This window comes from Canis lupus, chromosome 22, assembly GCF_003254725.2.
Source record: "Canis lupus dingo isolate Sandy chromosome 22, ASM325472v2, whole genome shotgun sequence".
In the NCBI taxonomy this organism is placed as follows: Eukaryota; Metazoa; Chordata; class Mammalia; order Carnivora; family Canidae; genus Canis; species Canis lupus.
In genome coordinates this window covers 3,557,306-3,629,394 of record NC_064264.1, presented here as the reverse complement: position 1 = coordinate 3,629,394, position 72,089 = coordinate 3,557,306, and the positions used below count along the sequence as shown (strand labels likewise).

Here is a 72,089-nt window from a genome sequence, read left to right as displayed (position 1 = left end):
AGTGTATCCCTGGGTTGGAGGGGTCAGAAAATCATTAAGTCATGACAGGGCATGGATCATAGAGAGAACATCAGGGTCACAGACAATGACCAGCTTGGCAGCTACAAGCCCTTCTGCTTCTGAGAAGTTTGGCTTTCCCACAGAATCAATGACTTGGGACACTGGCCTCACCAGAATAGAGAATATAGACTGGAGAGGAATGGGTGGTATCATGTCAGGTGGAGATCAGTAGAATCCCAAAGGCAACCTACAAAACACAAAGGTCTAAAACTTCCTCAGGACACAGATGCAGGGGATAATTCATCTCTAATGTGACTCGTTAGAAACAGGAGGGGGGAGCTGTTGTCACTTTTCCATAAGTTAGGAAGGTTGTGGGACATGTTCTCACTCACTTCATTGCCAAAAAGACTTCCAACTAAGCTACCATGGAAACAACCTAGAAATCAAAAACATGACTTAAATTATTAAAACCTACTAATCCAAGAAGGAGAAACTCTGATAGTTTGAATAGGTTTCCACTGAGACAAGCAATTCTTATCTCAAGGTAAATGAAGAACTAAAATCTTTTCCTATGTTGTTTATAAGCTGTGACACCAGGTTCATGTCACTGTATTCACTGATAATTTAGACCCAGAACTTTTTATTGCACAGTAAATTCTGTAGCTTCATGCTTTCAGTTTATCATGTATATGTGCATGATTTATAATGTGCATTAGACTCACACAAAACAAATGTGTTAACCATCCCTCCTGCAAATAATCTATGTTCTATTCCAGTGCACTGTCAGAGATGCCAGGAGAATAATTCATTGGTAGGAAAATCTGCCATTTGACTAGTATTCAGTGCTACTGGTGGCTCGTTAATTAAATTTATTTGGGAAGCTTTTGCACAGAAGGCTACCCTGCTCAAAGGCTATTCCCCAGGAATCTAGAGAGCATTCACATGGGGACTGGGTAGTCAGTGTCACCACAATGAGTTAAAGGACAATGTCTACAGCCAAACACCCCTCGCTTAGGCCAAGTAGAAAACTTGGTGTATTCGATAGATGGGGTGATCTCATACCTTCTCAAGTCCCACCTACTTAAAATTATCTGCCTCACCAGTCTAACAATCTCTGTCCTTCCTAACTCTTCAGCCAAAACCATCACCTTAGAGTCATTAGTTATTCTTTTGCTTTAGACAGCAAATATACTGCCAATGTCTCCAGAAGAAGAAGGAAATGGAAGTCCAGACCCAAAGAAGTCACTTTGGTTATTGACAGAGAAGATGCAGAACCACCAAACAGGTATCGTGGTCCAAACCAAATCCTCATAAGACTCATGAAGGACATGAGTGGATGGACAAGAGGTTCTCCTTTCAGGCAGGAAAGGAATGCAGGAGAAGTGGCATGAAATTTAAGGCATCCTTCCCTCCTAGGTCTCCTCTCTTCAAAACACAATAGGACTTATGGGAAGTGGAAATTAACTACATTTACCAAAAATGAAGGGAACCCATTCCTGTAGCATCCAATTCCTCCTCCTGACAGTCCCCTCCTCCTTTCCTCCTATCCTTTCTCCTCAATCCTCAACCTACTCTCATTTCTATCCACCAACTTCAACATACACTAACTATAGAAAAGAAAAAGATCATAAGTAATAGAAACTGCCAATATCCATTCATCCATTTCTTTTTTTAAAAGATTTTTACCTTATTTATTCATGAGAGACCCAAAGAGGGGCAGAGACACAGGCAGAGGGATAAGCAGGCTCTGGGGAGCCTGATACAGGACTCAATCCTGGGACTCCAGGATCACACCCTAGCCAAAGGCAGATGCTAAACCACTGAACCACCTAGGCAGCCCCTTCATCCTTTTCTCCTCACATAGAGGATCCCAATTTTGTTTTGGAAGGCAATATGACCATCAAGAAATATTCACCTCCCCAGACTATCACATGGCAGAACATAGTGGAACTTAGTTCTGGTCAATGAGTTAAGAGCAGAGTAGAGAAGCTCTTGTTTTCCTGGTAAAAAGGATTTGTTGGCATAACCCTTCTACTCCTCTCTTTCCTACTTTCTACTAGAATGGAGGCACAAAGCTGTATTTGGGCAAAAGGTCAATAGAACTTTGCTATTGTCTTATTATCAGGAGTAGGAAGACCATGGCCTAGGGATGGTAGCGGCAGGGTAGAGGACACCACTGAGGGGGGCACTTGACAGGATGAGCACTGGGTGTTATTCTGTATGTTGGCAAATTGAATACCAATAAAAAATAAATTTATTATTAAAAAAATAAAATAAAGTGTCCCTGGAGGACTCAGCTTAAACAACAAACTAATTGTTCTAATCTTCAGACTAAATGTTATACAAAAACAATAAAGCCCTTTTAAGACATTATTTTATGCCACTAAAAAGTAACTCTTGTGCAATACGCCATGACTGTTACTTGACAGTGTAAAAATTTCCATGAGAGGAGACACATAATTAAATATCTAGGAAAGATGGGACAGATGCCCAAAAGTACATGTTTATACCAATTTGTGAGCTGTGGCCAATGATTTGGTGAGATGGTCAGGGATTTGTAAGGACAAGATTAGAAAATTGGTGGTTAGGAGGTCTAGGAAAGAGGTATGTAGACAGACATTTTTGAATGGGCACGGAGTGCAAAAATACTTGTATCCCATGTGAATCATCTCAGAGGAAGACTTGAACATTCAGGCAGTGTGGATGGCCAATCCATAGAGAGTAGTCAGCCTCTTTCCTCAGCTACCCCTGCCATTGTCCAACAGGCTCATGAACATAATGGCCATGGTGGCAGGGATGGAGGTCATGCATGGGTTCAAAATCACAGACTTCCACTCTCCAAGGCCAACCTAGCTACAGCTACTGCTGGATGGCAAATCTGCCAAGAGCCAGCTACTAGGTGACTGAACTTGGAAGCAGATCTTCCACAGTCAAGCCTTGAGATGATTAGCCCCAGCCAACAACTTCCCTGTAACCTTGTAATAAACCCCAAGCTAGAACCATCCTGCTACGCTGTTTTCTAGTTTCTAACTCACAGAAACTCTGATATAACAGATGTTTATTATTTTAAGCTGCTAGTCTTGTAGTTTGTTATACAATAGTAGGTAATACACACCTAGTGTGAAAAACATTGTGACCAGGGAGTCAGATAACCTAGATGAGACAGTGGTAAGGAACTCTAAAAGATGCACTCACTGCTTTTTTTTAATTTTAGTTTTCTACGTTGGTACTTTTTTAAAATTCTTATATTATGTGACAAATAGAAGCATGCTTTATGATTATAGCTAAGTAAATAGCTGATTTCCAAAAATTGCACCTCTTTATTATTTCCCCATAAGATTATATCTGGATATTGACAGTTTGGAGAAAGTTCCCCTCTAAGTGCCATCCTTTTACCTGTCACCTATCACCCAAAGCACCATAATGATGATGGGAATGTACATAAGTAAAAGAGAGATCCTCCTAAGAATCAGAGACATAGGAACAAGCTATAGGACACCTCTGCCCAAGTAACAGCCATGAAAAATGAAAATTTATGATGGCTATTCCAGTTAAAATTGAGAATACATAAAATTGTGACAAAATCAGGATGAACAAGAACATTTTGGCTTCTAATTCTTCCTCACCCTGATTGATTTACCCTTCCTGTGGAACAGAGTGCAGCCACCTCTAAATGACCAATGGACTGTGACTTGAAACCAAACCCAATTCCACAGTTCTTTTAATTGGGAATCATTTTTATTCATGTATCAGTCCCCAGTTAGCTAACACTCAAATAGGAACCACAATCACATTCAACAGATTTATTTCCAGGTATAAATCTATGTCTTTTTAATTGCATTTTTTGTTGTTGTTCAGAGAAAGATTAATTCTGTGACCTTGCAATATAATTTTTCCTCTTTGATTTTCTTTTTTTTTTTTTTGTCTTTTAAGAGCAATTGCAGTGTTTTTCTTTTTTTTTTAATTTTTTATTGGTGTTCAATTTACTAACATACAGAATAACCCCCAGTGCCGTCACCCATTCACTCCCACCCCCCGCCCTCCTCCCCTTCAACCACCCCTAGTTCGTTTCCCAGAGTTAGCAGTCTTTACGTTCTGTCTCCCTTTCTGATATTTCCCACACATTTCTTCTCCCTTCCCTTATATTCCCTTTCACTATTATTTATATTCCCCAAATGAATGAGAACATATAATGTTTGTCCTTCACCGACTGACTTACTTCACTCAGCATAATACCCTCCAGTTCCATCCACATTGAAGCAAATGGTGGGTATTTGTCATTTCTAATAGCTGAGTAATATTCCATTGTATACACCTCTTTGATTTTCTAACAAATAAAATAGATCCTTGGAGAAATCATCAGTATGGACAAGTTTCTTTTATCAGAAGGCTATTTATTCTCCTTTCTCTACTATCTAGTAAGATACAGATCTTGTACCACATTAGCTCCAGAACTGGAGTTTTTATCTAAAGTCTTTAAGATTTAATCTATTTCATTTTCCATTTTAGGTCTGCTATTATTCACTACAAAACACTTGCAAATAACCTTTGGTCACTTTATTCACTTCTAGATGTCAAGAGATCACTCTAATTTTTACCTCAATATTATCCTACAGGAATTTACTTTAATTTTAAAATGATTTACATTCTTCACTGTGGCAATTGTCACAACTCTTCAAAGAATGTGTTAAACTACCCATTGGCATGATTTTCAGATCTAGGGGCACCAGTTGCTGGTGAGCTAAAATCAATTTGCCAAGTAATGAGACAATCATCTTTGCCCATTTTCCTAATTAGTATTTTCCATATTTAATGGAAATTTTGACCTCACCTTTCTGTGTTCCTCTAAGCAAATAATTGAAGACAAAACATTGACCTTGGGTCTCCAAGACCAAATTTCACTCTATGCCATCTGACCTTGGTCTATTCAAGATTGTGTGGTAGAGGCCCTACAGCTACACAACCAGCTGAGGCAGCCACAGCATTAATCACTAAGATAGGAAACCAAGCTAACAACATTGCTTCAAAGTTTGCAACAACGTCTGAGATAGGAATTAAAGAAGAGGGAAAACACTCAAGAAATGTGATTTCTTATCACTTAGCTTATTCGTGTAAATGCATGGGGTATTCGTCTCCTGAGGTTGTAGTAACAATTCACCCCAAACTTGGTGGCTTCAAACAACAGAAATTTATTCTTTCATGGTTATGGAAGCCAGAGGTCTGGCATCAAGGTGGAAGTTTGTGCAAGAGCATCCTTCCCTACCTCTTCCCACTCTTGATGGCTCCAGGCATTCCTTGGCTTGTGGCCATATCACTCCAATACCTGTCTCTGTGGTCCCATCACTACTTTTCTCTGTGTCTTCTCCTCTTCTCTCAAATATCCCTCTTTCTCTTGCCATTAGGTTTAGTGTCCATCTGAGTAATCCAGGATAATCTCCTAATCTAGATCCTTACCTTAAATATATCTGTAAAGGCCAGTTAAGGTAACATTCACAGGTTAAGGTAACATTCGCAGGTTCTAGGAATTTGTCATGGATATAATTTTTCAGCTGTCCATGCGTGAATATATGGATAAAGGTGGGGACATACACTCAGGGGAACCTATTTCTGGTCCTGGTTAAAGAATGGGAAATTGGACCAGTAAAGTACAACTACAGCAGAAGAGCATCTGTTGATGTCTGCTTTGTGCTTATAGTGCGTGATTCTGTAAAAATGCAGAACTTTAAAAACCTGGTTCAGGAGCACCTGGGTTGGTTCAGTTGGTTAAGCGTCCAACTCTTGATTTTGGCTAAGGTCATGATCTCAAGGTCATGAGTTCAAGCCCTGCATTGGACTCCATGCTCAGTGGAGAGCCTGCCTGAGATTCACTCTCCCTCTCCCTTTGCCCCACCCCATGTTCTCTCTCCCTTTCTCTCTCTCTCCAAAATAAATAAACACATCTTTAAAAAAATAAAAATAAGACCTTAGTTCAGTTTCAAAATGTTACAATAGAATAAAATACACTTGATGCTAGCACCCTGATAACATACAGAGTAAAAAACAGCATGTGGACATATGAGTCAAAAAGAACCAAGTTTAGGAGTAGCCCAGGTGGCTCAGTGGTTTAGCGCCGCCTTCATCCTGGGATTGAGTCCCACATGGGGCTCCACGCATGGAGCCTACTTCTCCCTCTGCCTGTGTCTCTGCACCGCCCCCCCGTCTGTCTCTCATGAATAAATAAATTATATCTTAAAAAAAGAACTGATTTTAAATCCTGGCTATATTGAACACCAGTCATATGACCATGGGCAAGTTGATTTCTTTATTTTTTAAATAGCAAATAAAAAAATAAACCTTGTGGCTATAACAATAGTTTGGAGAGATGCATGGAGAAGTAAACTAACCACTGAAGTAAAGGCTAGCCATGGTCCATGGGAGAAGGGAGATTTAACACCTATTCATTAGCACTCTTAGGTATGCTATACTTTTGACTTTATTAGGTCTTCACAATAATTCTAGGACATAGCTGTGTTATCCACAACATACAGGTGAGCAGAAGAGGCTCAGAGAAGTAAATAACATGCCCAAAGTCTCACAGCTATTGACTAATACAGCTGGAGTCCAAATAGAGACTTTTCTGACCACAGAGCCCATTGAAATGAGAAAAACAAACAATTAGGATGTCTTGACTAACCTTATCATGGTAATCATTTTTGCAATATCTAATTGTCAGACTATATACCTTAAACTTACACAATACTTACTGTCAATTATATCTCAACAAAACTGAAGAGGGGGAGAGATTATAAAGCTCCCATTCTGTGCAATCAATGGGAGTTGCATGCCCAGGTTATAGGTGTAACATAATTCTCATCTGGGTCAGGGAAGAGAGCAAGGAGGGCACGAGGGCATTTATAGCAGTACAAATACTTGAAAACCTAAATCAGTATCTAAAACTGATTGGTATCTAAAATAAAGAATTAAATGTGAGAGCTTGGGGGTAAAAAGGAAAAATAAATGATAAGGCCTATAGATTAAAGTTCACCATCTAAAATATTCATTCCAGTATTTATTCAGATTTCACCTGTGACATGTTGACCATGATCAATGTATAGTGAGAGGTCCTGAGACATGTAACAGAACTGGTAAGGCACAGATCTTTCCCTTAAGAAGCAACTATAAATATACTAAGTCAATCATCTGGAGGCTTGGCCATGGGGCAAGAGGAGTCCAGCTAGAATCAAATTAGGAACCTCCTAGTTATCTCCTATCTCAAATCTGAATATCCAGTAGTAGGGGGGGGTCCTAAATATAGCCACAGATTTTATATTTTGTTCCCATTCCATAGAATCAACCAGATCCTATTGCTCAGTCTTTCCACTAACTCTACCTTCCCCTCAATCACCCCTCTACCACTCTTCTAGAGAAAGGAACTAGAACGGTGGTCCTGAATTCTAAAAGCTAGGCAATTTCACATACCTGCCTATCTCTTGCAAATTCCCTTGGGAATTATAGCCAACTGCTGGTTTTTCTTACACGGAGACCAGATCCATAGGTCAGTCAAGATGAGGGTGTCTTTGCCCTTTTGTGATCCAAGCCAATTATTTAGGTAGTGACACCAGCCTGGATTTGATTGAAGTTTTTTCGTATTTGTTCAGGCTTGGTTGTAAAGGATAGGGTACATGCCATTTCTGTCCTGATGCTTTTTCTATTCTCATCCATCTGGCCACCTCGCAGCATGCTGCCTGGTGGCACTGAGTGGAAATGTGTATCAAGTGACTGAGATACATGGGGAGCTATATAGCAAATTAAATGTATGAACAAGGAGCTACCTAATGAATGGATAAATGAGCAGGGTAGTGTATGATGAACAAGTGAAAAGAATAGGAAGGGGAAAGTGTGGAAGTCTCAGTGAGGGTAGAGAGCTAACACAGGTGGAGGCAGGTACATGGGTTGTGGTGGAATAACAGAATCACTGAATTTAGAGAGTTCTATTTCCTAACATGTCTGTCTTCACATTAGTGAGTCAATTTCCATCATGTATTTGAAGAAATTTTTTTTGTCAAATTATTGTCTCAGGTCATCTAAAATAAAGGTGGGGTCAGCACTCAAAAGAGCAAAGTATTCCTGTGATTTAAAAATAAGCTATTTCGGGATCCCTGGGTGGCGCAGCGGTTTGGCGCCTGCCTTTGGCCCAGGGCGTGATCCCGGAGACCCGGGATCAAATCCCACATCGGGCTCCCGGTGCATGGAGCCTGCTTCTCCCTCTGCCTGTGTCTCTGCCTCCCTCTCTCTCTCTCTGTAACTATCATAAATAAATAAAAATTTAAAAAAATTAAAAAAAAATAAGCTATTTCAAAAATAAAAATAAAAAATAAGCTCTTTCCCAAGGAGGATATGTTAAACTGTTCTGTACAGGTTCTGCTTGACCATATTGATTTCTTGGATGGGTTTTTTTCCCCTAATAATAGTAGAAAAAAGTGGCCCCAAGATTCTCAGAATCAATCATGGCAAATCTCAATAGTGTGTTATTCCAAGAAATGCTCTGATCTAACAAAGGATTCTTTCAAATGTGGTCTTGATTGCCTAAAATTTATACCTACCCAATACCCTTGTACCTTCTATAATTCTGTGTCAGTGGTAATTTTCTTGAGTTTTACAAGCTTTATTATTAACAGAGCTAAATCCAAAGAGGAAGCGAAACAGGTACAAGGTACATCTCTCCTCTCATACTTCACAGAGTGTCCATATAAATCACCCAGACAATGAGACATAATTACAAAACAGTATTTATAGCTAATGCCAAAGCATTCAATCCAGTTTATGGATTAGACTCTCCTGCCCCATTACTTTACCTATTTTCTTTCCATTTCAGTGCTTCTCATCATCCCCAAATATTAGGTTAGCAAGAAACAAAAATAGAACTCAAACTAGTCTGTGAAGCATTTAGGGTCTCAAAGAAGATGGTTGGTAAGGATTGAAGCAATTGACATTTTGGGATTAGCATAAATTTCTACCACCGATGCTTTCCCTATGTTCATCTATGTTTACGAGTTTTGATGTGCCTTCCAGATTCTCCGCAAAGTGAGTGCTTATATTTAAGGCTTTTCTCCACTTCTAGGGTTAGGCCATGGCAAAATGACATGATTGGATATCAAAACACAGTTGGACTAGTTCCACATGAAAGTCAGAGGAACAGGAATGGACCCATGCCGTGCAATCCCAAGGCCCACAGATTGTCTGAAAACCAGACCCAAAACGTACTCCAATCCCAACCTGCTGAAATGCCCTGAAGGCTTCCATCAAGAGACCTTTCTAGAGATACCATCTAGAATATGTCACTCAAGGTTGGGCGACAGCCTTCTTCTCCCTTGGGAAGGACAGCACATTTATTCAACACAAATGTAAAAGATTTCATCTTTCCTCTTTCTTTCTTTGGCATTTTCCAGCAAGTAGATCTGAGGGCGAACTTTAAAGTGTGATTCGATTACTGATACTTTCTTGGATTTTTACACTGGCTGTCAGATACTGCTTTGCTCTGTTACCCCATGTCCTCTGAGTCTGCAGAGTGGTTATTTGGACCTGACTCATTTGCAATGCAAGGGAGGATAAAAATGATGGTCGTAACTGCCTTTTGGCATTTACCAAGAACTTGCCATCTACCAGACCCTGTGCCAAGTTCTTTGTGGTTTATTATATGATTACAATAAGACACGATCAGGAAACAGCTCTATTTTTCTCCTGTTACTGGCATGCTACATCAAAGCTTCCCGTCCCCCTTCACCACCCCCCTTGCCCCACGATATCTCAGACAGGTGTCATCACTTTAATTCGCTTTAAGACTCACTCTCAGTTACCAAAAAATGCAGTAGAATCATATCAAAACAGCAATATCATATCTTATTTATAATTTCTTCCTTCTCCCTAATCCAGTTCTGGCCCATGGGTCAAACACCTGGCATAGGTACCAGGGTACGTGATCTGGTCACTCATACTTTTTCCACCTTTCATTTCCCATCTTTGTCTACTTAGAGACTCAGGGAGATGGGGGTAAGGGGAGGAAACTACAGAAGTTTCCCTCTCTGAGATCACCATAGCCAGAAATCAAGCCCTCAAGTATATAGGTGCCAATCCTGCAGAGCCTCCCCACCAGCTGTGTTGAACTCAGCACTGCCCAGTTCTCTGACTTCAGCCCTGGGCTCTCTGGACAGCCTCTTTTAATCTCATCTCCTGTCCTCCTCAGTCCAACCTCAGCCTCTAGCTGTTGCTGTCTCTCTCTCATTGCAGGTGGCCTTTGGAGGAGGATCCCTCCAAGATGGCTGGTGCCCTGTTAACTTCTACTGGTGATGGCCATGGGAACTCAAACATCATTATAGATTGGCCAGATGCAGTGCTCTCCTTCTCCACCCCCATCCTCTGCCTCTGAGGGCTGTTCCAGACAACCTTGCTGCTTCAGAACTCTCTAGGCAGGAGGCAAGCATCAGTCTCACTCTTGATTCACAGGGACACATGAAGTTGCCCAGCCCTCTTTCTCCATGCCCCATCCCAATCATTAACACTAACTACCAGGCCTCTGCCAGGACTAAGAGACCAGCACCCTCTTCTATAGGCATTGCCAGTCCCTATAGCAGTCCACTTAGGAAGTGGAGAGGTGTTGGGAATACCCTGGGAGCGGGGGAGCCAAAGAGTTCTCCATTTGTATGGATTTCTTTTAATAAAATCCTTTCAAATGTCTTTTCTTTTTTGATGAGCAAAAACAGGTGAAGTGGGATGTTACTTGTTGGCTCATATTTATCATCTTTAATAAGACTAGTTTAGATATGTCTTTCACTTGTCTTTAGAATGTAAGGGTACTTGCATTCTATTCTAGATTTGGGCTTCATCCAAATTGCAAGAATTTCACATTCCATTTGACATCCTATTATTCATATACAACTCAGGTGTCTACTTGCATTTTTTGGTTGCATTCCAGGTCTTATTAATATATGGGGACAAGCACACAGCTTGACACACCTCTAAGTGGCCACTCAGGAGCAATCTTCAGTGTCAAGGATTCATACCCCATCTCTCCCAGCTCCAATTGCTCACAGTCCCAATGGCCACACATGGAAATTCCAACTGCATCTACTCAGTTAGAATGAAGCTTCCTCTTCAAGATGCAAGGGAAAAGGAGAACAAGAGTCCGTTTTCTTTTTACTACTCTCGTTCATCTCCCAGAATGCCATAACAGGCTGTACATACATGAATTTCTTCATTAGAGGGTTAGGACAAATTTTTAAAGGGAATTACAACGTGAGAGAAGAAGAGGTTAATTCTCACTAACTATACCCAGAGTCTAGAGTCCTCAAGGAAATCAGACCTTCACAAGAGGATCCTAACCTGGTTGCCCTACCCTGGCGGTCCTGCTTCCCTCTCTCCCAATCACTTCTTTTTTGTAAGTTTCCATCATAAATTCCACTCACCTCTCAGTAAAACTACCCCTATCGACAGAGAGGAATCTAACTTCCTAGATCTAATAAAAATAGATCTTCCTGGAGGGTATTATGCTGAGTGAAGTAAGTCAATCAGAGAAAGACAAACATTATATGGTCTCATTCATTTGAGGAATATAAAAAATAGTGAAAGGGAATAAAGAGGAAAGGTGAAAAAATGAGTGGGATATATCAGAAAAGGAGACAGAACATGAGAGACTCCTAACTCTGGGAAACGAACTAGGGGTGGTGGAAGGGGAGGTGGGTGGGGGGTGGGGGTGACTGGGTAACAGGCACTGATCTTCCTCTTCCTAATAAAAATACCTATTTCATAAGGTTTGTTATATTTCAAACAATGATAAAACTATAAAGAACCTTATACCAAATATCCATGCATCTTCTACCCAGCTTTATCAAATCTTAACACTTTGCTCTATTTGCTTGAGATTCTTCTTCTTAAAAGGGAACAATATTTTACTAGTACACTTGAATCCCCACAAACCCACCACCCCAAATCCTGGGTCTATTCCATACTCCATCTGCAACCCCCACTATGAGAAACTGCTCTACAACATATGACTTTTTCCTTGAGCCTCAATTATTCAGGTTGGAGTTGCCTAAGGTTTGCTTTCCGTGACACTAGCAGGATTTTCATGCTCATCAGAACAGTCAGGGTTGGGGGGTGGGCGGGAATAGAATCTGGCTCTCCAGATGCCATTGTATAAAGTAGACACAGAGTCTTCCAGGATGGGTTTCCCATTCATCAATTCATTTATTTATCAACAACTGTATGTGTCAGACACTGTTCCAGAGTCTGGAAATACAATAACGAATAAGACTGGCAAAGCCCCCACACTTAAGGAACTTGCATCCTATGCAGGAAGAGAGACAATGAAAAGATAGACCAACAGATCCGACAATACTAGATAATGAGTAAGTGCTCAGTAGAAAGGGGGGAGAGGGCAGCCCCAGTGGCTCAGTGGTTTAGCACCTCCTTCAGCCCAAGGCATGGTCCTGGAGACCCAGGATCGAGTCCCACATCAGGCTCCCTGCATGGAGCCTGCTTCTCCCTCTGCCTGTATCTCTCTCTCTCTCTCTCTCATAAATAAATAAATAAATAAATAAATAAATAAATAAATAAATAAAATCTTTAAAAGAAAAAGGGGAGAAAACCAGGATTGTAGAATAGGGAATGATAAGAAGCAAGCAGTCATTTAGCTAGTGGGCTGGTCAGGTCCTCTCTCTGAGCTGACAATAGACCTGACTTAGATGATAAGCTAGTTGAGAGTGGGATCTGGAAGAGGTAGGGGGGACCACAAATAGCAAGTCACAGAGCCAGGACTGAACTCAGAGTTCATGAACTAGAAGGACAACCTATGTGCCCAGTGCCTGGAGGGAGAAGACAATAGGAGGCAGAGGCAGCATCAGAGCTTCAGCAGTTTGTGAGAAGATGCACATGCAGTCAGCACATGTGCGGTCAGGGCTGGGGTGATGGGCAGTCACATCTAAACCTGGCTCAGACACTCTGGAAAACTGTGTGGAGGTTCCTCAAAGAGTTAAAAATAGACCTGCCCTACGATCCCAGCAATTGCACTGCTGGGGATTTACCCCAAAGATGCAGATGCAGTGAAACACCGGGACACCTGCACCCCGATGTTCATAGCAGCAATGTCCACAATAGCCAAACTGTGGAAGGAGCCTCAGTGTCCATCGAAAGATGAATGGATAAAGAAGATGTGGTTTATGTATACAATGGAATATTCCTCAGCCATTAGAAATGACAAATACCCACCATTTGCTTCGACATGGATGGAACTGGAGGGTATTATGCTGAGCGAAGTAAGTCAATCAGAGAAGGACAAGCATTATATGGTCTCATTCATTTGGGGAATATAAAAATTAGTGAAAGGGAATAAAAGGGAAAGGAGAAAAAAATGAGTGGGAAATATCAGAAAGGGAGACAGAACATGAGAGACGCCTAACTCTGGGAAACTAACTAGGGGTGGTGGAAGGGGAGGTGGGCGGGGGTGGGGGTGACTGGGTGACAGGCACTGAGGTGGGCACTTGATGGGTTGAGCACTGGGTGTTATTCTATATGTTGGCAAATTGAACACCAATAAAAAATTTAAAAATTAAAAATAAACAAAAACAAAAAAAATACATTGAAAAAAATAAAAAATAAAAAAAATAAACCTGGCTCAGAGTGGACATCTGCCCTTGCTGCCTCATAATTGGCAATATAGCATCTCAGGCCCCATTGGGCCCAGTGAGGCACTGGTGGAGAGGATAGAGTTTGGCTCTTTTCCTCCTCACCCCAGAGCCTACACCATCAAGAACTGAACCTACACTTCAATCATTTTCTCAAGAGACTCACTAAATGGCTCATTCTGGAGGCCCTATTACATTCTCCCAGAAATCTTGGCTCTAGTTAGTCTTCACCTGAGAGAAGAGCAGGATGGCCAGATAAATAAAGATCATAGGTACCATCATGTCAGTCCTGGTCAAGTTTTACTACCAAATGAATTACTCAAAAAAAAAAAAAAAAAGTCTCTTTTGTTTCAATGCATTTTGATGCAAAGGATTATGAATCTGTAATTGGGGGACCCCCCATGTGTTCATAGGTTAAGTGGGAAACAAAAAAGGTCCTGACTGGGTCACAGGTTTCCTGGGAAAGACGAAAAAATAACCAGAGCCATTACTGAATACTTACTATATATTAAGCATTGTTCTAAATTCATCGGAATTCCCACAGCCTTAGGAAGCAGGTAGGTACTTTTACTACCCCTGTTGGCAAAGGAAATAAGGCACAAAAAGGTGAAGTAACTCGCAGAGCCAGGATCTGAATGTGGGCAGTCTGTCACCAGAGACTAGGGTGCATTAGCCACCACCCTGCACCTCCTCATGGAAATGGGAACTATGACCCAAACCAGGGCAGCCCAGGTGGCTCAGTGGCTTAGCACCTCCTTCAGCCCAGGGTGTGGTCCTAGAGACCCTGGATCGAGTCCCACGTCAGGCTCCCTGCATGGAGCCTGCTTCTCCCTATGCCTGTGTCTCTGCCTCTCTCTCTCTCTCTCTCTCTCTCTCTCCTCTCTGGGTATTCTCATGAATAAATAAATAAAATCTTAAAAAAAAAAAAAAAAAGGAAATGGGAACTATGGAAACAGAAGCCTAGACTTACAAGCAACACAACACAAGGTGGTCAGTGAAAAGAATGCCACTGGCCACTCCCCAAAAGAGATGCTCCAGCTGCAACCCAAAAGCAGGGGGTGGGGGGTGGGGGTGGGAGGAGCATGCAGTGGGATGACAGACCGGCTGTCATCAGCCTGAGGTCAAACCACATCTGTGACACTAGCAAAGTTCCAAATGGCCAGATCCCTGGATGCCAAGCCCACGTGTGACCTCCCGGCCGGAAGCTACTTCGGAAAGACCTACGGATGTATCCTCTGGTGAGAAAGGAAAAGTGCCATGTGATGCAGGAAGACCCCCCCCCCCCCCAAAAAAAAGTGGCATTCATTCATAGGCTGAAATACTTTTAGAATCACATCCATAGCAGGGAGATACTGCTAGAAAACACAGAAATCAACATTTGCTCATGGCCCAGGTTTCTTCCTATTAAGCAAATAAGTTTAGGAAAAGCCCGAGGTCTCTGGGTAGATAAGATGTTTCTGTTCCTGCTTATCTCACTTTTAGGTTTCTTGCTATAGGAATGGGGTGGGGTGGGGGTTGCCACAGAGGGAGTCCTTGTCCTTTGAAACAAGCAGAAATCATGCTTTGGAAATTTGTGGGGGAAAAAAAAAAAACTTGTTAGCCCTCAACCATGAGTTTTCACAACATTATACACATAAAATATAATCACCATTTGTTGAACCCTGGCTGAGCTCCTTGCAGGTATTACAGTGGAGAGTCTCAGAACGCTGCCAGGTGGGCATTATGACCATTTTACGGAATATAAACCGAGCTGTCTTCTAGCTGTGGCAAGATGCTTCGCGTGCTCTGCTTCGCATGATTCTCTCTCATTCCATGCAGTGACACCAAAACCCTTACGCACCTTTATCCCCCTATAATAGGGGTGCAGGCTGAGGCTCAAATATGGTGAGGAGTCACTTGTAATGTGCAAGACTTTGGAGGCAGGCAGCCTGGTTTGGATGCTAAACAGACATCTAAGTTTCTAAAATCTCTCCAAGCCTTATTTTTCTCCCCCATAAAATGGGCGAGGCAATTCCTCAGAGCAGAACATGTCAGACATCCGCGATCACACAAATTGCCTAAGATCTCAGTAAAATGCAGGCTTTGATTCAGGAGATCTGGAGTAGTGCCTGAAGGCTGTATTTCTCACAAGTTCCTAGAAATGCCGATGCTTCTGGTCTGCAGACCAGATTTTGAGGAGCAAAGCTTTAGAGGGTTTTGTGTTAAGTCTTAAATGAGATTTAATGCACATAAAGTGCTCAGCACAGTGCCTGGCACATAGTAAGCATTCAGTAATTATTATCTGATATTATTATCAGTTAGCTCTAAATTATTGGGTGACCCAAAGTTAGTAGCTGGATATTCCATAAGATCTTCTTTACAATGTCCTAAAAAGTTCTTGAAAGAGCATGGTAATGAGCAGAGCAGTGTGGCACCATGAAAAGAGCATTGGAGTTAAAACAAGAAGATCTACATTTGAATCCTGTTGTTATCCCTTGGGCAAGTCCTGAAACCTCATAAGATCTTATAGGATAATAATGGAACTAGTTGACAGAACTGTTGTGAGAATCCCATGTAACAATATATGAGAAAGTCCTCAAAAGTAAGCCCTCAGGTACTATGTGTACAAGGTAGGAGGTAGTCTGACTCTTTCTGTATAAGTGTAAACATTTTCCAGCCACTGGCCCTAGGGAGGCCTCTAAGATGTCAAAACTGCTGGTGTCTTTGATGTCAGGAGGCACGAAGAGTAACACAGCCCAACCTTTGACATCTGGTAGGAGAAATGGGTACAAGCCATTTTAGATGCCGTCCCTACTGCATATGCATAAGGTCAAGGAAGAGGAGAAGGAGGGAGGGAGCCTTTAGGATAAAACCTCTGGCCAACTGACCTGGCCTTCAGCCCACACTGTATCCCCAGCACCATGCTGCCTCTTGTAGGTCACGATGAAATAGTTGGCTGGTGCACAACAGTAAGAAATACTGATGGCAGTAAGAGGCTGGCCCCTCTTATAGAATGAGATATCAGCTCTCATTCTAGAGGAATAGGATCTTGAGACCTAAATTCAGGTTGGGGGCCTGGGGAAAGAAACCCCAGAAGACATCTGCCTGATTTCCATTTAGGTCTAAGGTAGAGGGAAGAACGACAGGTACCCATGCAGATGTGACTTGGCACCTTCAGAGCAGTCCTGTGGTCCATGTGGGACACTCGGGAGTGAGAAGTTACAGTGAGACCAACAGATTTCTCAAGGTTTATGGGATGGTTCCCAATGCTATCATTTGAATGAAGGCCTTTCCACCCAATGTGTCAGGCAACTTAGCAGAAAAGATAGGCCACGTTTACAAGCAGAAAAGATAGGCCATATTTACCAGCTAACAGTTTTCTAGAGCAAAGGATGGGCATCTAGCATGAAATTATGTTTCTGGGACTATAACAAGATGGCTACCATCTTGAACAAAGCAATCAATGTTAGAGTTGTGAATGTGAAGTTGGGTTCAGATTCTGGCCTATACCCCTAGTTGATGCAGAAGCCCAGTGATTAGCATCGTGGCATGGTGGCAAGCAGAGGTTTGGAGGTAGGGAGCCCTCATGGGTCAGACAACAGGAGTCCAAATCCTGACTCAGTTTCTTTCTAGCCATATGATCTTAGGCAAGTTAATGAACCTTTCTGGGCCTTACGTCCTTACTCAAAAAAATGAGGCTAACTACAGAATCTACCTCAAGTGTTGTTAGGATTACATGAGTTAATATCTGCAGAGTGCTTAGAATAGAAAATAGACACAGTAAGCACCAAATAAACAAGCTATTACTACTGTATGACCTCAACAAATCAATTCACCTCTCTGAGTCACTTTTCCTCAGCTGTAACAGAGTAAGTACTTTCTAAAAGTGGAAGGAAACAACATATGCGGAGATATTCTGAAAAATTAAAGAGCTAGCTGGACTGTAAGATGATACCATTTTTATTATTACAAAGGGGGTTTTTAATTTTGCGCCACACTTCTGTTCAGTAAATGGGAGCCTCCATGTGCATTGTCTCTGGGATGAATATTCTATGATTTCTCTAAATGTCTGACATCTCCTCCAGGACCTCGACCTGCCAAGAGCTTTCGTTCTAACACATCCAGAGGTTATTGGGAGGGGGAATTAATTAATACAAATTTGAAAAGAATATGAACTCCAAGCTAACCCACCTCTTGGAGCAGGAACAAATCTGTGACAAAACAAATCCCTCCCAAAGGTGTAACCCCTATTTTTAACACATTTTCTTTGTCCTCTATACAAATCCAAATCCTTTACAGGCACCAAATATCAGAGAGGGAGAGCTACCGAGCTCAGGCTTTGGATCTGCACTAGATTTTGAAGTCACCGATTTAATAAGAGAGTGACTCTAAGTGGGCCGAGTCCTGGGGACATAGTGTCCTTGATGTGGAAAGGTGATTCTGCTAACCCATCATGGGCAGGCGAGCTTATTCTTCTCATGGAGATGATGATGGATTTGTACCACTTCCTCCACACTTGGGACCACCCCACCCAAGTGATCAAATAGTACACGCCTACAGAAACACCAAGAAACAGTCTGGGTGGAGTCCTCAGTTCTTCCCCAAGAGGGAAGCTGTCTTTTATCCTCTAATGTCGGGGAATGACACACCAGCCCTTCTGCCCTATGCTATTGGGTCACACAAACCAACCCTGGTACAGCGTGAGGAGTGAGGACGCGAGGGTGTAAACACCAGAAGGTGGGGACCACTGGGGGCCGCCTTGGAGACCTGATAGGGTTCCTGGCAGCATTAGTAAGTTCTTAAGTACAAAGGTTCTAGAACAGTATCAGTATTCACTGTAAGCCCTCAGTAGAGTGCTATCACCACGGTGGTGGTGGTGCTATTGCTGTTATTGTTGAGAGCATTGAGGGTTCAGCTGGTGGCCATGAAATGGAAGCACCAGCCAAACTGCCCAAAAAATAATCAGCCCCAGCCCTGACCTCATCAACAACTTGCTCTAACCAGACTACATACATGTTTTTCTCTGCAACTTTATCCCTCAGTTTCGTTACTTTTCAAATGTGGTCCGTGGATCAGTTGGGAAGTGTAAAGATGTACCTATCAGAACATCCAGAATAACTCTTTAGGAGTTTTACTTCTTTCGCATAACAAGAAATCTGAATAAGTGTGGTGTCAAGGGGATGCCTGGGTGGCTCAGTGGTTGAGCATCTGCCTTCAGCTCAGAGGGTGATCCTGGGGTCCTGATTGAGTCACCATCAGGCTCCCTGCAGAGAGCCTGCTTCTCCCTCTGCCTGTATCTCTGCCTCTCTCTGTGTCTCTCATGAATAAATAAATAAAATCTTTAAAAAAAAAAAAAAAGGTGATGCCAAGGTTGGCTCCAGGTCTCAATGTGCCATCAAGGATCAAGACTTCTCATCTCTCCCACCTGCCATTTTTGGTGCAAGAGGGCTAGAGCGGACTTAACCACAACCCAGTGCAAAGGGAGGGGAATGGGGCTGGAGGCACATGGGCTGTCAGAGAACTTTCCTGATATGTCTCTGTAATGTTCCATCTTTTTTCAAAAAAAAAAAATGTTTTAATCCAGGAGGAAAGCTTTTTCCAGAAGCTTCCTAGCTGACTTTCCCTTGCATCTCATTAGCCATATGTCAGTCACATGCCCAGCCCTAGCTGCAAGGGAGACCAGAAAATCATCTGACATATTCTGAGATAGTGGCCTCAGCAGATCCATCCTGGAAGAACAGGGTGAGCCCTGGCTGTTGGGGGACTGACCAAGAGCCTCGGCCGTGCTCCTTCATTCGGGTTCTCTCATTTGAGAAACTTTGCCGTCACTCTTTCTCCCTAGAGCACAAATATGCACGAACCCGGAAAGCTGTGAGCCAAGCAAATCATCTGAAATTGATTAAGTCTTGTTGACCTTAGCATCATCCCGAAATAAAGTGTTGCATAGAACTGAATTCTGCAGATAAGCTTTTTCCAAAAGTGCTGAAGCTTACTGTATTTTCACCATTCTTATGACAATCGCTACTGAAATCCTTTACTTCCATGTCCTATCTGGTAGTGTGTCTGAACATAATTTGACGTGTCCTGAATGGCAGAAAGGCCATTATGGGTACCAATTACCACACTGGGCATAAATCCTCTAATACCCAGAGAGGATCTGTTTGCTCCAATGTCAATGCCGCTATCTCACTCAACCCATTCTAGGAAACATACACTAAACCTCAAAATACCTGCAGCTTCTGTGAAAGTGCCTCTTGCTTTGCTTTTTGCTGTCACTTCTAATTCCCCAGAACTTCTAAGGATAGAACCCACTGCTGCACTGTAATCAAGATTTAGGGCAGCAGGGAAGAGGACCAGGATAAAGCCAAAGGAGTCTGGGCCTTTCCTGCAGGGAGGTAGCAGTAAGGACAGGGCCTCACAGATGGTTTGGAAGCATGGGGCCTGCAACAGAGGACAGGTCTGAGGTGGGAAGGGTTGGGGGGCGGGGGTCGTCACCACTGCTATAAGGGCCCTGGGTACCAGAGGAGTGCAGGTCTAAGGTGAGACCTTGAATTCTGTCCATAGTCCTGGACAGGATGATGACTTAGCACCAGGACATCCTGGATATAGGGGCTTTGGGAACTCGGTTCCTTGTTCGGCAATTGCTTCCAAAGTTTGAAATGACCCCAATACTCTCACTATTCAAGTGGGGGCAGCTTGGAAAGCTTTCAAAGTTGAATCAAACTTTACAATCAACCAGCTGAATCATTCTTTCTAGCTCTCTGGCTTTCGCCTATGAATTTAATTCACCAAGGTTTATAAGCAGGACCCAGATTAGACTTTCTGGCCTTTCTGTGCCTGAGTTTCGTTTCCCAGCTGCATCAAACAGCATCCTTCTTTGCAGGCTGTTTGATTGATGCTCCTGTCTTGGGAGACATGCAAGGTTAGCTTTGGCAGTTCCTTGTGTTCTTGACTCTCCTAGGGTGGAAGTCCTGTCTCAAGACTAAAACCATCTGTGCTTCACATGCTCTAACTGTTGTAAGTGATGTGGGGAAGGCAAAAGGAGATTAAGTCTGTTGTGAGTTCTCACTAGTTAGGGTTGAGCATATGGGTTAGTCATCACTCGACTGGCGTTTTCACACCTGGACTGGTGAAGGAATCTGCTGTCATGCAAGACAAGCACCTGGTCCAGCTGCTACCTCCCGATGCTTTCTCCCTACAAATCAGAGCAGACCAACGTGCATAGGATCAAGGATTTCCTCAGACAGGGCTTAAGCATGGGGTAGCACTTTGCTAACCAAATTGAATTTTGGTTATAAAAATAATGCCATTCGTTAATCATGTAGAGTCAATCTTCATTATACATGGATTCCATATTTTCAAATTGACTTACATGCTAAAATTTATTTGTAACTCCCTAATCAACATTTGTGGAGCTTTTTGCGGTCATTTAAGAAAATGTTCAGAGTGGCAAAAACTTTGAATCACCTGATGCACATGTTCTCAGCCAAGGTCGAACACGCTGGCATTCGACCTTCTTACTCTAGCTCCCATACTAAAATTAGGTGTCCTTCCTGCTGTCCTGGTTAGTGCCACACTTTCACATTTTTACGTGAAAATGGCTCCTAATCAGTGCTGAAATGCTGTCTAGTGTTCCTAAGCACAGAAGTCTATGATGTGCCTCTTAGAGAAAACACATATATTAAATAAGCTTCATTCAGGTATGAGTTGCAGTGCTGTTGGCCGTTAATTCAATGTTCATGAATCCATCATCTATTTTAAATAAGGTAGCTTTAAGGGCGCCTGGGTGGGTCAGTTAATTAAGTGCCTTTAGCTCAGGTCATGACCACAGGGTCTTGGGACGGAGCCCTGCGTTGGGCTCCCTGCTCAGTGGGGAACCTGCTTCTCCCTCTCCTCTCCATTCATGTTCTCTCTCACTATCTCTGTCTCTCTCTCTCAAATAAAATAAACACCTTTAAAATAAATAAATAAATAAATAAATAAATAAATAAATAAATAACAAATAAATAAATAACAAATAAATAAGGTGTCTTTAAACAGACACACATACACAACAAAGTCATATATTGATCTATTATTGAAAGTATTGTGACTAGAGGCTCCAAGGAACTTATCCTGCATTCCCCCAGGAGCAACAATTCATTATTTGCTGACTCTGTGTTCACAGAGACTTTATGGAACATGACTACTGTGAATCATGAGAACTGACTGTATTGTGCGTGTTATATTCTAAACCAAACCCTGATAAAGCCAAACAGGTAGGTACAATTGTTACAGGTTCTTCATGAAAATTATCTCAAATGTTTACCTTGTTCCTGAACTGTTCAAATTTCCAGAAGCTCTCTGAACATAGGCCACCAAGTCTCAAATATGTATTTGTGGTAAAAAAAAAAAAAAAAGGTTTGATTTATTCCTGCTCTAGACCCCTTCAGAATAAATTAAGACCTTTTCTCCTGTTTATCTAGCAAAACTATTAGAAGTACTATAAACAGAGTCCTATCTGTCATATAGAATAAAGTAAGATTATAATTTTTAGTAACTAGAAGGAGATCAAATAAAAGTTCTCAGTCCCTGTGTGCATTGAGAAAATCCCCACAAGCCTTAAGAAAATCACAAATGACTATTGCCATAGACAAAGGAGCTTCAGGGGACGATATTTTCCAATTCCCAATTTTATTATGGCACATCTCCCAGCATTTTCCATGGTAGATGAAAAATCCAGCCAAGGACACAGAGAGAAAGGAGAGGGATGACCTACACTCTCCTCTAAAATTAACCTAGAAATACCTTTAAGAGGTCATTACTCTAAGAAAACAGATTCATGACTTTTTATTATCCACTTTAAAATTTATAGCATCATAGTTGAAGCCCTATTCACTGCGGTAGATTGTACTACAACAGCCTTCCAAGCGCTCCCCCTGCCTTACCTCGCCTCACGCCTTCAACTCTTCACAATTCCAGATTGATGTCAACCATCTAAGCTCCCGAAGTTCTCACAATAAAGTCCAAAATCCACAGCCTGGCAGTCAAGGCCACCTGAAGTTTAGTTTAAATCTGTAACATTTACCTTCCCTACCTCCACTTCCCCAAACACAGCTTCTTCTCCAATCTGGTTGGCTCCCTTTTTCCACGTGTAACTTGTTTCTGCTCACCATAGTGACTGAGTGGCTAAACTGAGACTCTAGAGCTAGACTCTTCTGAGTTCAAATCTTAGCTCAGTCACTTACAATGTAACTTTGGGCAAAAAACCCTCAATGCCTTCATGTTTAAAATAAGGTTAATAAGGACACCTATCTCAGAGATATGTTCTGATAATTAAATGTTGCTATACATGAAAAGTACCTAGCAGTACCCTTGTACATTAAAGGTTATAAATATTAATATAAAAAACAAAACATGGTAGATAGAGTCCCTCTTTCATATGTTTACCTTATGTCCTTGAAATATTGTCCTTCCTATAATCTGTTCTCCTTCTCAACTCCCAAGTGTTACCTTATTTCACAGCTTTGACTGATAGAATAAGTGTCACATGTTGAGGTCAAGGGTGGAGGGAATGAAAAAGGAAGAGTGACAAGGACACTTGTGACACAAGTGACACTTGACAGGCTTCCTGGGGAAAGTGGAAACCGAAGCTCAAATGTCCCACAGTTGGCAAAATTTTTCTGTAAGAGTTAGCACAGCAAATGTTTTAAGCTTTGTGGGCTATTCAGGAGGTATCACAACTATTCAACTCTGCTGTTATAGCACAATGCCACCCATAAAAGGTATGTAATTAAGTGGCTGTGTTCCTTAAAACTTTATTTACAAGAATAGGCAGCAAAACTCAACAGAAATATAAACAACCTGATCCAAAAATGGGCAAAGGACTTGAACAGACATTTCCCCAAAAGAGATATACAACTGGCCATAAAAAGATGCTCAACAAAAGTAATCATTAAGAAAATGCGAATCAAAGCCACAAGATACCACTTTACACATGTTAGGATGGCTATTATTTAAGAAATTAATCTGAAAAACATACAGAAAATAGCAAATATTGGTAACTATGTGGGAAACCCTCATGCATTGCTCGTGGGAATGTAAAATGGTGTAGCCACTGTGGAAAACAGTGCAGTGCTTCCTCGAAAAAAAATTAAACATAGAATTACCATGTGAACAATTCTCCTTCTGAGTATATACCCCCCAAAAATTAAAACAAGGACTGTACACCAATGTTCACAACAGCATTATTCACAATAGCCAAGAGGTGGGAACAACCCAAGTGTCCATCAAGAGGGGAATGGGTAAATAAACCTGTTGTATACACACGATAGAACATGATTCAGTCTTTAAAAAAGGAAGAAGATACCAACATGCTACAAGATGGGTGAACTTCAAGGATGTTATGCTAAGTGAAATAAGCCAGGTACAAAAGGATAAATATTATATTACCCACTAATATAAGGTACCTAGAAAAAGCAAATTCATAAAGATGGCAAGTGGAAGAGTGATTACAAGGTGTTGGGAGGAGGGAGGAATGAAGATTATTATTGAACAGCTACCAATTTTCTGACTGGGAAGATGAAAGAATTCTGAAGATGGAAGATGGTGATAGCCGCACACCAATGGCAAGGGACTTAATGCCACTGAACCGTACACATAAACACGGTTAAAATGGTAAATTTTATATTAGATATATATTTACCATGATAAAAGAAGTACAGAAAATTTAAAAATTTTTTAAAGATGCACAGCATGCCAGATTGTCCACAGGCCATTGTTCGTGAAGAAGCATATGATAGTTAGAATAGGTTAGATTGTGCTGCACTAATAAAGAATCCCAGAGATTTCAGTGACTCAAAAATACAAAAGTTTATTTGTCACTCCTACTATATGCCCAGTGTAATTGGCAGATCAGTTTTGTTCCATGTGGTTGTTACATCTAGAAATGCCACCATTTCTCCATAATGCCTCAGGGACCATGACTGCCAGGAATGGGCAGAGCTAGCGGGTCATACACCAGCAAGTGAATGTTCTGGCCCTGAAGTGACATGTGTTTCTTCTGCTCACAATTCAGTGGCAGTAATTACTGACTCAACTGCAAGGCAGCAGGAAGGTATATCTTCCCATGTGCCTGGAAAGAGAGGAGCACTGGATTGGGGGGGGGGATGTTAGAAGTCACTGTCAGAGTAGATATTTTCTACAAGGTACTAGGAACCCAAGATAATAAATTCCGGAACATACACATCTGGTTATCAGGGCTTATTCTAATTTCTTCAGTGGTTATGATAATGTGTGTTCCATCTTAATAAAAAATAGTGAAAATATTTCTAAGATTATTCACTATAGTGCATAAGAGGAAATTTCAGAAGCTCAGTATAGTGCTTCAGTCCCAGTAAAAATAGAGTATACACAAGGGATTCTATAGGTTACCACCCACCCGAGTAGTTGGAAGGAAGGCTAGTGTCTTAGCAAGTATAATACCTCTGCAATACCAAACACATCTAGTTAGTGAAAAGGAGAAATCATGGCTTTAAAGTTGGAAATGCCTCAGGGAAGCAGGACACCGGTTGGAAGAATGATCTAGCAATCCCTTGCAAATCAGTACAAATCCATACTTAATATTTCCAGAACTCATTGAAAAGCTATCATTAAAAATTAAATCTCCCTGGCCCGGATATAAGACAAACTCTGAAATATGAAATCTTGCTTCCTAAATGATTTTTTTTATTAGACAAATATATTCAGGCATAAGAAATGCTCAGTTCCTTACTTGGTGATATGAAATCCTCTAATTTACCCTCTACCTCTATCTACCCTCTAACTAACCCACATGGTATTACTGCCATCATAATTCAAATAAAAACGCTTCCCTAGTAGCTCCCAGCACCCAGACCTCTCTCTTGTTTATTTAAACTCCACAGAAACTGTCCCTCCAAAGTCCAGTATTTTTAGAGGAAAGCATTTTTAAGCATCATACTAATAATATTTACAATAGAGAATTAAACTATTTAGCACACCCCACTTTTCTAATCATCATCTAGCATTTCCAGCCCCTTCTCATGAGGTCAAGTTTGTGAGGTCTCTTGGAACAGAAACTGCTGAAGCATTATGAAAATGGGGAGTTTGGCCCTGACCTGAGTGGGGGGTTGGGGGGGCTCCTGCCCAACAAGCAAAGGCTCTTTTATTTCTATTTTTTTCTATTTTCTTAAAGAATACTTCCCTTATTTTCATGCTAACCTGAACATATAATCAGACTTCTTCTCACTGGTCTTTTCCAAAATGGAAGGCAAGGAGGAAGGTCAGGGGATGGGATGGGGTTGTTTAAGATCACTCAGAGGAAGACTCAGAGATGGTGGTGTGCTGAATGGTGGGGGAGGGCTCCCCACACGTCTGTCCACTGCACAGGCCTTGAAAACACGTACACAGAAATTAGTCCCTCCATAGCTGTTCTTTTTAACTGCACATTTGGAATTGTAAATTGCTTTTCTCTCCTGCCCCTTTTCCTTCTCCCATGAGTACTGTCCCCTCCTGCCTCCCTCCTAACCTTATATTGTACCAAACTGAAAATAACTGCCTACGTTGCCTTCCAACAAGATCCAAAGGAGAAGTGGCATCACAGAAAGTAGCATCAAGAATCCTCTGTAAGGAAGAGCTGGGGAGAGCACAAGTTCTCATCTCCGGACACCCACATCTGTCAGGGGGCCAATATTCCTACTCAAACAGCAAACTAAGTGACACGCAAACTTGAGGAGGAGAAAGAAGAAAACACATCCTTGCTTCACCTCTAGCGGCATGGAGCACAAGCGTGGTGTGAAGGAGCCATGGTTGGCTCGTTCTGCAGCAAACAAATCACGGTCTCAAAACCCCGACACAGACTCCCTGAGAGGAATCACTGTCATGCATGACTCTACATTTCTCTGGGGCATATGACCAGCCCACCAGCCATCGGTCACCTTGTCTCTACTAGCTCAAAAGTTGGGTAATGTATTACTCTAGAGATGTCATCTGGGCTTTTGAACATTTGAGTTCTTAGCTGAACCGCACTTTGAAATAGCAATGCTTAGAGGAATGAATGGGTAAAGGAGATATTTTATTTCCTGCAGAGAGGGGACGAGTGCAATTATCTCAGCAGGCATCCTTCTTTCTTCCACTTCTTCCCTTTCGAAACTCTGTCATCCAATATGGGGAACTATAAAGAGAATCAATTTGTAAAATGAAGCTAATGGCTGAGTTGACACCTGTGTTTTAAATGGAATGCTGACGCAGATGCTACTGCCTTGATACATGGGGTCTGTCCCCGGGTGATGCTGGCTACATCACCCAAATGTAAGCATCATCTACATTTACAAATAGCAAGGACTTAAGAGGAAAATAACTATTAAAAAAAAAAAAATAAGGGTCCATGCAATTGCCTTTTGGGGCCTACGGTTGGCTTCTCACATTTAAATGGACGCTTGTGATATTTCCCGGAGCTGAATGTTTAGTCACAATGATGGTGATGACAACGATGGCCACGCCATAGCAACAGCATATGGCTTCACTTGGAAAAAACTCTCTCTCCTCTTACGCTAACTTCTAGGTGCCAGATGTTCTACAAGTTTGGTGTGGAGGGCGCTGGGGTGGCTCAGTCCGTTAGGGGTCTGCCTTCGGCTCGGGTCATGATGTAGGGTCCTGGGATCGAGTCCCACATCGGGCTCCCTGCTCGGTGGTGAGTCAGCTTCCCCCTCCCCCTTGCTTGAGCTCATGCTCAATAAATAAATAAATAAATAAATAAATAAATAAATTCTAAAAACAAAAAGCAAAAAAAAAGGTTTAGTGTGAAATCCCCAAGCTTGCTTCTAAACATGTATGGCAGTGCTGGATTTAGACTCCCCAGAAAAGACATGGTCCTGAGAGGTGGACCCCCTGAGTGAGAACGAGAGGGACCACCCAAATGAGGACTGCGAATCCTTCCAAAACACCCATCATGCCCACTGTTTTCCAAAAGCCAAAGTGTATTAGTGATCTATTGCTGCATAACAAAATACCTCAAAACTTAAAGGTTTTAAACAATAAAATTTCTCAGCTTCAGGGATGAGAAGCAGCTTAAACAGGTGATTTACAGTCAAAATGGCAGCTAAAGCTTTTTCTAAAGGTTTCCATGGTCATAGAGGACCTCCTGCCCAGTTGGCTCATTTGCACTTACCTTGGCAACTGGTGCTGGTCGTGGGCAGGAAGTCTTGGGTTCTCTGCACAAGAGCCTCTCCTCAGTCACCTTGAGTGTCCTCGCATCATGGTGATGAGCTACCCCCTGAGAACATCCAAGAGAACAAGATGAAACAGTAATGCTCAGAAGTTACACATCATCATTTCTGGAACATTCCATGTGTCAGAAGCCAATAACTAAGTCCGCCCACATGCAAGGGGAGGGTAAGTTAAGACACCAGGGGAATTAGGCAGCACATCTTGAAAGGAGGAATGTTGGAGGATTCATGGACATATTTTAAAACCACCACATAAACTCACATAGTCCTGACATAAATAACCTGCAAACGGAACTTCCTGTGTTCAGCAAAATGATCTTACTTTTTTTAAAAAAATGCACATCTATTGAGCATTTTATAGGCTTGCCTTGAAAGTGATAAAATAGCTTGGTCACAGCCATTCTTCACATGTGGCATACTTATTGCTTTCAAAATACAGAGCTCAAATAGGAGCCCTTTACAAATGAAAGCATTTGTAGGACAATAGCTCAACAGGCCAGACATCAGGCTGTCCCCTCGTGACCCCAGGCCTGCCCTTGCGCACAGGGCTGTAGGATGCTCAGGTGGGATGCTTGTATGGTTTCTATCTCCCGGCTGATGTGCTCATTACATAATTTCCCAAAAGAATCAGGGAGAGACATATGATGGATGCTGTTGTTTGAAATGTGGAAACAGGTAAAGTCACACGGGAATACCATTTAAGGTCATACAGCAAAACTATCAGTCATGAAATGGGGAAATGTTGTAAGCCTAACGCTTTAAACACGAAAAGATAAGCTTATTATTGGCAAGGTTTTGTAGTCATTGGGTTTTTTTAATCCAATCAGATACACAGGGAAATATAAGTGCACCTAGAACTGCCCAGAGAGGGTTGCAGGGGCCCAAGGAGTCTTCCTTATGAGTAGGGTAGAAGGGAAAAAATGGAAAACAGGCTGTCCCGGTGCTCACAACCCTTTAGCCATATACACACTCTGCTGAGGATTCACTCCAATGTGAAAATTAGAAATCTTCTGTCCAGCAATCAAAAGTGAATTGTTGGGATGCCTGGTGGCTCAGTGGTTGAGCATCTGCCTTCAGCCCAAGGCGTGATCCCGGGGTTCTGGGATTGAGTCCCACATCGGGCTCCCCACAGGGAGCCTGCTTCTCCCTCTGCCTGTGTCTCTTCTTCTCTCTGTCTCTCATGAATAAATAAATAAAATCTTTTAAAAAGAAAAAAGTGAAATGCTTGTGTTCAGCCACCCCAGGTATGCCAGACAAATGAAAAGTAATCCAGTGTCACTTTGCTGCCCATGGCAAAACTACTAACTGCATCCTCAACCAACAACAAAGATGTTCATCAAGGTAAGGCTGTCCCAAGCCAGCAGGTAAAAGTAAAGGAAAAAAAATAAGTTCCGAAATGTAGTTTAGAAGGAAACTGCTACCTGAATCAATCAATCAATCAATCAATAAAAATCCACTCTGAACAGAGAAAAGCACCAAAAGGTGGGGCACAAAGTCTTGAAAAACAGACTGGTTTCAAGGTTCAAGGATTCAAACCATTTGATTGTGATCCTATAGAAGTACCAGTAAAGAACTTTCTGATCTCTCCCCCACAATAGTCTGCCTATTGCATTTCAACCACCAACTACTTTGTTCTTTTCAGTGTTTTTATTCCTCCAATATGACTATGATTTACATGTGCATGCATCTTCCTAAATATATTCTGGGGGTTAAAAAGACATCATCACCACAGCTACAAATCAGATTCAAGGCCACTCCTTTCACTCCGTGTATAAAGGAAAGAGCATGAAACATGAGCAAAGGGTCACTAACCCTTATGAATCCAGAAGCCAAATAAACAGAAGGAATTTAATGTCAGTTGGAAATAACAGAATATTAAATCAACCATAACAGCATATATTATAAAGTTATAAATATATACGCAGTAACTTCTAGAAAAGAGCTACTATAATTTACATTTTATTACACAAATGCTTATTTCAAAATCGCTGAGCTGAAACTAAATCAGCTCTTCAATATGGCTAAGTGGTTGTTCTCGGTTTGGGGTGAAATTTTGTTATAAGAACAAGTATAAATATTTCAATGCATTTTCTTTAATTGCATGGGTCCCCTAACCAAGAAGGATTTAAAGAATTGGTGCAATACACTGACAATTTACCTGCAGTAAGCCTTCAAGAAAATGTTAGGAGTTTGGTAAAAGAGTCTTAAGTATTAGAATTTTGAAGTGTTTTCAGAAGACCCAGTTTAGATCTGGGATAACATCCAGAACCAGAGCACCACTCTCCACTAGCCACATCAAGAAAAGGGCATAAAGTCAGGGCAAAGGCAGCAAGACCCCACACGGGGCACATTCTCAGAGGGAGGACACATGTACAGAAGTTAAGAACACAGTCTTTTCAGGAAGATGAACTGAGAAGTCAGCTTGCACAAAGACTAGTTTATCTTCTAATCTTAATTTCTTCATCTGCAACATGGGACCATTGGCAAAACCACCCTTCTAAGGATACCCAAGGTGTCCATACAACCAACCGAATTAGATGGGCACTTCTGCAGGCTGGATCTCTCAGCTTCATTCAACATAGCTAAGACTGTCTCCTTTTGGGAACAACTTCCCCCCAACCTTTGTAGAAAGGAGGTATTATCCTGTCTCCATATTCCTACTTTGCTTCCCAGTGGGATGAGCCGGTCTTTCCTGTAAGTATATAACTTCCATTGGAGCACACTTACTGGGAAGCAAGGGCACCAGTGTAAAAGGCAACCTCTCATGCATGCCACAGTCCCCTGACACCTATGGCAGCTCCCAAGTGAAATACACGCTTCCCAGTGCTAGTGCCCAAGTGCTAAACCTCTCACCCCCACCTCTATCCCCAGGCAGGGCCTCTGCACAGGAAAGATGCCCACCACTGGTTCTTCTTCTTTGCTCTTCCTCTTTCCTCCTCTCTCCACTCATCCCTGGTACTTTTTCTCTCCCCTACCCTCTGCATTTGACATTTGACTAGATGGTTGAGGTAGGACTGCGGTTTGTTTGTTGTAAGTTTTGCTAAAGCCAGAAATCAAGGGTATCTTCTTGATTCCTCCTCATTTTTATCCCAGGCCACAATCAATCAACACACACTTGTGCTCATTCTGTGTTTATACTAATCTTGACTCCAACCACCCCTCTTGATCTCCACAGCTACCACCCCCCTCCCACCATCACCATCATCATACTCATTGAACCATGGAAATAGATCCTGTGATGGTTAATTTTATGTCAGCTTAGTAGGCTATAGTGCCCAGATGTTTGGTCAGACACTGGGTCTAAATGTTGCCATGAAGATGTTTTTTATACATAATTAACATTTAAATCACTAGACTTTGCCTAAAGCACGTTACCCTCCATAGCGCAGGTGGGCCTCTCCAGACAATTGAAGGCCTTCAGCGGAAAGGCTGAGGTCCCCAGAGAAGAAGGAATTTGGATGCGCTGCGACATCAGCTCTTGCTGGGATTTCCAACCCACAGGTCTGCTCTGCAAGTTTCAGACTCTCTAGCCCATACCATCACCGATCCATTTCTAAAAATTAATCTGTTTGTGCCCAGATGGATATTCATATCCTATTGCTTCTCTCTCTCCAGATAACCCTGACTAGCCTGACACAGTCCCCGAAATGGCTTCCTCGCCCCAGCTTTCCTACCCATCTCTACATGGTAGGCAAAATGCCCATTCTCAAAGCACATATTACATTACATATGTCATTTTTTTCAGTTTAAAACAGATCTGTGGCTTCCCATTGCACTTAGAAAAAAAAATACGGAATCCTTCAAAGGCCCTGCAAATCTCAACATAATCTGATCTATCCTCTGGACATTCATCTCAACATCTGGCCACCTGAGGTACTCCAGATGGGCCTTTTCTTCTGTTTCTCAAATGTGCTGTGCTCCTTCTTATCTCAGAAGCGTTCCCCTCTGCCCGGAGCTCACTTCCTAACCCTCCTCATGGAGCTTCCTCTAAATTATCCTCAACTGGCATTCCTCCCTGACCCCCAGAAATAATAATGACAGCTAAAGGTCTACCCTGTGCCTGTCCTAATCACCTTGCATATACGAATTCATTTAATCCTTACAAAAACTCCACTAAGAAGATATTACTAGTATCACCGTTTTCCAGATGAAGAAAGTGAGGCACCAAAAGTTTAATAATGTGTGCCCAAAACACACAGGTGAGCTGGGATTTGAATCCAGACATTGGCTCCAGAGTCTGTGAACCTCACCAGTGGGATAATCTTCCCCTGGGCAAAATCATGCTTTTATTTTCCCTCATAATTACAATTATTTATTGTAATTCATAGCAGGTATGTACAATGTTTGATCAATTTCTACCTCCCACCACTATCCTATCAAGTAACATGAGGTCAGAGACCCTACTTATTTTTTTTTATTTTTTTATTGGTGTTCAATTTGCCAACATATAGCATAACACCCAGTGCTCATCCCACCAAGTGCCCCCCCTCAGTGCCCATCACCTAGTCACCCCAACCCCCCATCTACCTCCCTTTCTACTACCTCTTGTTCATTTCCCAGAGTTAGGTGTCTCTCATGTCTTGTCACCCTCACTGATATTTTCACTCATTTTCTCTCCTTTCCCCTTTATTCCCTTTCACTAATTTTTATATTCCCCAAATGAATGAAACCATATAATGTTTGTCCTTTTCTGATTGAATTATTTCACTCAGCACCATACCGTCCAGTTCCATCCACGTCGAAGCAAATGGTGAGAGACCCTACTTATTTGTTCACTTGTGTACCCACTTCAGTGTTTAGGATATATTTGCTCTCAGTTAATATTTGTGGTTGCATATCTTCATCCTTCCTTTCCCTAGCTTGTCATTTATAGGTAGCAAATCATCAAAACTCATCCTCAGCACTTGCAATCAGAGAGGGATAATAGTGGGGGTCCAGATGAAGAATTGTACTAAAATCCTCACTATCTGACCTTGGCTCTGTTTTTGTGTCAGCTGTGCTCAATGCATGGAACGGATTCCATAGCAACACAGACATCTGTGGGATAAGATTTGAAAATTCCCTAACCCTCAAAATTTTGCCCACCATCTACTTGAAATACAAGCATTAGAGATGCTATTGCTTATCATCTCTCATTAGAACTCAAATAGCACCTGGAAGCTGAGCGCTGGCAGTCATTATTAGTTAATATCCCAGGTAGGATCATAGGACAGATAGCCCCCTGGTAATGCAACACTGTATAGGGGTCTCCACACCAGATGGGCCTGGGACCTGGAGCTGGGTCACCAGAAGTAGAGAGGAAGAGAACTCTAAGTAGAGCTGAGAGGACTCAAAGCTAATTGTGCCTTCACCACAATGTTCAGGTGCTGCCAAGTAGGCCCAACAAGCGCTGCCTTGATAAGTGTTATAAATGTTTCCTAGGGTTTACAGAAAATCTCTAATTTTTAGTTTCATCTGATACCGTATCCATGCAACAAGGAAGCCACCCAATTTAAAAAGTGAGAAATTTAGTTAATCAAGGAGTTGTTTTTGCCTTCGAGACACCAAACTGGTTTAGCTGATTCTTCACTGATTTAATGACAAGTGCTGGGTCATGGAGCTGCAATCCAATTAAACATTGTTTCTTTCTGCCTCCCCCCTACTGAGGACACTGGAAGACTATTCAATACGTATTAGGTTTAAATTGGGAAAATTTGGATGATAGCCATTTAAAAAAAATTCAAAAGAAATTAGGTATTCTCTTCCCACTTCTCAAATTTGTACCATCCCCTTTAAATGGTACTATGCTAACATTTCAAGACAGACACTTACTTACACTTATAAACTTACTTTACATTCAAACTGTTTCAGGAAGGAAGTATTGACCTTGTAATGACTAAACGGATGCCCTTTTAGAGAAAGGGGAAGAGCCCAATTTGTTTTCAGAATAGTGTCAGAGTCCTGAACCCACCCTATAATCCTAGAAACACAAGTAGTTAAAATTCTTTGAGGTTTAATTTAGATGGAAAGTCATATACAATTAGGTTGTACTTACTAATGGGTAAAATAGGGCAAGAAGCTGTCTCCAAGAATCTTCTAGGAATGTCGTAGTAGTAGATGACTCAATGTCGTAGCAATTGTTTTTAATATGGGGACAAGCCTTCAAAAAGTGAGATTTTGATTACCTTTCCTTAACACAACAATCATAGTTCAGTAAAAAGAAGTCTAGATGTGTTGTCAGACCTGGCTTCTTGGTCCAATCCAATCAACTCTGGCTGGGTGATCTTGGAATCATCCCTATATTTCTCAAAAGTTCAAGGGGGAGAATTTTAGGAAGTAAAGGGATGATTAGCAGACACACTTATTTGACTACTTTTATAGAGCAGAACAATAAAATGTTCCTCATTCTAGTTCCATGTGCAAAATTTCCAAGATGAAACACAATACTTCAAAATTACACCCAGGCCACCAGGGAAAGTACCATGAGACTTTCAGAGAAGAACACCCAACACAACTGATCCTCCAAACCCTGCTGCCCGCATCACCGTTCTGATTGGACTCACTGGCCAAATCAGCTTGTTTAAATCACCACTTCCATTGCTCTGCACGCTAGAACAAAAAGTAACTTTGCAAAAAAATAAGGTTTAATTTCTTCCCTGTGGTGTTCAGCTGCCTAACCGTCCTCCTTATTCACTAAATGTTGGGATCGCTTTTACTATTTTTGTTAGCTAACATTTATTGAGTGACTACTGTGTGGCTGGCACAATGCTAAGTACTTTGCATTCAGGCTTCTCCAAGGAAAAGATCATTTAGATTCAATATACAGAGCAGGACTTTATGTTATAGTGGCTATCGATTAAATTTATTGAGAATAAAAGAAAATAAAGACAGAGCGATTCGTGATCATATTTTTTCCCTAAGCTTTCTTTAAGCCATAATCTATCAATCAATCTTTCTATGATTCCAGATTGAAATTAAAGAGAAAAAATGTTTAAATATGTTAAACACATAATAATTTTGGGAACTTCATATGAAATTTTCATGTGGTAAAATCTCCCAATACAGTTGTAGGAGGTGAGATTCCACATTAAAATATACCGAGTGACAGAACAGCTTTGAATATTGGAAGCATTTATGTTACAGATTGGCATTAAAACTTGGGTGACTGACTGATCCTGAAGTTCTCATCAAGAGTTCCAGAAGGTTTCTATGAAGTTTCCTAGGCTGAGAAACTTTTAGGATTTTAAAACAGAATTTGTTGTCTCATCATTTTCCCTGACAATCTTCTTACATGCTGTTTCCAAATAGATGAACAAATCATTTCACACAATGGCAAATGGCGAAGTTGTACTTCTGGAAAGATACAAACATCAATTTCACAAGTATTTGATTTAAAAAAAAAAAATCCGTTATTGGTGTGTCGGAGCCACTGCGGCCAAGTCCCGACCTGACCCCACCACCACCTGCAGCCCGACATGCACTCCCGATTCCTTTTGGTTCTAAGTCCAAAATGGCAATTCTCAAGGATCAGCTGACTCAGAATCTTCTTAAGGAAGACCATATCCCCCAGAATAAGATTACAGTTGTTGAGGTTGGTGCTGTTGGCTTGGCCTGTGCCATGCCATCAGTATCTTAATGAAGGACTTGGCAGGTGAACTCGCTCTTGTTGATGTCATGGAAGACAAATTGAAGGGAGAGATGATGGATCTCCAGCACGGCAGCCTTTTCCTTAGAACACTAAAAATTGTCTCTTGCAAGGACTATAACGTGACTGCAAACTCCAAGCTGGTTATTATCACGGCTGGGCCACGTCAGCAAGAGGGAGAAAGTTGTCTTAATTTGGCCCAGCATAACGTGAACATCTTTAAGTTCATCATTCCTAATATTGTCAAATACAGCCCAAATTGCAAGTTGCTTGTTGTTTCCAGTCCAGTGGATATCTTGACCTATGTGGCTTGGAAGATAAGTGGCTTTCCCAAAACCCACGTTTTTGGAAGTGGTTGCAATCTGGATTCAGCCCGGTTCCGTTACCTAATGGGGGAAAGGCTGGGAGTTCACCCATTAAGCTGTCATGGGTGGGTCCTTGGAGAGCATGGAGACGCCAGTGTGCCTGTACGGAGTGGAGGAAATGTTGCTGGTGTCTCTCTGAAGAATCCGCACCCTGACTTAGCCACTGATGCAGATAAGGAACAGTGGAAAGAGGGTCACAAACAGGTGGTTGACAGTGCCTACGAGGTGATCAAACTGAAAGGCTACACTTCCTGGCCCATTGGACTGTCCGTGGCATATTCGGCAGAAAGGATAATGAAGAATCTTAGGTGGGTGCATCCAATTTCCACCACGATTAAGGGTCTCTATGGAATAAAAGAGGACGTCTTCCTTAGTGTTCCTTGCATCTTGGGACAGAATGGAATCTCTGATGTCGTGAAGGGGACTCTGACTCCTGAGGAAGAGGCCCGTTTGAAGAAGAGTGCAGATACACTTTGGGGGATCCAAAAGGAGCTGCAGTTTTAAAATTTTCTAATGTACCGCATCACTGTCTAGACTACAAGATTTTAGTTGGAGGCTGTGCATGTTATCCTTATTATCTGACCTGTTACTCAAGTAGTAATATTAAAATGACCTAAGAAAAACATGAGTTTCCTAAAGTTATAAATGGGAGTGGTTCACAAAACCCTGGAGCTATATCCTGATGCTGAATGATATGTGTCTTGGGGAGTCCTAAATTGGTTAACATAACATAGTTCTACCCTCTTGGAGGCACCACTGCCAATGTCATGTATGCTGCAGTTCCCCTCAAGCCAGATGTGTATTTACTTGTTCTGTACCTTCTGATTCCTTCACCCCAACACTCAACATGCCTGGTCCATCTTTTTTTTCTTCAGTCACATCCTGGGATCCAATGTATAAATTCAATATTGGGGCCGCCCTGGTGGCTCAGCGGTTTAGCGCTGCCTTCAGCCCAGGGCCTGATCCTGGAGACCTGGGATCGAGTCCCATGTCGGGCTCCCTGCACGGAGCCTGCTTCTCCCTCTGTCTGTGTCTCTACCTCTTTCTCTCTCCCTGTCTCTCATGAATAAATAATAAAATCTTTAAAAAAAATCCATCCTTCTAAAAAAACTAAAATAAAAAATAAATAAATTCAATATTGCATATATTGTGCATAACTCTTCTAACGGATCTTCTTTTGTGTACTATATATGTCAGTATATAATATACATCGCCATATAATGTAGAAAGACAATGCAACCAACTTTCTGTCATACCAACTAAAATACCGAATAAATTTTGAACAGTGGGGAAAAAAAATCCACTATTGATTGGACTTGATTCACATATGTGTCAGCAGCCTGAAAACATTGTTCCCATTTCTTTACTTTTCTTTGGGAAGTATTGCATTCACAGACGCAAGTAAGGGAGGAATTTAAGTGACTAACTGAAATTATTTGAAAGGAAAAAAAAAATACAGTCCAAAGAAGTGAAACCCTCTTCACTTAGTAAAATCCTACCTGGTGTCCTGGTGCCTCTATTTTCATACCAAAACTCATCTTTATTTTCTTTTTTTGCCCACTTCCTTATCCACTGGGCCCATCCACATTTTGCCTGTTATAAATGAGTATCTATAATTCTGTAGATTTTGTTCTTAAATATTTGCTGATTCCTCCAATGGGAGAATTTTGTTTCCTGTTCCTCTAATATCAGGCCTGGCCATGTGGCTTGCTTTTATCCATAAAAGATGATGAAAATCATGGTGCTATTTCCAAGTTAAGGCCATAAGAATGACCCCATGTTATGACTATAAGTCTTTTCCCTTGGTAGGAGCACAACCATGTCCCAAGTAGGGGCAGTTCCTTGAGCTGGATCCTGGACAGAATAAAAGTGTAGAGTGGTCGGTCGGTCACCAGTAACACAAATGAGAAATAAACTTTCTTCATTGTTCTAAGCCATGAAATTCAGGAATTGTTAACGCAGCATTCCTTAGCCTGTAATTGAATGATATAATCAATTGTCTTCACATTTGAACTACATATCTCCATAATAATTTTGAGAAACTATGGATCTCCTCTAAATTATCTGTTGACATCTAAAATTTCCCATCTTATGTCCAACATGTGCAAAAGTTGTCATTTTGATTTTTGTAAATTGTACATCTTTATAAAATTTTTGATGGTTTATATAAAATCCTTCTATCACTCTTTATTTTGCCCAAAATGGATAGAATATCATTATTATAAGACCTACTGCCATATATTTTGAAAATACATAAACAAGTTTTCTCTGGCATTTGGAAAATTTGCATCATTCCTTTGTGTGTGTGTCTCCTTTCCTTCTAACGTGAACACAGTCCGGTGCCAGGTAGGAGTGGCTCTTGGCCTGGATCCTGGAGTGCAGAGAGCATGGAATATGTTCTCTTTACTTTTCTTTGGGAAGTATTGCCTTCACAGATGCAAGTAAGGGATAGAAAAAAATTTCATCACCCTTTCTACCCTTGTTTACAATATACGTGAGTTCAGAACACTGCCACAGAAGCCAAAGCACCCTGTTTCGAATGTCACAATTTGTACTCCATAGAAATGTGTAAAAGAGAAAGACACAAAACCCATAGCAGATGCATGAAGTTTTGATTAATGGAGGCATCATCAATACTGCTGTGTCATTTGACTGGAGATTTTCACACCTCCAAACAATTCCCTCTGCTAGGATTTCAGATGTGCAAAAGTATGACTTCCTTTGAGAAAGTGGTGAAAGGAAAATGTGAGAAGAAAGGTGGAAGAGCAGAACCCACACAATTTCCTGAATTGCAGACACTTTTCCAGGCCAATCAATTTGAGAAAAGAGTACATATGGCTACATAAAAGACTATGTATGGACACTGCAGGTATGAAAATTGATGCTTTTCACACTCTTTGTGCCCACTGTCCCTTTTGGAAAAGTCTCCTATTCCCCATCAGATTCCTAGACCCTGATTTGAAGACTGTTACTGCAGACTCAAGGCAATTGAGAAATCTAATTGGCAACGCTTGAGAAATAAGGTATTTTATCCTCTAACATTTGTATTGCTGCATAACAAACCTAGCAGCAGCAAACAACACACATCTATCGTGCCATAGTTACCGTGAGTCAGGAGTCTGAACCCAACCTAGCTGAGTCCTCAGGTCAGGGTCTCACAGGTCTGCAATCATGGTGTCAGCCAGGGCTACAATTTTATCTGAGGTTCAAGCTCCTCTTCCAACCTCACTGGTTGTTGACCCCATTAGGGTCCCCGGGATTATAAGATAGAGCTCCTCAACTCCTAGCAGCTGCCCACCATTCCCTGCCATATAACTCTCTTCCCAACACGTCAGTTTGTCTGTTTAAGGCCAACAGGAGAATGTTTGTGCTGCAGCTTTTATCTCTGACCTCTAGACCCATTTTTAAAGCACTCAACTGATTGGATCAGACCCACCAAATCAATCTTGCATTTGGTTAACTTAAATCCAGCTACTGCAGGGAGCTTGATTCCATCTGTAAGATCTCTTTGCCTTTGCTATCTGATGTAGCATAATCAAGGAAGTGATATCCCATCATTTTTGCCATAGTCTACTGTTTAGAAGTAAGTTAAAAGACCCACCCACAGTCAAAGGGAGATTTTACAAAGGCAGGGCTCATTGGAAGTCATCTTAGAATTTTGCCTACCATTCTAAGCCGAAAATAGCACTAGCCTTATGAGTATAACAACTGTGGGGTGTTTTAGGTTTAGAATATAAGTCAGGCAAAGACAAATACCATATGATCTCACTTATATGTGGAATCTAAAAAACAAAATAAATGAACAAACAAAACAAAACAAAACCAGACTTTTAAATACGGGGCGGTGTGGCTGGGGGCGGATGCTGCCATAGGGAAGGTGGGTGGGGAAGATAAACAAAACATTAAAAGATACAAACTTCCAGTTATAAAATAAATAAGTCACAAAAATGAAAAACACAGCATTGGGAATATAATCAATAATGTGGTAATAACATTGTATGGTGACAGATGGTGACTACACTTACCCTGGTGAGCACTGAGTAATGTATAGAAACGTCAAATCAATATTTTGTATACCTGAAACTAATATAACACTGTATGTTAATCATACTGGAATTTTTTTAAAAAGCTTTAAAAATGTAAAAGGACAGTCCCTATGATACTCAATATTTAATGATCCTTAGAAAGATGACCAAGGAAATTATTTTAAAACATAGATGTCTCAGGCCCCACTGCAGAGATTCTGATTCCGTAGGCAAAGAATCAGTCAGAAATCTGCATTTTAAATAACTTTTCCCTGATGATTCCAGCACAAGTGCTGAGCACACACCGAAAATCACTGATATAGTGCTGCCATAATTAAAGAATGGCTTAAATTTTCCCAAGGCTCTGCAGTTTGGTCCAGAGAATTCCTCCAAGTGTGGTTAGCCCCTCTCTTTCATAAAAGCTGTATTTCACAGGCTCCACTTCTCTGCCTAGTACCTAGCATATTGAGAAACTTTTATATAGTCCCAGAAAATACCGTCCACCTAGGTAAAGTCCCTCTCACAAAACTAAGCTGATAGCCTTATCTCCAGTGTAAACCATATATTTTAAAAAATATCTTAATAGCATGGAATGGATATAAATCTGGCTATTTCTCCATCTACAGTTTCTGCTATTCTTTTTTTTAATTTTTTTAATTGGAGTTCAATTTGCCAACATAGAGCATATCACCCAGTGCTCATCCAGTCAAGTGCCCTCCTCGGTGCCCATCACCCATTCACTCCAACCCCCTGCCCACCTCCCCTTCCCCTACCCCTTGTTTGTCTACCATTCTTAAGAGAATAAGAAAAATTAAAAGCCCCATTCTCCCTCCAGGGGTCCAGGATCTTCCCTCAGGCTGCAACCCCATCTCCCTGGCACATTCCCTGTTGGGTCCCTTGCTGAAGGTAGAGGCTCCTCTACCTGGGATAGGAAGAGGGTGAGAAGGGAGTGATGGCCCAGACAAGGTGTCTCCCTCCTCATAGACTCCGCCCAATCAAAGGTCCAAGGCGGTGTGCCAAGTCAGCATGGGTTAGGCTGGGCTGTGACACCTTCCAGCATCAGATCTTTTCCTAGGAGGAAAACACTGAAAGCGTTCTAGAAATCAGTGAGGGTATCACAACATTTGCTACAGACACCCAAAGGGATGTAAGGGGTCAGGTGGACAAGTCACAGGGAGCAAACCCATGGTACTCGGCTCACTCACGGAGGGCTTATCAGGACAGTGCGTACTCCAGGCATTGTCGCAGTCCTCCACTTTCTGCACCAGAGAAAAAGAGAAAAGGCTTCCTCCCAGCCTAACCTTGCCCCTTCATGACCAGCCAATCAAGCACACCATACTCCTCTCAGTAGAGGATCACTTGTGATAAATAACGGGTGTTTTAGAGATTGCTCCTTAGTCCCTCTTAACCCAAAAATTCCCCCAGCCATTGGAGTTCTCCTGTACAACTTGACCTTGACTTCCAAGGAAAGATTCTCACACTGAGAAAAAGAGGCAAGTCAAGACTGTCTGCAAATACAGCTCTTAGGAAGCAGGGAGTAATGTACGTAGCTCAGTCATCACGTGGCAACCTAGAGAAGAGAGGTAAAAGAAAGAAACCAAAATCCATAGTCTCACAAGACCCTGGCAAACTATTTAGTTGGTAAAATTCGTCTGTGCTATTCCAACCTCCCAGGTCCTATCTGCACGCTGTACCTGCCATCACATCTTCCTTGTAGGCCCGTTCCAACCTGTCTCAGATTTCAGAATACAGCCTTGAGTTCTTTTCCTTGCCAAGCAAGTTCTCAGTAAAGAATCAGAAAGTCATAAGGGGAAAAGAAAGGTGAGAAGTAAACCAAGAAACAGACTCTTAAATATAGAGAACAAACTGATATTTCTTTTTTGGCGGGGGGGGGCAAGGCAGTGTTAAATAGGTGATAGGGATTAAGGAGGGCATTGTCCTGATGAGCACCGGGTGATGTATGGAAGTGCTGAATCATTATACTGTACACCTGAAACTAATATCACACTATATGTTACCTAACTGGAATTTTAATTTTAAAAAGGAAGAAACATCAAAAAAATAAAAATGAACCAGAGAGTCATATATATGATCTTAGACAACAGGTTAAATTATTATTGTTTTTCACTTTAAAAAGATGTAAATTTTGTTTTAAGATACCTTTATGGTGAAAATTAAATCATTAGTCAGAGGACAAGACAGACTTGTTATTGTAGGATTTTTTTTTAAGGAAAAGCAAAAAAATTTCCAAAATCATTGCACATAGGTGGTCCTGTGGACTTCAGGCTTTATAAATATTTAAAAGGAAAATACCATGATTTCCCAGTGGTATTTCCTCCAGTCACTGTCGTTCTTTGAAAGATAATATCCAGAATCCCTCTTTCAGCTCCAACAGGTAAACAGCTTAGCAGTTGTCACTCCCGCCCTTACAATAAGAAAAAGCTGAATAAACTTAATATATATCTGTGCACAGGATTTTGTGTGCACAAAGTTTTTAAATAAGTTGGTCAATACCTAGGAGCGCAACTGCTGGCTGGTTACAGTAAGACAATCATATTCGGGCTTGTAGGAAACTGCCAAACTGTCTTCCAAAGTGCTGTTACCATTTTGCATCCCTCCCAACAATGAGTGAGAATATCCGTTGTTCTGTATCCTACTTAGCAATTAGTATTTTCTTTTTTTCTTTTTTTTTTTTTTTTTTTGGATTTTAGCTACTCTAACAGGTTTGTAGTGGTATCTCATTATTGTTTTGTGTTTCCCTCATAACATACGATGTTGAGCACCTTTTAATGTGCTCATTTGCCATCTGTCCATCTTTTTTGGTGAGGTATCTGTTCACATCTTTTACCTACTTTTTAAAATTGGAATGTTCGTTGTTTTACCACTAAATTTTAAGAGTTCTTTGTATATTTCAGATAGAAACCCTTCATCAGATATATTTTGCAAATATCATTTTCCTTCTGTCTGATGAGCTTCTTTAAATATTTCTTGCAGGGTAGATCTGCTAGCAATGAAATCTTTCAGTTTTTATTTGTTGAAGAAAGCCTTCATTCCTCTTGAATATCAAATTTTAGTTTGCTTTTTTTCTTTTAATGCTTTAAATAGCTTTTCTCTTTCTTCTTGCTTGCATGATTTCTGATAAGTCCACTGTAGTTCTTATTCCTGTTCCTCTATAGATAAGGTATTTTTTTCCTCTGACTTCTTCCAAGATATTCTCTTTGCTTTGGCCTTTCTACAGTTTGATCGTGATATACCTAGGTATATATATATATATTTTTTATTTTTATCTTGTTTTGAAAGTTTTGAACTTTCAGGATTTGTGGATTGCAGTCTGTCCTAATTTTGGAAAATTCTCATACATTATTTCTTCAGGAATTTCTTTTGCCTGGTCTCTCTTCCTTTTCCTCCCGGTATTCCAATTCCATGAATGATACATCTTTTGAGATTTCTCACAATTTTCGGAATTTTATTTGACAAAATACAGCATCCATTCCTGATCAAAACTCTTCAGAGTGTAGGGATAGAGGGAACATTCCTCGACATCTTAAAAGCCATCTATGAAAAGCCCACAGCAAATATCATTCTCAATGGGGAAGCACTGGGAGCCTTTCCCCTAAGATCAGGAACAAGACAGGGATGTCCACTCTCACCACTGCTATTCAACATAGTACTGGAAGTCCTAGCCTCAGCAATCAGACAACAAAAAGACATTAAAGGCATTCAAATTGGCAAAGAAGAAATCAAACTCTCCCTCTTCGCCGATGACATGATACTCTACATAGAAAACCCAAAAGTCTCCACCCCAAGATTGCTAGAACTCATACAGCAATTCGGTAGCGTGGCAGGATACAAAATCAATGCCCAGAAGTCAGTGGCATTTCTATACACTAACAATGAGACTGAAGAAAGAGAAATTAAGGAGTCAATCCCATTTACAATTGCACCCAAAAGCATAAGATACCTAGGAATAAACCTCACCAAAGATGTAAAGGATCTATACCCTCAAAACTATAGAACACTTCTGAAAGAAATTGAGGAAGACACAAAGAGATGGAAAAATATTCCATGCTCATGGATTGGCAGAATTAATATTGTGAAAATGTCAATGTTACCCAGGGCAATATACACATTTAATGCAATCCCTATCAAAATACCATGGACTTTCTTCAGAGAGTTAGAACAAATTATTTTAAGATTTGTGTGGAATCAGAAAAGACCCCGAATAGCCAGGGGAATTTTAAAAAAGAAAACCATATCTGGGGGCATCACAATGCCAGATTTCAGGTTGTACTACAAAGCTGTGGTCATCAAGACAGTGTGGTACTGGCACAAAAACAGACACATAGATCAGTGGAACAGAATAGAGAATCCAGAAGTGGACCCTGAACTTTATGGGCAACTAATATTCGATAAAGGAGGAAAGACTATCCATTGGAAGAAAGACAGTCTCTTCAATAAATGGTGCTGGGAAAATTGGACATCCACATGCAGAAGAATGAAACTAGACCACTCTCTTTCACCATACACAAAGATAAACTCAAAATGGATGAAAGATCTAAATGTGAGACAAGATTCCATCAAAATCCTAGAGAAGAACACAGGCAACACCCTTTTTGAACTCGGCCATAGTAACTTCTTGCAAGATACATCCACGAAGGCAAAAGAAACAAAAGCAAAAATGAACTATTGGGACTTCATCAAGATAAGAAGCTTTTGCACAGCAAAGGATACAGTCAACAAAACTCAAAGACAACCTACAGAATGGGAGAAGATATTTGCAAATGACATATCAGATAAAGGGCTAGTTTCCAAGATCTATAAAGAACTTATTAAACTCAACACCAAAGAAACAAACAATCCAATCATGAAATGGGCAAAAGACATGAACAGAAATCTCACAGAAGAAGACATAGACATGGCCAACATGCACATGAGAAAATGCTCTGCATCACTTGCCATCAGGGAAATACAAATCAAAACCACAATGAGATACCACCTCACACCAGTGAGAATGGGAAAAATTAACAAGGCAGGAAACAACAAATGTTGGAGAGGATGTGGAGAAAAGGGAACCCTCTTACACTGTTGGTGGGAATGTGAACTGGTGCAGCCACTGTGGAAAACTGTGTGGAGGTTCCTCAAACAGTTAAAAATATACCTGCCCTACGACCCAGCAATTGCACTGTTGGGGATTTACCCCAAAGATACAAATGCAATGAAACGCTGGGACACCTGCACCCCGATGTTTCTAGCAGCAATGGCCACGATAGCCAAACTGTGGAAGGAGCCTCGGTGTCCAACGAAAGATGAATGGATAAAGAAGATGTGGTTTATGTATACAATGGAATATTACTCAGCTATTAGAAATGACAAATACCCACCATTTGCTTCAACGTGGATGGAACTGGAGGGTATTATGCTGAGTGAAGTAAGTCAGTCGGAGAAGGACAAACATTATATGTTCTCATTCATTTGGGGAATATAAATAATAGTGAAAGGGAAAATAAGGGAAGGGAGAAGAAATGTGTGGGAAATATCAGAAAGGGAGACAGAACATAAAGACTGCTAACTCTGGGAAACGAACTAGGGGTGGTGGAAGGGGAGGAGGGCGGGGGTGGGAGTGAATGGGTGACGGGCACTGGGTGTTATTCTGTATGTTAGTAAATTGAACACCAATAAAAAAAAAAATAAATAAAAAAATAAAAAAAATAAAAAAAAAAAAAAAAAAAAAAAAAAAAAAAAAAAAAAAAAAAAAAAATTTTCGGAATTTTAGATTTTGTTTCAGCGTTTTGTTGTTGTTGTTGTTGTTGTTGTTGTTGTTTTAATGTTAGTTTGGGAAATTTGCATTCACATATCTTCAAGCTTATGGACTCTTTCCGTGGCTCGGTCAAGCCTAGTGAGGAGCCTTCAAAGGATGAAGGTATTCATCCTTTCTATTACAGTCTTTAATCTCTAGAATTTCCTTTTGATTCCTTAGGGTTTCCATTTCTCTGCTTACAATAATCATCTGTTCTTCCATCTTGCCTACTTTTTCCCATTAGAACTCTTAACATATTAGTCATAATTAGTCTCAATTCCCTGACAACTTCAACAACCTGTCATATCTGATTCTGTTTCTGATAATTGCTTTGTCTTTTCAAACTGTGATTTTTTCTTACTTTTTTTAAAGATTTTATTTATTTATCCATGAGAGATACAGAGAAAGAGTCAGAGACACAGGAGAGGGAGAAGCAGGTTCCTTGCAGAGAGCCTAATGTAGGACTGGATCCCAGACCCAGGATCATGACTTGAGCCAAAGATAGACGCTCAACCCCTGAGCCACCCAGGCATCCCTTTTTTCTTACTTTTTGACATGACTTGAATTTTTTTTCTGAAAGCCAGATATATTGTATTGGGTACTAGAAACTAAGGTAAATAACCTTTTAGTATGGGAATTTATGTTAATCTGGCCAGAGGTTGGGCTATTATTCACTGTAGTTCTGTCAGAGGATTCAAATTCCTCTAGTGTCCTTGTTTGTCTCACTTGTTGACTTTGGGGAAGATCCCTAAGTATAACTTCTCAGAGAGAAACCATATCTTGTATCTCCTTCAACTATAATCCAGTTATTATACAGGATCTCTGTTTGTGTGGTTATAAGGGACAAAGGAGGGTAAGTGTTCTATAATCTTATGGCTAAATCTCAGTCTTTTAGTGGGCTTGTGTCTCTTATCTGTGACCTTCACAAGTTTTTTCCCCCAGTGCTATAGCTCTTTATTCCTCCCGCCCCTTTGCTTGGCTACAATGTTTCCAATCTATTCCCTTGAACCTCTTATCTCTGTTGAGTATGTTCCCTACCCCTGCCCCATATTAGGTAAAACAGGAAAGCTAAAGAGGTCTGGAGTGGAAGTAAAGCCCTTTCCCCAGCTGACAAAAAGCTCACAGAATCTTTTCTCCTGGGGAGTAGGTCTTTGTTGTGGACAAGGTTTGGGTGTATTTCACAATCAGTACTCATTCTCTTTCTCTGACAAGGAAGTAAGGGGATGTTTTTAGATTTCTATCTTGAGAACCAGTGAGATTTCTGGGGGTAAATCACACAGAAGTTAGAGGGACCACAAGGAGATTTTCACTGTCATGTCTCATGTCCAAATGCAGCCTCCAGCAATACATCAAAATTACCATTCAAATATTTCTATTTTATCACTCCAGTGACTACTGCTCCATGTGTGACTCTCTGTATGCACCTATTTCTCCTAATTTGGGGATAAGAGTTTCCTCTCCAACCTTGATTCTTTGATGGGAGTTAGAAAAGTCATTGATTCATAATTGCCAAAAACTAAAAGGAACCAGGATATCTCTTAATGGGTTGATAGATTAACAAACTTTATTATATTTTGAACATTGGAATACTATTCAGCAATAAAAATGAATGAACTATCAAATCACTCAATGAAATGGATGAATCTTAAATGCACTGAGAACAAAGCAAGTCTGAAAAAGCTACATAATATAATTCTATTTGTATGTCATTCCAGAAAAAGTAAAACTATAGAGATGGTAAGGAGAGCAGTGGTTACCAAGGGCTTGGGGCATGATTAAATAGATGAAGTACAGGGGATTTGTTTTTTAGCTCATTGAAACTATTCTATATGACACTGTAATGGTGGATATGTGAAATTATGCATTTAACAAAGTCCATGAAACGTGCAGCAAAAGCACAAGGAGTAAAACTTAATGCATACAGATATTTTTTTAAATCATTTAAAAGGATAGATCCCAGGATAGAATGCAAAATATGAAGAAAAAAGTATTTAGCTGTATTACAAATGTATGAAACAGCATCATTGAAGGGGATGGAGGAAAAAAGTGCTGACCCAAGTGTCTTTAAAAATAAGTGGAGTCTATAGACTAAGGATGAAAGAAACTATACATAAGTACTGTACCCCTAATTGACAAAGTTGTTTCCCATGGGAGAAGGGATTAACAGTTTGAAACTACACATGCATATTGATTAAACAAGTAAATGGATGCCAGAAAATGGAAGCCAGGTTTCTTACTGCTGAAGTGAGAGGTTACATATATAAGCAAGAGGTAAAAGCAATAATAATCCATTTGGTGATGGAGTTGAAGGCATCGTTATGAACTCATGTTCAGCTTAATATAAATACTGATGGTTACATACAAAAATATTTATAGACATGTGTATATACAAGAGGCTGGAAGCAACAACAGACTACCAGCAGCAACAAACACAAGTAGAACCCAGATCTTGGTTTCTAATACTACTCTTCAATAAAAAGAATAATTTTTTGAAGAAATGGCTGATTCTAGGGCTAGAAAGAAATATAGAAGAGGAGTCTGGAGGATTTTATAATCCTAGAAAGTATGGAATTGCTCAAAAAACCCACAAGTATGGGGCTCGATGTCCAAGAAGTTAACTGAAAGAGATCCCAATAGCCAAAGCTGGAACAATTTGAGCACTAAACTAAATGATATAGTATTGGATTATAATCCAAAATATAAAATAAATGTCTATTAGGCCATACAGATCTAAGTAAATGATAAATTGAATGAATGAATGAATGAATGAATGAATGAAAATAAATAAATCATCCATGTAGAGGAAGTCCAACTAATTTGTGTAGATGCTCAGTCCTCAAGGATATGGAGCTTAACCCCCTACTTCTTAAGTATCAGCTACGCACACAGATTTCTCTCCAAAGAGTATAGCAGGGAAAGAAAGAATAAAGGTCAATTTACAGTGAAGAAAGTTGACAAAAACATCAACAGTGATGTTACATTAATAGTATGTACATCTGATGTGATATAAAGATAATGGCACTTCATTCCTGTAGTTTTCTTCCACAAACTCCATAACCATGCCTAAAAAGAAAGCATCAGACAATTGAGAAGACTACACAAAATATCTAACCAATACTCCTGAAAATTTTGAAAGTCATCTAAAACAAGGGAAGTCTGATAAACTATTACAGCAAAAAGGAACCTAAGGAGTCATCCCATCTAAATATAATGTGGTATCCTAAAATAGATAAAGGACATTAGGTAAAAACTAAAAATGTTTGAATAAAGTGTGGATTTCAGTTAACAATAATGTACCAATATTAGTTCATTAATTGTGCCAAATATGCCATACCAATGTAAGGTATTAATAAGTGGAGAAACTGAATTTGGGATATATGGGAACTCTCTGTACTATTTCAGAATTTTTCTGTAAATCTTAAAACTATTCTAAAATAAAAAGTTTATTAAACAGTTTTGGCTACCATAAAAACTTATGAGGCATGAAGAAAAGTAACAGATGACTGATGATCAGAAAAATAAAAAAAGCAATCAATGAAAGGAGATAAACACAGATAAACAAGATATTGGAATTATATGACAAGGACTTCAAATTAACTACTATAAATAGTTTAAATAAATGAGAGGAAAATATGGACAAAGCAAATGAAAAGATAGACAATTTCCACAGAGAAGTAGAATCTCTAAAAACTAAGCAACGGATAATTTCAAACTGAAAAGTACAGTATCTTAAATTAAGAATACATTAGAAAGGCTTAATTAATAGCAGATTGAACATCAGATAAAAGGATTCATGAACGTGAAGACTGATTAATTAAATTATCCAAACTGGACAATAAAGAAAAAAGAATTAAAAACAGAAAAGAATGTGAAAGTCATGTAGGACAATGCTAAGTTTTCTAACATACCTTAGTTGGAGTGGCATACAAAGATGAGAGAGAGAATGGAACAGGACAAATATTTATAGTCATAATGGCCAATAATTTTCCAAAACTGGTTACAAAAAAAAGATATAACATCACACATTCAAAAAGCTCAGTAAAACAGCATAACTATCCAGCCAAGCAAGAAGAACACAAAGAAAACCATACTTCGGCACATCAGTTAACTGCTAAAAAACAAAGATGAAGAGAAAAATCTGAAAATCCCTCAGAAACTAATAGACTCTTTGAGGAACCTCCACACAGTTTTCCAGAGTGGCTGCACCAGGTTACATTCCCACCAACAGTGCAAGAGGGTTCCCCTTTCTCCACATCCTCTCCAACATTTGTGGTTTCCTGTCTTGTTAGTTTTCCCCATTCTCACTGGTGTGAGGTGGGATCTCATTGTGGTTTGGATTTGTATTTCCCTGATGGCAAGTGACGCAGAACATTTTCTCATGTGCTTGTTGGCCATGTCTATGTCTTCCTCTGTGAGATTTCTGTTCATGTCTTTTGCCCATTTCATGATTGGATTGTTGGTTTCTTTGCTGTTGAGTTTAATAAGTTCTTTATAGATCTTGGAAACTAGCCCTTTATCTGATACGTCATTTGCAAATATCTTCTCCCATTCCGTAGGTTGTCTTTGAGTTTTGTTGACTGTATCCTTTGCTGTGCAAAAGCTTCTTATCTTGATGAAGTCCCAATAGTTCATTTTTGCTTTTGTTTCTTTTGCCTTCGTGGATGTATTTTGCAAGAAGTTACTGTGGCCGAGTTCAAAAAGGGTGTTGCCTGTGTTCTCCTCTAGGATTTTGATGGACTCTTGTCTCACATTTAGATCTTTCATCCATTTTGAGTTTATCTTTGTGTATGGTGAAAGAGAGTGGCCTAGTTTCATTCTTCTGCATGTGGATGTCCAATTTTCCCAGCACCATTTATGAAGAGACTGTCTTTCTTCCAGTGGATAGTCTTTTCTCCTTTATCGAATATTAGTTGACCATAAAGTTCAGGGTCCACTTCTGGATTCTCTATTCTGTTCCATTGATCTATGTGTCTGTTTTTGTGCCAGTACCACACTGTCTTGATGACCACAGCTTTGTAGTACAACCTGAAATCTGGCATTGCGATGCCCCCAGCTATGGTTTTTTTTTTTAAAATTCCCCTGGCTATTCGGGGTCTTTTCTGATTCCACACAAATCGTAAAATAATTTGTTCTAACTCTCTGAAGAAAGTCCATGGTATTTTGATAGGGATTGCATTAAACGTGTAAATTGCCCTGGGTAACACTGACATTTTCACAATATTAATTCTTCCAATCCATGAGCATGGAATATTTTTCCATCTCTTTGTGTCTTCCTCAATTTCTTTCAGAAGTGTTCTGTAGTTTTTAGGGTATAGATCCTTTACCTCTTTGGTTAGGTTTATTCCTAGGTATCTTATGCTTTTGGGTGCAATTGTAAATGGGATTGACTCCTTAATTTCTCTTTCTTCAGTCTCATTGTTAGTGTATAGAAATGCCACTGACTTCTGGGTATTGATTTTGTATCCTGCCACGCTACCGAATTGCTGTATGAGTTAAAAATAGACCTGCCCTATGACGCAGCAATTGCACTATTGGGGATTTACCCCAAAGATACAGATGCAATGAAACGCCGGGACACCTGCACCCTGATGTTTCTAGCAGCAATGTCCACAATAGCCAAACTGTGGAAGGAGCCTTGGTGTCCATCAAAAGATGATGGATAAAGAAGATGTGGTTTATGTATACAATGGAATATTACTCAGCCATTAGAAATGACAAATACCCACCATTTGCTTCAATGTGGATGGACCTGGAGGGTATTATGCTGAGTGAAATGAGTCAATCGAAGAAGGACAAACATCATATGGTCTCATTCATTTGGGGAATATAAATAATAGTGAAAGGGAATAGAAGGGAAGGGAGAAGAAATGGGTAGGAAATATCAGAAAGGGAGACAGAACATAAATACTCCTAACTCTGGGAAACGAACTAGGGGTGGTGGAAGGGGAGGGGGTGGGGGTGAATGGGTGATGGGTACTTAGGGGGGCACTTGACGAGATGAGCACTGGGTGTTATTCTGTATGTTGGCAAATTGAACACCAATAAAAAATAAATTTATTATTTAAAAAAAGAAACTAATAGACTCATTTTATTCAAATCAAATTTTGGCTGATTTCTCAACAGTTTTAATGAAAGCTAGAATGACATACATAATGTGTTAGAAGAAGAAACTGCCAACCCTAGAATTCTATACCTAGTGAAATATCTTCCCAATCCAATGTCCCCAAATGGAATTACCTGTTTCCTTACAAACTTTTCTCCATCTGAAAATCACTACAATCAATAGGGTATCCACATCTGGACTCTTAGGGCCAGCCTTGCCTTCTCCTCTTTTTGATTCTCACAGTCTCACCAGTTTCTATCAATTCCACCTTTGAAAATCTTCAGAACTTATCACCCCTCTTCAGCCTCAATAATACTGCCCTGGTCCAAGCCCTCAATATTTTGTGCCTAAACTATGACAACAGTCCATTGTCTAAGAAGCCTCCCTACCACGGGTCTCTCCCTACAGAATTCATCATCTTCCACACAACCTCTGAAATTAGTTTTCTAAGAACAAAATTGATCCTGTCTCTCAGATGCTTAAAGGTCTTTCCAGACTTTCTATCACTCCTGAATGAAATTTACATACTATAACGTATAAGATCCTTCACAATCTTGACCCCAACAATTCTTCCAGCATCTGTTCTTGTATATCCTTTTCCCCTTTTGTTGTACTTACAAAAATGTAAAATAATTATAAGCTTATGTCTTTTTCTCTTTTACCAGATATTAACTCCTCAAAGGAAGTGACTATGATTATTTGGAGAATGTTCTGCTGAAGACTAAAACTTGAAAGGGTGGAGGAGAGTTAGGCATCATCCTCTTCTCTAGCAAGGGTGTCCAGAAAGTCATCTTGAGTCTCCAGGAACAGGGAAATACCATGGAATACAAGACTTATAGTGAAGGTGTTGGTCTGTAGAAGCCATCAAAGGAGCCATTAAGAGGCAGAGGGGTATATAGTCCTATCCTCCAATAGTTAATGTGATAATACCCTTTGTAGTTCAAGAGCAGGAAGGGTGAATTGCTGTCCAACTCCTACTAATATGAATAGTCAGCAAGACATGGGGGACTATTTCATAAGGAGCAGATCCCAGAGTCAGTTCATTAAAGGTGTTCTTGGGGCTTCTGATGCCTTAGAAGATGACTTAACATGTGCCAAAAAGAAGTAAGGATCAAAAGCCATGTCCCTAAGGATTCGAGTGTGGGATCTCCTTACCTAAGTACAATACAGACTCAGTGGATTGCTCACCACACAGACATTTCTTCAAGGATTCTCAGTGGCTTCGCGGTTGTGAGTCAGAAGCCGACCTGCAGAATCTGTCCAAATGGCCAGTTGTCCACAGTGACATCATGTGGCTGCAAGGAGTAATGGCAGCATCTGACCCATCTGTTGCCCTGACTAACCTCAACTTTCAGATCATGTTAGTTCCCACAGTTCATAAAATATCAGGGGGTACCCTAAAATGATGCTGAATTTCCTCTTAATTTGTCATGTGATAATTTCAGTTGTTATTCTTCTTCAAATGGAAAAATAAAGGGTCTATGGTCATAATTGTCCTCGAACACCTGTAGAGATACAAAGTGGGGAAAAAATATTTGTAACTCATACCACTGAAAATGGGGTTTTTAAAAAAGGCCTAGAATAATTTGTGTGAGGGAAATGTGCAGGAAACCCTGGCACTCTGTAGCCCAAAACCCACCAAGCTGCTCTGGCTAATGTGGAAGTTGGCGACTTGGAGCCCCTGTGACTCAGATCCCCCCATGTCCTTGCCCAGCGTCAGTAACAGTCTCTAAACTCCTCCATAGAACCCAAGCACCGTGCAGAACATAGTTTCAAAACCACTTTCTTGGTGATGAGAAGCTCACGAAGAATTTAAACCAGAGGATGGTATCACCAGCTCACCCATGTAGGACAGAGGATGTTTTTAAAGGTATGTGGGGGGAGGGGGGGACAAGACAAGATTGGGGACAGGACAGCTAGATTGTAAGAATGTCATCAAAGGACAGGCAAGCCTTTTGACAGGTATGATGCCATGAGTGATGTTAGATATTAATACCCATAAAACATACTGAATTGAATCCATGTCAGTTAGTATCTATAATCTAAATCATTATCAAAAACATCCCTTGGGAAAAAGTATTTCAGTGATAGTAAGAAAGGATTCATCTTCAACTATCTTGCAAATATGATTATCATCAAGTTCTTCAGTTGAACACTTTTCTATTGAAAAGGTGATTCTATACTAGATTTTTTCCCTGAAATTTAGCTTGGAAAAATTATTTTCATCAAAATGATCCTAAATTCTGCTGAAAATGAGGATATTTAAGCCTGTGGTGATGAAAAGCTATGTTTCCAAGCTAATTTTTAGGAAAAATCTAATAAAAGAAATACTTAACTGAAAAGTACAGAATGCCTGCTGAGATAAAAATGAAATGAAATTTCTAAGCAACTTCTGAGTAAAAATACAGTAGAAAACAATATTAACAGAAATTATGGAATTTAAGCATTTTATAATAAACATACATTTTCAAGATAGTTTTGAGAAGTATCGAGGAAAAGCCATTTAAATAAAAATCGAATTTAATCCTGTTGTCTTTTCCAAACTAGTTTTAGAGGAAATTTCAGTATAAAATTGAGGAAAAAAAAAAAAGAAAGAAAGAAAAAGTGCAGAATTTAAACAATACAATTGCAACAAAGGACACAGATAAACCCAAGGGAGGGACTGTGAAACAGAGGTGAGATTGTCCCAAACATGCCAAAAAATGACAAGGCCTTCGTATCATGCATCCCTCTCTGTCTCTCCCATGACTAGGCATGGCTGTAGGCCACCTCCCCTTCTCCACTAAGTGTGAGGCATAACTTAGCAGTGAGGCAGTTCCTGTGGCCCAGGATAATTCCTTCAAAGGGCCTGAGCTGTGAGCTGTAGGCAGAATGAGTACCTGGATCCCTTTTGGGGGGTCTGGGTAAGTGCTTGGCAACACTATTAGTAAAGAACACCAGCAGTAAATTCAGGGTATTTAGGTAGGAAAAAATGTGGGACTACATAATAGAGAACTTTAGGTACATCAGAGCTTACCAATGTCTCACCAACTCAAGAGATGCCTTAATGAAGATGCAAGTTCTCAAAAAGGCATCAAGGAAACAGTGTTTCAAAATATTTAAACACAGAAAAGGGAGGGAAGCTATATAAGGTAATTTTATTCATTTTCACCATGTGGAAACTCTGACAAATTTCAAGCCCACATGCTATTGAAATATAAGTGATGACTTAGGGTAACAAAAGCAAGTTAAATCACAACTTAAATGACAAAATCTAGGATTGTGCTAATGCAGCTGTGCTGTACCTTGCACACAGGATATGAAGGAGAATTTTTTCCTATTTTCCCAGATTCAGGACCTGCCACCCCAGATTGAGTCCAAGAAAGCATCACACTCCATAATTGGGAGTCCCATAGAACACCCGCCCCCCAAAAAAAAAATTCACTGCCTACCGCTCTGTTAGTCTACAACTACACACCTGAGAATCAAAGAAACCATTGAATAGACAACTCAAGAGAATTTAGTATTCATGATGAGTTTGTCCCTCCCTTCCCTGAGCTCTCCACCTCAAGTCAAGCAAGGAGACAGCCATGAGAATCATCCTACTTGAACATTAGAGAGATAATTAGCATTTCAATTCAATGGTCCTTCTGATCTCTCCTGTGGACTATTTGAGAAAAATTCCAGAGTATGGGGATAGGGTTATCAGATAAAACACAGATGCATGGGGCTTACGTATACTCAAAAAGTATTCATTGTTTATCTGAAATTCAAATTTAACTGAGTTTCCTATGTTTTTATATACTAAATCTGGTAATCCTAATTGGTGGGAACAGTAGGGCAGAGAGCTGGTAGCCGAAGCACACTGGAAAATGGACATACCAGCTGGATTTATGCCACTACCCCTTGCAGGTGCCCATTCAAGATCCCACTGAGAGTAAGAAGAGTCCAACAATAAGAACTTGAACTCAAATATCTGGGGTGGAAACTGTGCAAGGAGAATCAGAAAGGATGAAGAAACTAGGAAACTCTGAAGGGTTCTACAGAGAATTCATCCACACATATGCCCCAGAGGGAGCCAGTTTGTGAACACTTGTCTGACAGACATTTAGTCGAAGCCAAAGAAATAGTAACAGCCTAGAGAACAAAAGCACCAGTCAAGTAAGAGATACTTGTGTCTTTCCATGTCCCTATTCCCAGTACTAAAACCCACCAGGGAAACAGGACCCTGAAATAGCAGGGTAAGAGAAGAAATGAAATAGGTCCTGCAAGTCTCCTGAACCACACTCAGAAGGGGGAAGGAAGTAGGAGAGGAGATGAACATTAAATTGAATGTTACATAAAATCTTACACTGAATCAAACTAGGTTATCTACGGCTGCAAAACAAAGTTAGCGGCTTAAAACTAGGCACTTATGATCCCATAGTTCCTGTGAGAGATGAATCTGTGTATGCTTGGCTGGATCCTCTACTTCAGGCTACAATCAAGATGGTGGCTGGGGCTGCAATCATCTTAAGGCTCAACTGAAGAAAGATCTAACTCCAAGTTCACTCACTCATTCAGTTCCTCATAAGCTCTTAGGCTTATGACCAAAGACCATCTCAACTCCTTGCCACGTGGGCCTCCCCAACACAGGAGCCATTTTAGGAACTTCCTACCACAGACTGCATTGACCCGAGAGTGATCAAAAAGCTACAGTACTGACGAATCTCATTTAAGGATGAGGGGGATAGATTGAACAGAGCATAACTGAAAAAAAAGTATTGAGAAAACTCAAACTTTTATATATGTACCCCTCAAGTTCAAACATTTCCATAAACTGGATACAAGTGTTTGCCCTCTTAAACCTTTGGCAATGGTTGTATGGTAAGGAAGTGAGACAGTGTGGTACCTTGTGGTATATGTGGTATGAGAATACCAGTGTGGTATTCTTTGGAGATCACCAGAACCATGTTTGAAGCTCAGTCTCAACACTACTAGTATCCATCTTTGAAATGCAATCTTCCTCCGAGAAATCAGGGTCGTGATGAGCATAACAGATGATATACATGATTATGTAAATGTCTGCTCTATACATAGTGGCTGTTATTATCATTGTCATTGTCATTGTCATTCCCATTACACAATCCTCCTTGGCTTATCTATCCAAGATTAGTGACCAGCAGAACCCGAATTGTTCTCATCTCTACTTTAAAACATGAAGATGACAGAAGTCATAACAGTCATTTGTGCATAAGCAAGCACATGTTTCTAGATTGTACCTGAATTTTGTCTTAGATGTGTAAGTTTGGCAAGACTGATTTCACTGCTCAGTGGCTTGTACTTTCACAAAGAGAGTGAAAAATCATGTTTGTTGACACTGAGACAGAGCCCGGTATGAAGTGGAACATCACTCATGTGTATACGCTCATAAAGTGTCATAGGGCCAAGATACTTCGGGAGAATTGAATACAGCCATAAACAACTTGGGCTTCTCCACTCACCAGGAAGAGCCTCACCCCTGAAGCAACATCGCAGCACTCTTTGTCTCATAGTTCAAGCAAAAGTTGGCCAAAGAAGAAGCAAAATATATAAAAGATTTTTTCTCTTCCAACAAACAGGAGATTTGGGGGTCAATACCATCACCATTCTCTTTCACCATCACCCTTACCATAATCATCTCATCATCTTCTTCTTCATCATCACTTTCATCATATTCATAATCACAGCCACTACCACCATGACCATTTTTTGAGGTTTTGCCATGTATAGTATTTATCTATTGCTATGTACAAATTATCCTAAAACTTAACAGTTCAATAGTTTAAAATAACAAATATTTATTATCTCACACAGTTTCCAAAGATCAGGAATCCAGAAGTAGTTTATTTAGGCTCCCTTGGCTCAGTCGCTATCATAGGGTTGCAGTCAATTTCTTGGTGCATGACCTGTTTCCCAAAGTTACACACCATCATTTCTGCTTCAATCTATTCCTTAGAAGCAAGTTACTAATCCAGCTCAGATTCAAGGGGAAGGGAATTAGGCCCTGGCTCTTGAAGAAAGGAGTATCAAAAATTTGAAGACATATCTTTAAAACCATCATATCATGTTACAGGGACCATGATAAACATGATGCATGTATATTCTTTCCTGGTATAAAAGGGAAAATTGTTTATTCGTGCATTTATTCATTCAACAAACCTTTATTTACAGACTTTACCTACCCAAACCTGTTCTAAGTGACTATTTGTCCAACCCTTTTTGCATTTTATCTCTTACCATTTCTTGTTTATAACTTTATCCTTTTCCTTATTGCACCTATTCCAGTCTCTTTCTACAGCCTTGCAATAGCATCTCTCCTCTGGCCATCAAAACATCCCTACATTTATGCTTCCTTCCAGCCAATTTAGTTCATTAGAAAGCAGTATCTTAAGTCACATTTAAATATAACACTTATAACCACTGTCTGTAGCAAAGATATAATACAATCTTCTTTGGGAAAAGAGTCAACATAAGATTGTCTCAAATGTGACAGAAGATAGTCACCTTCAGGATATGATTTGGGAAGAAGAGAAAAACTGAGTTGCTGTTGCTAGAACAGGTCCCTCCATCTATTCTTAGGAATTCCTGCTTAGGGGAAAGCCACCAAACTCTTTAAAATCCAAGTGTTCCCAGGAGGTACAAAAGCACCATAACTCCTTGACTAAAATTGTCTTATCAGGTTAGCTATACAACCACCTAACTGGACTCAAGAGAAATTAGATACAATATACAAGAGCTTTATTGAAACAGAGAAACTCAGGAAAGTGTGGATTAGGCTCCCACAGGATTCTGCAGAGATAGCTCAGGAGATAGAGGACAGTATAAGATACCAGAGGCAGGATGGGGGAGAATCATCCAGGATGCTTTAGTTTGTGTTCTCTCAAAAGCAAAGCTTGAGGGAAAGACATGATAGCAGGAAACCCATTCAAGAGAGTCTCCCAAGGGTGTAGGAAGAGGGGAGCAGGAGAATGATGAGGCAAAAAAATAAATAAGCACAGGGCTCTCCATTCTGCTGGGGTCTTCTCACCTCCCAGCATTGTTTCTTCCTAAAGGAAAGGAGACTGAAGAATTATCCATAGTCTCCCATCCCCCATTGGAAAAGGACTCCTATGAGGCAATGAATCCCTTGTTCTTCTGACTGTATTTGTATGCTTCTGCACCTATAGGAGAAGATCCTAGAACTAAAAGGTGAAAGATACACTGGTCTCACCCTAAGTGAGTCTTGTGTACTCTAGGGACACTTGACCTCACATGGAACTGTCCCTGGAAGCCATGGCTGACCCCAGAGATATCTACTAAAGGGCAGGTACAGAAAGTACATTTTCTGTACCAGTGAGGAACATAAAGAGAATATTGAAAACATGCATCATCTAGATCACATTTTTACTTAGGGTGAGTGCTAAATATAGCTCTATTTTGAGCCCCCATGCAAGTGGGAGTTGATTATTACACAAACCAAGATGTATTCCTTCTAAGATGACCTCCCATAACATAATATCTATGGTGTGTTAAAATGAAAAGGCATAGGCTATTGAAAGAAAAAAAATAAAGAAATTGGACTTAGTCAAAATTCAGAACTTACGTGCTTCAAAGAACACCAACAAAAAGCAGAAAGATAACCCACTGAATGGGAGAAACTATTTGCAAATCATATATCTGATAAGAGACTTATATTTAGATTATATAAAGAGCTCTTAGGACCCCATAATGAAAAGAGACAAGCAACTCAGTAATTGGGCAAAGGATTTGAATAGACATCTTCTCCAAAGGAGATGGACAAGTTACCAATAAGAACATGAAACAATGTTCAACATATGTTACCCATCAGGGAAATACAAATCAAAATCACAGTGAGATACCATTCCACATCTAAGATGGCTGTGATCAGAAAGGCTGAGAGTAACAGTGTTGGTGAGCATGTGGAGAAATTGGAACTCTCCTACACTGCCACTGGTATTGTAAATGGTGCATCACTTTAGAAAACCATCTGGCATTCCCTCAAAAAGTTAAACATAGTGCTACCATCTGACCCAACAATTCCACTGCTAACTATGTACCCAAGAGAAATGAAAATATGTCCGCACAAAAACTTGTATACAAATGTTCATGGCAGCATTATTTGCAATAGTCAAAAACCGAAAGCAAATTGAATGTCCATCAACTGATGAATGGGTCAACAGAAAGCGATATATGCATAAAACGGAATATTACTTGGCAATAAGAAGAAATGAAGTACTGATATATGCTACAATATGGATAAACCTTGAAACTATTATGCTAAGTGAAAGAAGCCAACCACATATTGTATGATTTGTTTACAAGAAATGTCCAGAATAGGCAAATCTAAAGAGACAGAGTAGATTAGTTGTTGCCTTCGACTTAAGAGGTTAGAGGGAAATGAGGAGTGACTGCCAGTGAGTATAGGGCTTGGGTGTGGGGATGAAAATGGTCTAAGATTAGGTACTGTAGATGGCTGCATGACTGTGAATATACTAAAAACCACTGACTTTACACTCTAAATAGGTGAGTTTTATGGTACATAAATTAATTCATAGGAAAGCTATTATTTTACAAATTTAAATGAAAGATCAGTGTGATGCTGCAGTAAGATCAAAAAGGCAATATTGGTATGTACTTTAAAAAGTTTATAAAAAATATTGAGCACCTGCTGTATGCAAACCACTGTAAGTCAGAAAATTCACAGTGCATAACAATAAGATAAGCCAATCTGTAACAGTACATGAGTATTTTGAAGCAAGCTATACAAGCCTGATAAACAAAGAAAAGGTTAATAATGTTTCTCTTCAGTGTAGGCATTTATTCACTTCTTTTAGGTGAAGGAGAGCAATCAAGCTGCATAAAATTAAAATCTTAATTGCTCAGCTCTAGGCTTTATTTTGTAAAGAGAGTTCATAAACACAGCCTGTGATCAGAATCTATGGAAATCCTGAGAGAACATCAAACACAAATGAGTTGCCAGAGGATGTTTCCGTATAGAATTAAATACTACCCTTATAAGATTAACAAATGATTTATTTATAATTGCAGACTCTTTGTTGAGGAAGAGCTAAATAGTGTTTCAGTTCTTAGAAGTTCCTAAAAATTTTAGCTTATGTCTACTAGCTCAGAAAAAAAAAATCATTAGTTGAGAAACTGTACCTTATAAGATGAGAATCTGAGATGGATTCATTCTCTTCCTAATAATGAGATAAAAACAGCCCAAATATCGCTATTCAATGAGCACCTGGACAATATCCAACCCCCAAAGCAACTGAAAATTCTGCTCAGTGACAACACATTATTTAACTCACCAGGGCATTTAAGATAACACAATGTGACTCAAATCTATGCAAGGAAATTGGTCAGGTGAAAGCATTCTTTCCTTAAGAAACACCTGCTGGCAATCGAGATAGAAAAAATGCAAGTCAAATTGTGAGCATGTTTAGAGAATTACCCTGACTGATTTTGTGACCATGTGCAAATTAGCTCCCTTCCAGATCTTTGTGGGGGTGGTTTCCTTTATTTTTATTAATTTATGATAGTCACACAGAGAGTGAGAGAGAGGCAGAGAGAGAAGCGGGCTCCATGCACTGGGAGCCCGACATGGGATTCGATCCCAGGTCTCCAGGATCGCTCCCTAGGCCAAAGGCAGGCGCTAAACCGCTGCACCACCCAGGGATCCCTGTGGGGGTGGTTTCCAAAGGCTTCTGACCAGATACATGGTTTGATGGGAGAAGGACAAATACATATAATATTAAATATATGATGAAATTTAAAATTATATGTAATATATAATACATTATCTATGGAAAATACATATTATTTATGATCATCTTATATAAAATATAACTATATAAAGAAAACAATACAAATATATTTACAATATATACACTACCTATAGGAAATGTACAGAATATGTATGATACAATTTATAATATAGTATTTATAGAGCACATAAATTCTCTAGTTAAATTTTGAGCAAGGGAGGATCTATGACACACAAACCTCGCTGTGCCTTTCCATCAGCTGAGTGTGCACTTACATTTCCCGGAAGTTTCTCTGGTGGCCTCACGTTAGCACTTCGCTTCACACATCCTCCACGGTAGACAGAAGGCAAAGGACACAGCGTCCTCTTTTTATCATCACGTGCTAGTTGCTTACATGAAATGCAAAATAAATGAGAGGGAAAGAAAAAAAGTCAAACTAACTGCAAGATCATCTCTTTATAATTTCATACTTGTACTCTTACCCCAAAACAGTGATTTTGCTAAAAAGGGAAGTTGGAGGCTCCTAATATGGGTTTGTTAGAGTCCCTTCTGTCCAGGGGGGAACTGCTCCCGCACCCCCACTCAACTGTTACAAAGGTCCACACTGCTTGTTCATTTAACATCTTTAATTAGCTCCCCTCTGAGACAGAACAACAAAACAGAGCTCCTGCTCATAAAATAAACAGAAAAGATTTGTCTGGTGTCTAAGCTGTAGTTCATTTCTGCCTCCCCCAGGGGGCTCAGTGGACTCTTACAGCCCCCAGTGTCCCTCCTTAGCAGGTGTAAGGCATGCCCCCACTTGGAGGGTCTTTGACAGTGGGGCCTGCGTGACCTTGTGCCCCATGTCTTCCCTGCACGGGCCTAAATTCAGGAAATGCTTTCTAGAATGAACCCCAGCAGGCTACACTTCTCCCGGGCTTTTGTTGCTGCTTCTAGTAAGTGATCACGGCAGCAAGAGGTATTAAATTTTAAATTATTGGGGATTCTTCTTCCTGCAACTTTGAAATTACTTAGCCTTAACATTTCTTCAGATGAGCTCAGAGCAGAACCCACTGTTCCCTAATTCTCCAGAGTGGCTCTATTCTGACAAGCTTGGGAGGGAAGGAAAAAAAGAAAGAAAATAAACAATATTAAGCCTCTAAATGCCAGAACACTTTATGTTCTCATCTTATCGTTAGCCTTCATACCAAACCTGTTCAACATTAACCACTCAGAGATATGCTGAAATGAGGAAACTGAGTCGCCAAAGTCAAATGATTTATCCAAGGCCACGCAATGAGCACCAGACAGAGCAGGACACCCAGTGATTGTCAGCTCCTTCTGAGCCACAGACTTTTCTAGACTTCTGGCGACAGCTAAAGACTGCTCCATGCACACATTTCACAAACAAATTTAGGGATCAGACACCCCTTGATGACTAGCCCAGAGCCTGTAGAAATCCAGCACCAGAGCTTTTTTCCCCTTCTGCACAACTAGGCTGCCTCCTACTGGAGGAGGCTGAGGAGGGTAGAAAGGAAATCACCCCAATATTTAAAACACCTGCTTCTCTCCCTCTAAATCCCTTACACCTACCTTCCATGTTTCTACGTATATCCCTTATGAATCCTTACTGAGCACCAACATTTTGATCAGAAACTACTTGGAGGAAGTGAAAACTAAAATGATTTCAAAACCTACTCCTCAGCCTCCTGTGTTGTTTTCCTCTCCAGCAATCCCACTCAAGGAGTTCCCCAAAAGAGCTGCAAATAGGATCTTGAAGGCTATCTGCACTCCCATACCCACGCAGCCTTATTCACAATAGCCAAAAGGTGGAAGCAATCTACATGTCCACTGATGAACGAATGGACAGAGAAAATATGGTAGGTACATATAGTGAAATATTATTTAGCCTTCAAAATGAAGGAAACTCTATCATGTGCTACAATAATGATGAACCTTGAGGACATTATGCTAAACAATACACTCCCACGAAGAGTTGTAAACACACACCCACTCCGCTTCAGTAGCTTTCTGAGGGAAGAGTAACCACCGGGAACAGCAACCAGAGAACTAGTTTTCTTGAGTCTTGTTAGTCCTCAACATGAAACACTGAAAGAGCATTTAGGGGGATCCCTGGGTGGCTCAGCAGTTTGGTGCCTGCCTTCGGTCCAGGGTGTAATCCTGGAGTCCCAGGATCGAGTTCCACGTCAGGCTCCTTGTATGGAGCCTGCTTCTCCCTCTGCCTGTCTCTCTCTCTTTCTCTCTCTCTCTCTCTCTGTCTCTCATGAATAAATAAATAAAACCTTAAAAAAAAAAGAAAGAGCATTTTGCTTTCTGTTAGTCCCTCTACATCTAACATAACCATACCCTGTGCTGAAAATCCCTTAGCATCTTGCTTCAAGTTCAAAAATTAAGTTTCACAACAGAATAAATTGCTCTACTAAAAAGATTGCTGTCAGTAAAAGGGCCTGGATTTTGAAAGTCCATTAGGGGCTGAACTGTCTTCTTTATAAATTAATGCAAATACAGTTTAAAATGCACTAAGCTGCTTATTTATTGACACTCTTCTTAGCACAGGAGAGACGTTCTAAGTCCCTACTGACCAGGTCCTGAGGAAATCTCTTTCTTCCACAGTCTGCCAGGATCTCAGCCAGTTTGCCATTGCTTTCCATGAACCAAGATGGTCTTAATTTTCCCCTAGGCCGGACTAAACTTTACATGGTTTCTTTCTGACTATGGTACCTGATTTCCTTTTCCTGGGAGCATTTACTTTTGAAAACTTTCAATTGTAAATTCTTTCTCTGCGACCCCACCCCCACCCCCCCCACCCCCCCCCCTCCCCCCGAGATACAAATCTTTACCCAGCCTCTTACCAGTTTACAACTCAGGAATGTCCTTCTCAAGGATCAGGGAGTTATTCCTTTGAAATGCACTCATCAAGGAAGATAACAACCCTATCTCCTAGTCTCTGTGAGAGGGTAACAATCTAACTTCAATAACTTCTAATGAACACTGATGACCTAATCACATAGACCTAATTCATCCATAATGTCCTTAGGACTCCTTCATTAGCTCACCCTAACACTTAGAAATCCTTTCCAAAGGATGCAAGCATATACAATGGGGGGAAAGGCAGTCTTTTCAATAAATTGTGATGGGAAAACTGTGAAACTATATGTAAAAGAACAAAATTAGATCACTTTCTTATACCACACACAAAAATAAACTTAAAATTGGTTAAAGATCTAAATGTGAGACCTGAAACCATAAAATCCCTAGAAGAAAATATAGGCATTAGTAATCTCTTGAATATCAGTTTTAGTAGCATATTTATGGATAGGTTTCCTCAGGCAAGGGAAATAAAAGTAAACTGTTGGGACTGTACTAAAATAAAAAGCTTTTGCAAGGAAGCCATCAACAAAATGAAAAGGGAATCTAATCCACTGAGTAGGAGAAGATATTTGCAAATCATATGTCCAATAAGGGGTTCATAATCTAAAATATAAAAGGAAACAAAAAAAAACTGAGTAAAAGATGGCAGAGGACCTGAATAGACATTTTTCCAAAGAAGACATCCAGATGGCCAACAGACACATGAATATACTCAACATCACTCATCATCAGGGAGATGCAAATCCGAACCACAGGAGATATCACTTCATACCTGTCAGAACAGCTAGTGTCAAAAAGACAAAAAATTACAGGTGTTGGCAAGGATATGGAGAAAAGGTAATAATGCTTGTGCACTGTTGGCAGGAATGTAAATTGGTGCAGCCATTGTGGAAAACAGTATGGAGGTTCCTCAAAAACTTAAAAATGAAAAGACCATATAATCCAGTAATTCCACTATTAGGTATCTACTCAAAGAAAACCAAAACATTAATTCAAAGAAATACATGCACCACTATATTTATTGGAGCATTATTTATCATAGCCAAGATATGGAAGTAACCCAAGTGTCCATTGACAGATGAATAAAGAAAAGGTGGCATATATACACACAGTGGAATACTACCCAGCAATAAAAAATAATGGGGTCTTGCCATTGGAGACAACATGGATGGACCTACAGGTACTATGCTAAGTGAAATAAATCAGACAAAGAAAGATAAAAACCACATGATTTCACTTATATGTAGAATCTAAAAAGCAAAACAAATAAATAAACTAATAAATAGACTTTTAAGTACAGAGAACTGGTGGCTGCCATAGGGGAGGCAGATGGGGAGTGGTGTGCAAAACAGAGGAAGGGGATTAAGAGGTACAAAACTCCAGTTATAAAATAAATAAGTGAAGAGATGAAGAGTACAGCATAGGGAATATAGTCAATAATACTGTAATAACATTGTATGGCGACTATATTTATCATGGCGAGAACTAAGTAAAGTATGGGATTTTTAAATCAATATGTTGTACACCTAAAACTAATATAGCATTGTATGTTAATTATACATCAATAATAAGTGAATAAATCACAACTCCCATCTCTGATCTGAATGGAGTTAGTTTAAATCTCTCTTTCTCTCTCCCTTATTGCAATAGTCTTAAATAAAGTCTTCCATGCCTGTTTAACTCTGTTGGCTACAATTTTTCTTTGACACTACACCTCTCCAGAACCATTACCCCCCACTCCATTTTTTTAGGCCCTTCTTTAGTACTACAATGAGAATAAAATGATGGATTGGAGTAAATTTATTGAAACATAGAGAGATGAACTTGACATATTTTGTACCTTAAAAGCCATTATGAAATTGTTGATAGACCCACATGCTTCACAGTGAGACATACACTATATGCATGCAAGTGTCTATCCACTGAAGTTTTTAAATAAGCTTAGAAAAAAAACTCAATAAGGGCACACACCAAAATAATAAAAATGGTAATTTCTAGGCAGTAAGATAAATTTTTCTTTTCTACCATAACTAGGCCATATTTTCTAAATTATCTACAAAGAAATGCATTTGGGGATACATTTTTTAAATGAGAAGAAAGAGAAGATTCCAAATAGTAAAAGGAACTCTCACATGCTATCTCTAAATATCTCATAATTTCACTAGCTTTTTTTTTCTTTTTACCAACTTTCCTATGTGTCATGCGTAGGAAACAGACAATGCTAACAAAAAGTATTACAAATGTATTTGCTGCTTCGAATACTGGTTTTTTTTCATTCTTGGATGTTCCTTAGAAAAGTAAAGCCTTCCTGACTTTCTCTTTGATTCCTGTAGGGTGAGTCCTTCCCTACTCTGCAGGTCCTGTGTCCTCCTCTCATGCAGGCAAGTGTCCTACACACAGAAGAATATGAATCCACTTCTGCAGATTTTAAAAACCTCAAGCCCCTTGAAGAGGCTGCCACCCCCTCCAGTAAGTGATTTATATCTCAGATGTTAGAGAAGCAAAAGGGGGACACCCCCTCCCCCAGCCTCAAAGTTCACAGGAACAAGAGCCACTCAAATCATTCTGTCCAACTTAAGTGAGAGAACAAGATGCCCAGACACCTTCTTTTTTTTTTTTTAATTTTTATTTATTTAAAAATAGTCACACAGAGAGAGGCAGAGGGAGAAGCAGGCTCCGTGCACCAGGAGCCCAACGTGGGATTCGATCCTGGGTCTCCAGGATCATGCCCTGAGCCAAAGGCAGGCACTAAACCGCTGCACCACCCAGGGATCCCTGCCCAGATGCCTTCTGATGTGTGCTCATATTCCCAAAGAAAGAGAACTTACCACTTGTTAAACTTTAATCAACCCAATATCTGTCTACAGGAAGAAAGGGGGGAGGACAAGAGGATGAGAGATCAACACTATTCAGAAACACTTATATTAGGATCACAAAGGCTATTTAATCTGAAGAGCAGGATCTCCCTCTTTTGGAGGCTGCCTCCTAGATGCCTTGTACTTACTGTTTCAAATGGAGTCCCCACAGCTTAAGTAGGACACAGACTAATTAGAGCTCTGAAAGAAACAATCAAACTGTTCCAGGATTAACCAATACCTACAAGAAGAAATGTAGGGATAATAGGAAAAGGGGACAAGTCCTTGGCAAGGCAACACTTACAGTGAGGAAAGAAAATTATTCAAAAAAGCCTAAGGAGGGGCTGCCTGAGTGGCTCAGTCAGTTAAGTGTCTGCCTTCAGCTAAGGGCATGATCCTGCAGCCCCAGGATGGAGCCCCACATTGGGATCCCTGCTCAGTGAGGAGTCTGCTTCTCTGTCTGCCCCTCACCCTGCCTGTGCTCTCTTTCACTAGTGTGCTCTATAAATAAATAAATAAATAAATAAATAAATAAATAAATAAATAATAGATAGATAGATAGATAGATAGATAGATAGATAGATAGATAGATAGATAGCTTTAAAAAAAGCCTAAGGAATGATAGGATCCTTACTGGAAAGATCAAAAACCCTCATTGTACAGAAAGCCGGATTGAGACTGCTACTTACAAACTTTTTTTTGCCTTAAACAGACACAACATAGCCTGAGTCCTTATCCTAGAAGCTGTCAGTTGCCAGAGAAAAAAGGCTCTCCTCCAGAGAAAGAATCTTTTAACAATTACAGGTCCATAGACCCTAATACCACCCCTTGGTGCCAGATGTGTCTTCATATTCTGAATTTTTTGGATTTTAGGAAAGAAATCTGGTGCATAACCAACAATGTTATATAAGATCCCCGGGGGGGGGGGGGATCTGGGGTGACATCCATTAATTTTTCTTAAGCAAAACATTTGAAGAGTTACACTAACTGGGATAAATAAAGGATATATATAAATAGACTCACATCAGTTCAAGTTTTGCTGACAGATGGGCTGTGGAAAAAAGAATTCAATTTCTTGAAGTTCGGGGATTTCAGAAATGTGCATAAGGGATCGTAGACCTGGATTTTTTGTTTTATGTCTGTCTTTCCCACCAGAGACTAAAAACTGCCTTATTTATCTTCCCCACTCCCTGGCTTAAGACTGGTGCTCGGCAAGTGTGCTGAATTTAATTGATTAACTCCCAGGCTCTACGCCTCCTGCCTTTGCTAGTGGCACTGCTCCAAAGCTCTGGATGCCCAGAGAGGCCCACACTGCAAGGGCAGGGCTTCTCCGCTCCATGTGCTCTGAGCCTCTTTCAATTGAAGGAGTTAAAAACAAAGCAAATTTTCTGCCTAATTTCAACTTCCCAATTTCAAGTGCTGCCATTGTGTGAACTGCCCAGAGATGATGACGGCCAAGAATTAGATTTTTGCAGCATCATGTTGTTTGGAGGTTCAGTAGCAATGTTCTGGAAAATGCTGATAAAATGACAAGGATGTCCCATCTGGGGAAACCATTAATAATTATTAATGCTTATCTCTTTGAATGTAGCAGCCTGGAGGCAAAGAAAGTAATTTAAGGCATGGTGGGAAAGGGAGTTCTCATCTCTTGCCCTCTGCAGGCAAGATTTCTCAGTGGATGCTTTTCCTCCAAGCTAGACTTCTGCATAGCGCCACCCACACTGCCCCATCTACCTCTTCCACTCACCATGGCCAGAAAGAAGCCACCAGCACTGCTTTGCCTCCTCTTTTTCTCCCTGGGAGTCACCAGAGGTCTGAAAGTAGACATGTCAGGTTGTTCTCTAGGTCCCAGTCCTTTACAACGAAGGACAAGGTCATAAAATATCTCACGTCTATTTTTCAGCTTTCCTTTTTCTCAGTGTTACTTATTGTAGAGGTGATACACAGCTAAAAATATAAATCAAGCAATTGATTAATTAATTAATTTTATAGGGAAAGTTAAGTCTCTAGTCCCACCCCTGTCCAAGGGCCCCAAGTTCCCCTTTTTAGGGGAAAGTACTTTGATTTTGATCCTACCAGGTATTGTCTCTACATATATACGGCTGTATCACTTTTAAAGTGTGCACTCCATCATCCTACCCACACTCTTCCACATCTTGCTCCCTCTCTTTAAATTCATTTAAATTATTAACATCCCTCTACGTTTTCGGCACACCACCCTTTTCTGAAGTGTACACAGGTCTTCAGATGTCTTCAGTGGCTCCCAGTGCCTACATCTGAAGGCCTCAGCTTGGCATTCAGGGCTGGTCTGCTACTTCACAATTAACCCCATAGATGCTATTGCGGGTTGAATTGTGTCCCCCCCAAAAGACACTGAAGTCCTAACTGCCAGAATCTGTAAGTGCGACCTTACGTAGAAATAGTCTTTGCAAATGTAATTAAAATGTGAGTTAAGAGGGATCCCTGGGTGGCGCAGAGGTTTGGCGCCTGCCTTTGGCCCAGGGCGCGATCCTGGAGACCCGGCATCGAATCCCACGTCGGGCTCCCGGTACATGGAGCCTGCTTCTCCCTCTGCCTGTGTCTCTGCCTCTCTCTCTGTGTGTGACTATCATAAATAAATAAAAAGATTTAAAAAAATAAAATGTAAGTTAAGATAAGGTCATATTGGAGTAGAGTGAGCCCTTATTCTAAGGTGACTATTATCCTTATAACAAAATAGAAGAAACACAGAGACCTACACACACGAATAGAAGGTCATGTGAAGACACCCAGGAAGAACACCATGCCAGGGATCCCTGGGTGGCGCAGCGGTTTGGCGCCTGCCTTTGGCCCAGGGCGCGATCCTGGAGACCCGGGATTGAATCCCACGTCGGGCTCCTGGTGCATGGAGCCTGCTTCTCCCTCTGCCTGTGTCTCTGCCTCTCTCTCTCTCTCTCTCTCATTGTGTGTGACTGTCATAAATAAATAAAAAAATTTAAAAAAAAATTTTTTTAATTAAAAAAAAAAAAAGAATGCCATGCCAGAATGGAGACAGAGATGGGGATGAGGCATCTACAAGCCAAGAAACATCACAGATTGCAGGAAACATCAGAAGCTAAGAGAGAGGCATGGAACAGTTCTCCTCTACAGCCTTCAGAGGCATGTGCCATCTTGATTTTGAATTTCTGGGCTCCAGAATGGTGAAAAAATAAATTTCTGTTGTGTTAAGCCATCCAGTATTGGCTGGATGGCATCCATATTGTCACAGCAACCCTAGGAAACAAATGCAATGCCACTGAGCTTTCCTTCTTCCTTCATGTTTCCACCCCAATGGACCACACCTGCCTCCCTCTCTTTTCCACCTGCTTCTTACAAGTCTGTCAACCCAGCCAAGCAGCTCTTTCTCCAGGATCCTCCTTGAAACTTCAAGCCTGCTTTGATCTCTAACTTCCTTGAACCAGTTATCTGTGCTCTTCATAATTGTCCCCTTGACTTCTATGGTCTCATGTGTACATACCTTTCCTCCTCAACTGGCCTAAAGTTCTTTGAATATCAAAACTGTGTTTTATTTTTCTCTTGATTCAGGGTGGACTTGCAGTATACATTCAATAAGCAATCCTTGATCTTGATCTGATACTGTTAAAAGGTTACTAGCTAGAAAAAAATGATAAGAAAAGAGTCCTCTGTGACTTGCCATTAGCCATTCCAAAGTATGTTCAATGTCTCTAATCTAACATGATGAAAGAAAATCTACTAAAAAGGCACCGATTCTTTACTGCATTTCAAAAGTAAAATGGATTCCTTGTTGTTTTGTTCAGGGTTCTTTGTTTTTTGGGGGTTTTTTTTGGTGTGAAATTCAAGTTATGATAATCACTAGAAAGTTCACTATTACAAAGGGTAACTTAAATGCTAAAGTGTAAGGTGACTTATGAGATCCAAATATAAGTTACCAGAAATACATTTATTTTACTATAATACCTCATTTTTTAATAATCTGCAAGAAAGGAAATCTAAAATAATGATGAAAGGACAGTATTAATGGAACTCCAACAGCCAATTGATTTAGAAAGTCTGAGAAAGGGCCGAGCCAACTTATAGATATTATTGGAATAAGAGAACTGAGTGGACGCTTATCAATAGACCAGTACTAATGGCCATTGTATTTACCTAGATGTGAACTCTTTCTCCCGCAATTATTTTAGAAGTACTGCAGATCCTAGAATCAAATAACCTTAGAGTCAGGAAGGACCTTGAAATTCAATATCATGTAATCTGTTACCCCATATAGAATTTCCTCTTCTTCCTCCCTGATTTGCTAAAAACTTTGAATACAGCTAATAACAGGAGGCCATACTGAAGGCCCCTAGAATCTGTTGCAACTGGTGCATCCTGAAGTAGAATGCCTATAGCGAGACCCCAAAACTCTATCTCCTTGCCCTCATATTTAAGTGTCAATAGGAAGATTTCACATCAGAGAAGAAAAATGAATGGTAATTCTTTACCTAATTGGGGTCACCAGTCAGGCTAGGCCTCTCTTTGCAGGAGCCCCTAAGTCCTCAGAACCACCTCTCTGACTGGTCACTGTAGCATTTCCTACCAAGCATCACCTGTAAGATCAGATGCCCCTGAAAACACCAAGGGGTTTGCTCACTGCACCCAGCAATGACATATTTCACTCACACGAAGGCTTTGGGAGTGGAAGGGTAGGTTTTGGAATCCTAGAACTTAAATTTAATGGGTTTGAGTATAACTGCTCTTGAGCCATTGCAGAGGCAATGGGATATCTAACCAACAAAGTGGTTTGTACATTTTCATCTTAGAATGAGGCCTTAAGAGGATAG

At 40.4% G+C, this 72,089-nt stretch overlaps 1 protein-coding gene across 1 annotated transcript; it reads left to right on the top strand.

The window, feature by feature from the left end:
* Positions 1–35,316: 35,316 nt before the first annotated feature.
* Positions 35,317–36,386, top strand: LOC112678754 (L-lactate dehydrogenase A chain-like). Its single transcript, XM_035704632.2, is given in 2 exon segments — positions 35,317–35,459; positions 35,462–36,386. Coding segments are annotated over 2 exon segments (1,002 nt in total). The 5' UTR covers positions 35,317–35,351; the 3' UTR covers positions 36,356–36,386.
* Positions 36,387–72,089: the final 35,703 nt, after the last annotated feature.